At 37.2% G+C, this 72089-nt stretch overlaps 1 protein-coding gene and 1 long non-coding RNA gene across 11 annotated transcripts; one reads left to right on the forward strand and one right to left on the reverse strand.

Moving 5' to 3' along the window:
* The first annotated feature begins 14458 nt into the window (after positions 1–14458).
* Positions 14459–49305, forward strand: IL15 (interleukin 15). Of its 10 annotated transcripts, none has more exons than XM_064510741.1 (8): positions 14459–14577; positions 25312–25441; positions 37839–37927; positions 44064–44173; positions 45801–45882; positions 46415–46456; positions 48021–48164; positions 48728–49305. In XM_064510741.1, exons 2-8 carry the CDS (start codon positions 25420–25422, stop codon positions 48836–48838), a joined length of 600 nt encoding a protein of 199 aa, XP_064366811.1. In that variant the 5' UTR covers positions 14459–14577; positions 25312–25419; the 3' UTR covers positions 48839–49305. The 10 variants fall into 10 exon arrangements, with proteins under 10 accessions (XP_064366811.1, XP_064366815.1, XP_064366817.1 ...); XM_064510742.1 differs by having other exon boundaries at positions 14485–14617; XM_026106104.2 differs by lacking the exon at positions 14459–14577 and adding an exon at positions 15951–16245.
* On the reverse strand, positions 21278–36644 carry LOC135328201 (uncharacterized). The gene is made up of 3 exons (XR_010388966.1): positions 36172–36644; positions 31017–31119; positions 21278–21803 (listed from the first exon to the last, which is right to left on the reverse strand). It is a non-coding gene; the product is annotated as an uncharacterized LOC135328201 (long non-coding RNA).
* Positions 49306–72089: the final 22784 nt, after the last annotated feature.

The following is a 72089-nucleotide window of genomic DNA, read 5'->3' on the forward strand; positions in this document are numbered from 1 at the left end:
AATTTAATTAAGATAGAACAGCAGGCAGTTTAAATGGGAAGTGTTGTACAAAAATGGCAGCCCAGAAAAATGACTTTGATGTTGTCACTAAAGCTAATTGGAAGCAAGGGTTTCTAAATGACAATGTAATTAACAGACTAATGAATACCATATTAGGATTGTTATTAACAATGAAATTTGCAAACATACATGGAAAACTAGTTAGGGATACCACACTATTAAAGATATTACAAGGTAAAACTCTCTAAACAAATTATACAGCACTTTATCTGATGATGATACAGTGCTCTAACCAAACAGCTGTAATTAAAGCCTTTGCCCTCTCACTCTCCTCTTCTAGCAAATTAAGTGATAATTACCACAGATTAGCTATAAAATATGTGCTTTGAGTAATTTGCCCTTCTAAAATTTCTGCATAAACTTCACCAAAGTAGCATGGTTTGAAAAGACCTGAATAGGCCACCATAAAAAGTACATTTGCAGGCTTAGGTTTAGGCATGTAACAACAAGTCCCCATTGTCCTGAGTCTGATGGTTAATAGCTGATGTTACTACTTTTGGTCAGGAACAGAAGCTCTAGAGAGCACCACCTTGATTTTATAGAGGCTTCCATAATGCAATGATTATCAGTTAATAAGACAGTAATTAAGCAGACTTGTACCAGATCTTTGCCACTGGTTGGTTTCTGTGACATTTTTATTTTCATATGCATTTTATGACATGTTCTTAGCCAAAACGGTTTATCATCTGTTAAATTTCTCGGTGTGAAGGACTGAGTAAAAAGAGCTATTTCACAGAAAAGAAATATCCTCCCAAAGGGCTTAGCATATTCAAATAAGTCAATGTTGTTTTGCCTGAGACAGCAAATGCACAAACATAAAGGCCTCAAAGGAACATGAAGTATGCCACATAAACACCAGAACTGCTGGAGGCAACATTTGCCAAAATTGCAGGATTACATGGGAAGCCTGAGAGGGAAAAAATGAAAAGCAGATTAAAACTTAAGACCAGAATTATAAAAGAAAGATTTTACTTAACTAACAAACACTGGGTGACAAAATGTAATAAAAGAATAGAGGTGTGATTGATTACAAAAAAGACAGAAGAAAGCAAAAAAAAGCACTTCTCTACAGTTGTAGTGGACTGTTTTGCTTAGAAAAGCTTGCAAAGAAGTCGAGCTTACAAGGATTTTTACAGGTCAGAGAGGTTAAAATTTCATCAAGAAAAAGAATTTAGAGTGGTCAGATCTAAAAATGCAGAATTCTAAGCTAGAATACAAAATGACATCATAAACAACAGGCAAACTATTAAATATCCACATCAAAACTTACAAAGCTTCCTCTCCCTCCACAAATAAACATTTCTACGTAAATATGTTTCTTCCCTAATAGGTCTGTCCAAACAAACTGAAGCATATTGAACAAATTATCAAAACATATCTTCACATCAAAACAACATAAATTTAGCAGAAAACTTCAAGAAAAAGAAAAACATCAGGAGATGGCAGCAAGAGAAATAAACTAAGATAATGGCAATTTGGATGGGAAGCTGATTTAAAAAAAAACAAGGTTCACCTTATCTCTCTTGAATAAATTGAAATTGCTTCATATTCAAGATTCTTGTCTTCACAGTAACCATTGTGATTCAAAGAAAATTTTATATCAACTATACCTTTGCCAAAATTGAAAACACTGGCATCCTTTAACTAAAAATCTTCCACAGAAATCCTTGCTTCACAGTACTCGATGGAGCCAGGATTTTAACCTATGTCCATATTTCTGTTATGTGGACAGAATGAAACTATTAAAACATCAATAAAATTGATAATATTGAACTCTGAGAGAGCCTGCATCTTGCAGGATAAGTATTATATTATTTCAGCAGTTCCCAAGATAACAGCCTACCAAAAGGTGAAAACCTTTGGCTGGCATATGCATTTCTTAGCTATGATCCCCTGGAAAGGAAAGATATACTTTTAGATGGCTATTGAAGTAACCTGAGCTAAGGTCGCTTTACTCACAAATGAAGAACTCACACAGGTGCTAAAACTTCTGATTTATGTGTATCACCCTAATTGCTTTGCCTCAGTTTTCTGAATCTCTCTGTCTAGAGAAGCTCTTGCATGGGTTAACATCTAAGTTCTTACAACATGTTCAGACTCATGTAAACCACTTTTTGGTTACTGATGGAAACACAAAAAAGTCACATTCATGCTGCAGTGAAGTACAGTCTAAATGAATCTTCCTAAAATTGGCAGCCAAAGTAGAGCTGGGAATTCAACCAAGTGTGTTTTGTCATAGGGTCTGGATGTTTCTCAAAACCAGTGGGAAAAAATGCTGCTTGCTTCAACAAAATAAACAACAAATACTTCTCATCTTTATTTCAGAGCAAAGTATCACCTTAATCTTGCTATTGATAATAACAAGATAAGATTTTATATGAAGCAGTCAATCCTGCTTCCTTTCTGCCACAGGTCACTTCAATTGTCTGTAAGAGCTTGGCTTCTGTACAGTCCAGAAAATATGTGCATGCACTGTTCTTAGCTACAGCAGTTACTATAAGTTGGTTCAGCTAGATTTTTGTCAAACAAGCCACTTTCTCAACAAATTTATAGCTACCCGGGGTTTTAGCATTATAACACATACTCACAGGCACACAGAGTAGTCCTGCCTTTCAATACATCCCACTACTGTTAACAGCCTTGGCAAGGAAGACAGTAATGTGTAAAGAAATTGAACACATGCAAAGGGTCAGTAGGTGACAGCTGTCCTCTGCAACTTCTTTTTCCACCCCTCTTGTGTGCGTAGAGCCCCAAGTTTTTAAGCATAGTAGGAAGGGCTGAGGAGCAACAGACAAGGGCATGTCTATGTTCCCCAGCCGGCAATTTTTCCTTAGTATATGTCAACAGCCAGACACACAAGCTAGTACTGTCTGAGCCACCAGTGCAATAGCAAACATTTACATTTTCATCACACTGCTGACTGGCTTGAAAAATCAGTGATCAAAATGAGTAATTCACACAATACTTTTCCATATTGTTCTTTCCTTATTGCTTGCTTTACTTCTTGTACAATATTCCATCAGTTACATTTCAAGGAAGACTTGAAAAATAAAATAAAAGCTTAAATCCCGTTGAATAAAGCTTTGACTGCAGAAAAAATCCACAGTGCTGCCTGGATTTAAGCTGAGAAAATAAGTGAATTCTTCAAGTATGCACCTTTTTGCTTTAGTATTCATTAATATCTTTCATTCAACAACGGTTTCGTTTACAGACGTGCAAGGGGAAAGAGAATTTTAAGACTTGTTTAGTCAAGAAGAGGGAGCTTATAAAGGTCAGATCATACAAAGAAAGGGCAGATGCATCACCACATAGTTTCACGTACTACTCACTAGGAACAACACACAGTAAATAATAATTCCTGGCTTTTGTACAGTACATTCCTATTCCATGTGAAACTAAGCTAATATTTGAATTTGCAGTACCAATTCCAAATACATAAAAGAAAGTAATCTTAACAAAGTCAAGACTTGTTCACAGATAGCAAAATAATTTATGATGCGGATCTTTCCTAGCAACTATTAACTCATTTTTTGGTCAAGAGGTTGGAGAAACCAAAGCTTCTCCAGATCCTTTATCCCTCAAGGTTGGTGAGAAAAAAATAAGATGAGAAAAATAAACAGTTGACCATCTAAATCAGTAAAAATCCTAACCAATATCCCACCTGAAAATCCTGTTCATCTGTTCACTAGGCCATCTAGCTAAAAGAAGATATTTTTATTGAGCTGGAGCTTGTCTAAAAACTTTTGAGCTTTAATGAATTATCCTGAAACATTAAATCACTGAGCTCCCCTCAATATTAACCACTCTTAGAATTTTGAAATAATCTGTTTCCATTTCCTGACAACATGTCCTTTTGACCTCTCTTCCATTTTATAATAATGCTCATATATTTTGCTGGAATGGCCTAAGATTTCCCACTGTTCCACACTGAAGAGAGTCAAAGGTTCTAAAAAAACAATCTGGAGTGCCAATATTTTTAAAGCTTTAAAGATACAGTCTGCATATCTGCTAACTCCCCCTGCTAATCCACCGCGTGGAATCATCTACCCTTTAAAGTCAGTGCTTTTTCCTGTCCTTGTAATTGCTGGATGTGAAGATCTTCCATAAATTCACCTCAGGAAGTCCAGGTTAATGTTTTCAGCCATAGGGTCTACCTCTCCTATCTTGACATTCACACTGTAGAAGTACCTTCAACTTTCTACATGACAGTACCTCAAAAGTGAACTTTTTCCAAGTGAAAAATACCTTAGAAAACTGACTCTTTGCTATAAATATCTATTCCATATATGCCAATTATCATCCTATTGTTTAGTTATTATAACACTATGAGTCCTTATGACAACACAGAAGAAAGCCATATAATATTTTTCTTCAAGCAGAAATGCAATTTTCCTAGAAGTGAAAATTTCAAAATCCTTAGTGCTGGTAGCAAAGGAGCATATTATAACAATTTATACTACCTGACATTTCCTTATCTGATATGTGGATCAAAATTATCTTAACTCTAAAGAGGAGCGATTCTCTGAAAACATGTCATTAATAAGAGAATGCAGCAAAGTAAATTAACATTTATTTCAATTCTTTTCAAATATTTTCATGAGATATTTTCCACTATAAACACCTCAGTCATGGTTTCAAAAGTAAGTTAAGAATCATTATTAATCTACAAGCCACAGAAGAGAGCTGAACTTCTGTAAGAATACAATTGTGCTTAAATTTCATGAAAGCTTAATTCAGACAAAAATCTACTGAAGTCGCACTAATTATCACTTAACAGCATCCAGCATACACTCAAGTAAATACATAAACAAATTATTATTCCCTATTATTTTTTCTGATCCTCTACTGAGGATAGGTTTATAAATGAAGGATACATTTCATTATTAGGGAATTCTTTTTATTTTGTCTCTATTTAAATTTTTTCTAGATGTATGATCTACAAACTAATTGCAAAAAAAAAGTCAAGATCTGAAGTGTGAACAAGTGATTGATGATATAAGAGTAAACTAAACATAAGCATCTATCTGCAACAACTTATGGAATTACACTAGCCATTCTACACCATATTACCAGGCCCAAAATCTCCAAATATTTACATAAAAAGGGTTATTGCTTCTGGAAGTGGAGCACAGATACCTAGGTCACCATTCATGAGCCAAATATTCATTCCTATGGGGTCCAACTGGGCTTTCATATAATGAAATAGTTTTCCAACTACTTAGTTGAACTACTTTTCAAACTTTCCAAACCTCGGGAAGCATTTTACAAGAGACATACTGCATTTGCCACCGGACACAAAAGGAGGCACTACTACAATTTTTAGATACATGAGTATTTTTAACATAATATATAACACTTGGCTTATCAAGATACTGCAGCTGAAAATCACTTAGGAGCTTCTGTGGTAAAACTGGATGAGCTTAACTTTGTTATGACAGAGGACAGATTATATCACCCAAACATTTTAAGAAGTAAACTCTCATTATCACAAAAAGTGTAGAGAAAAGTATCAAACAAAAAGCACCAACCAGCTGTGAGCCCCCCCCCCCCCATTCAAGATCTAATGTGAGTTGGTGTGACAGCAGCTTGTTCCCACCTCGAAGCAGAGAGCTGTCTGAGAGAACTCTGTGGGATACAAGAGTATTGCTGCGGAAGTATCACTATATGCTTGCTCTGTTCCCATGCTCTCCCCATGTGCTTTCGGCCAGTGGACAGTATACAGATTAAATTCTGGGCTACCAGACCTTTGGTTTGACTGAGTATGGGCTTCTTATGTCTTTCCCTTTGAGAAACTCTGACAGATGTGCCAGGGTGAAGGTTGGTAGAAAAAAAGGCACAGAGTGCCTATCTTCAAAATGGTGGCAGAAATATAGTCCAGACATATAATGTCCTGTCCTTGAAAAAATACCAGAAGAAATGTTCAAAGAAAACAGTAAGGTGATAAGAAACGAGCCAACACATTTTTGTTATGGACAAATTATGTCAAACTAACCTTCCTTTTGTGACAGGATAACAAGTCAAGTCTAAATGATAGAGAAGGATTAGCTGTCATGTCATCTTGACCTCAGTAAGACTTTCAACATGCTATCATGTGAAATTATTATAAGCAAGCAAGGAATCTGACAGCAGGAGGCTGTACAACTGGTTGGAAAGCTGGACTCAGGAGTGCTGCTTATAGAGGAACTAGAATAATGTAAAGAAAAGAATACTGATGGCTCATCCAGTACTATTCAAGCACTTTAATTCACAATGCAGTGACCGAAGGAAGCTGTACTTACTTATCTCAGACAATACTAAACTGGAGAACTGAAACATTCTGGTAGGAGAAATAGATTGCAAAATAACCTTGAAAAACTGGAGAAGTGGTCCAAACTGCAACACAGGATGGCTGAGTGCAAAATCCAGGAGTCAACTGCTCGAATAGTGCATGGGGATAATCAGCTATGGCACACCTTCTGGAGAAGCACTATCAACCACATACTGACAGTGGCATGAAAATGAAAAAAGCTGGGGACCAAAACTAGCCTACACACAGGACAGGAAGAAACACTGCTAAGCAGCCAGAGTTCTGAACGGAATCAACAAATTGTGAACAGCTCTTCAATGCAAAATAGACAAAAGAGTAGTCAAGCTTTTGGATAAGCTCAGAGTCGCTAGGTCAGACAGAACAGAAATTTTAAGCACATGTTCCTCCCTGCCCGCTCATCCTTGCAGGGAGGAACATCACATCTGGGCCTGAGTTAGAACAAACAGTGCTCACTTCCCTGTGGACCTCCAAAATTTTTTTCTGCCCACCTCGAAGACCTAGGTCTCTGCTATACATATCCTCATTCTCTCCGTTTCCCTGCCTTTGCCACCAGATCCTACCTCTGTTGTGCAGCTCTCTTGCATGCTGTATTTTGCCACCTCTTTCTGAAGTTCTACTGCACATGGGAGGTTTTGAAAAGCACTTTAACGAAATACCTGTTAGGTATGGCTTAGGCGTCCATGATCATGCCTTGGAGCAGGAGGACAGACTAAGTGACATCACAAAACCTTTCCATTTCAAATTTTGATCTGTTCTTAGCTAACACAAAGGAAGATACTAAGCCTGAAACTGTATTACACAGATGTGAAGAACACACCATACACAAGAGAAGGATCAGTGATGCATTTTTAAATGGACTATTAAAAGGAGGTGCAATCACAGATGAAAGACTCATCTAAATGTGAAGGAGCAGGCTCCTTATTTGGAAAAGAAGAGGTGGGGAGGAGAGCAAGTAAATAATGGAGTCCTCGATAAAAGCTCAGATTGTAATAAACACTTTTAGTCAGAGACTATATTAATACTCAGCATCAGCCCTTGAACTACCATTTGGCTGGCACAGGAAGTTTTCTGCTCCTGAGCAAAGTTTATGAAGAGTGGAGTTGCTTCCTTGTGGAAGCAGTGCTGATCTTCAAAGAAGGTAGCATGGGTCCACAGGAGCATGGAGGCCAAATTTTGCCTTAGAAGGGAAAAAGGATTGGTGGGGACCAGTGCTGTAAGAGCTGAGCTTCTTATTTAATGTGACCAGGCCTTCAGCAATCACCAAAAAAAGAAAAAAAGAAAATGGAAATCACAATGGGAAAAAGCACAGGAAGCCAGCTCTCAACCTCCCCAGAGGAGGAAGTGGTTATTTTTAAATGACTAGGTGAATTATATCAGTATTTCTGGCCTGATGTTCCAAGAACTTTTCAACCCTCAAGCTACACTTCCATTTTATGTACCAGGTGCATGTAGTGTAAATCTAGAAAATCATGGAGTCTCCACTGGTATAAATACATGGAAGGGTTTGCAAGAAAGTGTAGTATCAGCAGAACCCAATCCTGTCCCTCCCATAAGCTATACGAAATACATTCTACAGGCAGGAAACTAGTTACACTGGGAGCTGCACAAAAGTAGATTCTCTTTGATAAACCCAGTGAGAGTGACTTCACAAGGAATTCTGTGGTAAAACAAGTAAATGAAAAGATGTTGCCTGTAATCTCAATATCTGGAAAGTCACAAGAAATACCACAATTCCGCACGTCTAGGATTTAGGAGAGGTTTTGTTAGCCTTTCTCATGTGATGTCAAGTCCATTGTTCTTCTGGCATATACCTACACTGACTACTTTTACATACCTAACATTTTGACTACTTAGTATCTTCATTGCATAGGACTTATGTTTGGATTAACATTCCTCTGTTCAGTTGCACCCTCACAAACAGAAATCTTTTTGAGGCAATGCATTTTCTTAAGTGTAACCTTGATTTGTTTATTAAATACATACATGAGGCCTAATAGCCACATATCAATACTTGTATGATGGCATGCATTCCTAATCGTGGCCCTTGCTACAGACTCGTTAACTAATCCCTGTCAGCAGTTCTAAAGCCTCAGCTTGGTTCTGGTGAAAAACCTTCTTACCTATATTGATAAAAATGTGCTCATGTGGATTCTAAAAACCAGGTTCTTAAATTACTGCTAATTTACAACACACACACACACACAAAAATAGATTGCAACAAAATCCAGAATAGGTCTGTTTTGGGGATCACCTTCTCCAGAGGCAGAAATTCGCTATATATTAATTTCAGTTACATTTCCAATTTTTCTGGATGTTACTGTTTTGATGTTGTCACATGTGACAATGCAGTGTATGCATAGACTCCGCAGACACACAGAAGTAAGTGAAGTTAGCAACAATGGGTGGTTTCAGTCTCATCTCTTCAATAATGTCTTTTACAAATGGTTTATTTTTTCCACATTTCTACCTCTGCAGAAAATACCATAATCTGTTGAGCCACTATCATCCTTTATTTTAATGCATGGAAACTTTGTTCCAACCATATTGACAAAAGTCTTTGGCTTATTTGTCTGTTTTCCCAGCAAAATATGTTGCATCAGCAACATAAAGGACTGCTGCTGTTTTACACTGTGCTAAGACACGGCCCAGAAATCAGCCTTTTGTCTTTCTGCATTTTGAGCAATCTCTAGCAGACTGTAAGTCTTCTTGAATAATAACAAGAACTGAAAGTCTTAAGTCGGGGTACCTAGATATCCTGATCTTTGGAAATATACTGAAATTTTCACACAGATAAGAGTCACTTCATACACGTCTCATACACTGGAGAACCAGGGACCCTTTCATTTTACTGTGGATGGGCCTGGCCTTGGACATGTGCCTCAGCAGCTGGCAGTGTCGCCCTCCGCAGTCTCTACTGGCTTCCTTTGTTCCACAGGCCAGCGTCTGAATTAGCAAGCCAACCCCATATTGGACCAAAGTCCTACATGGAAACCACCTGAACAGCTCGCAAGACAAACAGGGTTCATTGCTGTGATACTGGAAATCCCTTCCATAGACACTTAATCTTTTGCTATTTTAAGGATGCATGAAGTACATGCAGATAACTGCATCTCCTCAGGGGAATGGAGAGGTTTGGAAATACCCTGTATGTTTCTATTGTTACATGGCATTGTATGATTCCTACAATGAAATTCAGTGACGTTGGTTAGATAGTTATGAGGCAGTGGATAGAAGAACTCAGAGTAAGCTGTGAAGGTTAAAAATGGGGAATCTATTCTTGTGCATATTGAACATTTCTGTGTCTCATGAAGTCCCAGTGAAAACACTGGCATTCTATTCAGAGGGGGCTGCTACTTCTGAGTAACAGACACTCTGGAGAAATATAAGAAATAACAGATGGGAAAAATTGCTGGTCTGAGGATAATAAGCTATCATGAAACCCCATGACTGAAATGACAAATGGCCAACTACTGGTAGTAAATTTCAAAACACTATCTTTTCATCAACTGATCAAACTTCTGAATACTCCTAGTGCATTCATCTTTTCTGTATATAGTACGCCATGCATTAAGATCCCCTACAGAAGGCACATTGATAATTTTTCATGCAAAGGAGATAGCATCATGTTGTGGCGTGATGTGGGAGTTTAATATCGCATGAGTGTGTCACACTATATGAAAAGGCTCTTCATATACCATATTAACCCAAAAGGGATATGATAAAATTTAAGACAATCCTGAATTTGAGATCTCTGATTTTTAAGTTAAACTATTTGGAAAAGCCTTTATCTTGCTTTTGAGTAAACACAATACGCTGTGCAGAGTCTCTTAAATTTCCAGTGTTTAGAATACATTCTATCTATATGGTAGCTAAATATCTTGTTTTCTTCATTTATATAGAAATTACCTTCCACTGAAGGACTTCTAACTTTCTCACAAAAGGTATAAGCATTAAGGAGACACAATGTATTATAGTATAATCAGGGTATAAACTAGTATTATTGAAAGAGAGATACGATTAACTATGTCATAGTTGTAGTGTCATAGTATTAAAGGGACGAGAGGAAAATAATTTTGATGAAGTGGGTATCATTACTTGGTTACATTCTTTCCCCTTTCAACCATCTCTTTCATACGTTGATTATTTCAGTCTAGTAGGACTTCTTATTTATTTGGTTTGTTGTATGGGTTAGGATCAACAAATGGCAAAGCAGGCTGTTAACCCCAGAGAAGGTGTCTGTACGGACTAAGATTGATAGATATGTTTTGCCAAACTATTTGCTCAGAGGAAAAGTATCCCCCCAAATCAAAGCACTTTAGTTTCATTATTATAATGCAACATTTGATTTTTCAATTCACTAGTCTGGAATTTCTGTTCAGAAACACTTAAAAATTGCTTGGCTAATAAAAAAATATTTGACTGACATCTGTCTTGGCTGTCATGTTTAAAATTGAAAAAGGGAGGATTCAGAGCTATGAATCCTGTTTGAGGAATGTCCAGTGCAGTCAGGTACTTAAACTCCAGAAAAGTGCTTTTCCCCACCCTTTCAACTGGCTCATTTAGACAGTGCCTGGTTCAGCATGTTAAGCCTAACAGCTAAATGCGCCTGACTCTCCCAAAACACTGTATGGGGCTCCAGCCACCCAGTTCAGAAAGCAGCAGTCATTTAAGAGTCAGGTGGTCTAACACCTAAATTCAAAAAAGCACTGGAGTAGAGAATTATTCCTACAGGAGCTAGCTGGGAGCTTAAATAAGAATTAGTAGTTTTGTGGAGTTGGTCTGTAGTTCTGTACATCAGTGACCACAGTGACAGTGTGGACCATGAGTATTTTGTGGTGCAGCCGCTCCACTCTAGATCGATTGATTAGCTCAAAGGGAAATAACACAAATATAAACTGAGAGAACTGTCATGGTGAAGACATGCCTTTGAAGTGCTGTTTTACACTGTGCTAAGACACAGCCCAGAAGTCAATCATGTTAGCTAGCTTTTTATTCATGTATTTATTTTATTTTATGTAGGATTTGCTGTTTAATGACAAGTCACTCATGATCTCTCATGCATTTAAGAAGGAGCGACTCTTAATCTTGCAAAGATTTTAGGCTGAAATATTGCAAATACTTTGTATAAATAGGACACTGCTTATTCACAGGGCACTAAACAAAACCCCTATGATCAAAGGTTCCTCACACAAATCCAACTAATGGGCTGAAGCTTCATTGTGCATTTCTCTATGATAGCTTTTTCCACAAATTCAGAAGCACGATCCTACTCTTTTTTTGAGCATTAAATGCCTTTCCCTTTGTTTTTATTTTGCTAACTTAGCAACTGATACAATTTTGCTTGGAAACACTATCTCTTTAAATAGGAATAGCTCATGTTTAATGGCAATAGTTGATAAATTATAACATGCCAGAAATATTGTGCATGCTTCTGAAAGGCAGAATATTAATGTCTCTCCAGATGTGTCTAGAAATTAAATAGCATTTGCAAGATGCCTGAAGTTTTTAATAACCAATCTGAAGAGTCTATAATTTAGGACACATTATAATTTAATACGAAAAAAGAGACAGATTATCTAAAATACTCTACCAACCATAAAGCAGGAACTGGATAGATTTTCAGAAGGCACACATGCCCAGCTAGTAACCTGTTTAGTATATTGCATGTTTAATACAGCAATTATTTCAGAATTGCATATTGGTTTATGCATTGTTATGGAACTAGTGTAGGACAGTTTGCAAATTCAATTTTGTGTAAGATTTGTTGAAGATCGTAATTTACAGAAATGCACTATGCCAGCAAATATCAAAGACGGATTTACCTAAGTCCCTCATCACGCAGGTTCCCCTCTGTCCCTCTCTTGCTTCAAGAGTAAGGCACTCTGCTACTGACCACTACCAGCAGGATACACGCTCTCAAGCTTTGTCCAAGTCTACGTGGACCCAGTAACCCCAGCTCTTGGCATTCAGTAATGAAGCATGCCAGGGGGATTCTTCAGAGGAAGAAGGCTGTTTCCCCCTGAGTTAGCTTCACTGACTGCCACACTGGGAGTGGGGTGAGCAGAAGTTGTACCTGTTTATCAGCTCTTTATATCGACTCTTTCACCTGGAGGAAGAAAACAGCAGTTTTTCCACTTCCGTATGCAGTAATTCATGGCATTGACAACGGAGGGTGTAGTAGTTCACTCTGCAGAAAACTTCTCGAATAAAGCAGGAATACTATAAGAAATAAATAAATGAATACTTCTCAGGAAGAGACAATATTCAAATTGCAAATACTATCCTATGCATCTGCCAGCACATCGGATTTCAGGTACTCAAAAAATTCTGCAATTTTGTTTAAAAAAATCCATATCATTATGCTTTTACTTGTAGAGAACAGCTAGGAGTTCTGAAGGCATCTTATCAGAGAAGGCCTCCATTTCAAGAATGGTTTTTGAAAAGAGCTGATACTCAGTTAGTACACGAGAAAAGAATGGCCTAGAGTTATCTTTAGTAATTTGAAAATTTATCAAAAAAAGCTGTGTCTTGAGTCGCTTGGGAACCTCACTGAGGTGATCTGGTTTTCAAAGAACTGCCGCTGCTTTTTTCAAGACTGCCTTCAGAACATCCAGCATTTCTGTGTAATCACACAGATCACATTGCTCTAGAAGAGCCTTCTATCTCCCTTTTCCTCACTTTTGCTCCTGTAGGAATACCTGGGGCTTTGTTCTGCTCCCCTGGTGCTTAGTGACAGAACTAACAGGAATTTCAGAGGAAATCATTTCATATGACTAGAGGCAAATTTTTTTAAGAGTACAACAAAATCAAACCTGTTGTTGGCCGTAGCGCAGCCACACAATTTGGGTGACGTTATTTCCAATCAGGATGCTCATGTTTGAATTTTCAGTTATCCTTTTTTATTTTCAAAATTGCATTCATACATCTATTTTCACTTTACTGTTTGCATGTTTTAAGTTATTCACGTTCTTTGTCACTGCACTTATAATACTAAATTACAATTTAGTAGCTCATTAGTGAGAGTAATTGCCAATATCTTGCCAAATAGTCTGTGTCCACTATAAATGAGACTTGCATAAATTAGAAAGGGATATTTTGCTCAAAGGAGAGTATGAGAATAATTTATCTTATAAATAAATACCTTGCTATGGCTAGTAGTGTTTAGATGACTATAAAACGTCCCTTGTGTAATTAGGAAGCACTGTGTAATTAGGAAGCACATTCTTGTGTAATTAAGAAAATGAACGAAAATTAAATGTTTAGGGAGTGCAGGTGGTATTGCCAACCTATCGTAACATAACACATACTGACATCTGCATCATTTTTATATACAACTACTGTATCATGAACAGTTTAAGAACAGTTTTTAAATTAAGCTAGAAAAAGAATATATTTTAACTTCAGAAATACTAGCAAAACATAGTCTTTAAAAAAAGCAAAGCCAGACAAAAAAAGAAAAAAATACATATATAATGTTTCCATTTTGCAGTATTCAAAGAAAACTGTTTGGAAAGTGATTTTTAAAAGTATTAAAATGTGGGAGCTTTTTTCCCCTTTTCCCATAAAATATAATTTGCACATACCTAATGCTTTCTTGCTTGTTTTTTGCTGTTTATAACTTTTTTCTAGTTGAGTACATTCGGACATATTATAGTATAGCAAAGATAAAACACCAAAAAGCAAAGAAAAATGGGAAACCATCTATTTTCTTTCAATTTTAAACACTGACAAAATATGATAGACTTTAGGATCTAAAGTCCAAATATATACACACACACGTGCATACACACACATACTTGGAATTACTTACTGTCATTCTTGGAAAATGCCAGAATAAACTGAAAGAAGTGTTTATGAGTACTCTTGTTTTAGAAGAAGCTTCTTTAATTACAAGACAGTTAATAAATAAATATGTTCCTTATGTTTAAATATTTATCTAGGCTGATTTTTTTTTTTTTTCTGCAGTGCTGGTACCCCCTTTTCACTTGCAGTTCTGCACTTTGCTACTGCAAGAATTCCAGCTATCAGTCATCAGGTGTCAATTTTGTACTTTCAGTTTCTCTTTCAAGTCTTGCTCATATTTCTATCAGCTGCCAGCTCAGGCGGACTTACTTAACCTCCCATGTCTGCACAACTGCTTTTAAAGAAATACTAACTCCCTCTACTGAGACAGACCAGAAGTGTGTGGAGCTTCTCCTCTGGAGACACAGGTACAGAGTAGTGTGGGAGAACCACAAAGAGCATGAAACTGTGAGTTCTGCATTTATGTCTTGTATTAAATGGTTGTAAGGTTCTTTGCAGTGGTCGTGACTCAGAACCAGATCCTGTACAAGAGCTAATCAAGGTCCCTGCATTTCACATGAGTACCTTCTCTGTAGAACAGACACTAGACCCCAGTGTCTAACCTCAGAATACAGCAGTGCATGTGGACACCAAAATTAAGTGACCACCTCTCTGAACAGTAAGCTGCCTCAAGTAAGTGAATTCATCGTGCAGCCTTCCAAAATTAGACCCTGGAAACACAATTCTAGTCCCTGTTTCTCTATTTTATATAACTGCTGTTCAAGACAAAGAAATTCTATTTAGATCCTTAAGTATATTTCCTGAATTTGTCTGTACTAGAATATCTCAACTCAGGGAACCAACTGGCATTGTTCCCCAGGTTTCACAGTGTTTTTAAAAATGTTATTTCAGTGAGAAACAGGAAGGAAATGCACAACTCTAGGAGAAGCTCCTCTGTTCTTTAGTTAGGAGGTATGTCCATTGCTCAAATCCTCTTATCTAGCCACAGAGTATCCTTACCACCTCAGAGAGAATGACAAACGCACACGCACAGAATAATAACCAGCACCCAGAATAATGCAGAAGAGGACAAAAAAAAGATTGCACAGATAGGAGGTACCATATTCACAGTTGCCTCTCGAGTGCATCATAAGTGATGATGCCTGGAGCTGCTGAGCCTCATCTTCTGGCCACTAATTTAAGTTTAGCTCAAGGTAGGAAGGTTTTTTATTGTGAGGTGTCAATGCAGGACTTCAAGGTTAGAGCTGCCATGCCCTGTGCATATCATAGGCACTAAACCCACACTTATCTCATGGCTAAAATCCATGATGTTTGAGTTCAGTGCAAGCTGCAGGATATTTTTTCAGCTTCTTTATAAGGATATTCTTCTGATATCACTTGTGCCCATGCCACCTCTCTGCCCTGTCATCTCACAGCAAGCTATATGCCATCCTCTTCAGGGAAGCTCTTTTCTGCCCTGCCAACCCTTTTCGATGGTCCTACTCTTCCTTCTTTATGTTGCCTCAAAAGGCAACTTCTCTTCTCCTCCTCGGGTGGCTGCCCCAGTCAAATACTATTTGGGTTACAGAGAAGCAGAGGAATGACAGCATAAAATAGCATTATTTGCTTTCCAAGTAAACAACTCCTATGACCTTTGGTTGGGAAGATACACTTTAGCTACAAAGGGGGCGGGGACTGTGGAGAGACAAAGGCACAAACTGTACATTTCCTTCCCTTTAGGGAATGGTAAGAGGCAGTATGCGTAAATGTGACTGCTCAAGTCTACAAGCAGCTGCCTTTAGTGTTTTTCAATCACTTGCCTTCCTTCTCAATCAGAGACATACGCCTTTCCCCACTTTTCTTTTTTCTTTTTCGTTGAAAATTGCACAGAAATAGAAGGGGGAAATCCCTCCCCTCTGCTGTTTGTGGTGAGAGTAATTTCCACAGTGTATTAGGTGCAAACGTAGTCTTTAATTATTATATCACAACTGAAAGTAAAAGAGAATGGAGGAGGGGGAGGAGCGTTTGCTGCTGTCACTGGTGCAGACTTTATCCTAACTTCTGTGTCAGCTTCCTACACAGCTTTCCCGAGACTTGTGAGTATTTTAAACACCCTCTTGCTTTTCTTTCTTTCTTTTTTTGAAAAGATGAGGGAACTTATATTGCTTAGCTTCCAATTATTTAATGTCTTTTAAAATTGTCTGGTAAGATTTGTTTAAAACATAAAGGGTAATAGTTTAATAGTTTTGATATATAACCTTTCACCTGGCACCTGTTGCTCTGTTTCCACTGTGTGAGAGACATCAGCCAATATGGGAAATTGGTGTTGGCCACTGAAAATTCGTCACTGTTTTCTAAAAAAATGCACAAAACAAATATAAGGAGAAAACAAATATACTGCTGTGAGCCCACTAGCATAGTAAGGACAGAGAAAAAAGGCTGAGAGTAAAGTTATTAGCCATCTTAATGCGTACACTTGAAAGAACAGTTTAATGCAGAAAGGGAACTCAAAATCTGCAGTCAAGTGCAGTCCTACTGGAAATGGGGGTACGCAGATACAGTAGCTGATAGGGAGGTATTAGCTGGTCAGTAAACCAACTAAGCAATTGCATTTATGTGTCTGCTGTTAAAAAAATACCACTTTTCACCTAATAGGTAGGAGGCAAAGGATGTGTGGGAGAGGAATTTATAAAGGATTGTATTGTTAAGATCTGCAAAGTTACCTCAGTAAAATCTACTAAGAACAGAAAATTCCCCTTACTGTGTGCAAACCCTATCTGTGTGATTCCTTCTGTATACAGCAGGTACACTTCTTATTAAAAAATGGTCTGATATTGTAGAAGTATAAACATGACTTTGAGATTCCTGATTATAATTACTAGAGTACATTTTGCTATACTTTCCAAATAATCAATAGCATGGCAATTGCTTTGCCCATTAGGAATATGTTTATTTCTACTAACAGCTGCCAATTTATTTGACATGTGCTAGACAAATGGAAAGGCATCACTTAGTTATTTTATCTTGGAAGGAGATACTTAATTATAAATCAGTTTATTATAAAAAAATGTTCTTTATATAGCAACGGAGGACTCAGTTTCATTCATTGGGAGCCTGCTAGACTGTTCTAAAGTTTAAGAACATGTACTATGATTTTATAGCCTGTCACAGTCATTTTATCTCTGCAAACTTTAACAATAACATTCAGCCTTGCCAATTCTTCAGAGCATAACATTATAGCCTGTTGCTTTTAGGAATGTTTTTAATTTTCCAGGAAATACACTATACAAAGAGTCAGATCCATGCCGAGGCATCTGAGACCTTCACTGAATATAGAGAGGGATTACAGGGGACAGAGATACATGGTGAGGTGGAGCAGTTGGGTAGTATGAATAAAATAATGCTACATCTGTTCTGAAGAACGAAGAATCACTTCATTGCAGGGAGCCAGTAAAGCACAGCAGCCCACCCTCATCTTGGGATCTCAGCTGTTTGAACAAAGTTATTTACGCTACGCAAATGCCAGGAGGGTGCAGCACAATTGTTTTTATTCTTAATACAACCTTTTAGCCATGAACTGTTGCATGTCTTAGTTTGTTGCAGGATCTCAAAATAGTTTATTTTAGTAGATGATATCAGTTCTTGAGGTTCCTTTCTTAGTAACAACAATGTTTCATCTATCAGTCTTTCAGGACAGATTGGAATTACACTTAGGAGCAGTTAAATTCTGAGTCTTCTAATTTTGATAAGACAAACCTAGTTATTTTTCTTTTGTAGACATATGATATGGTATCTATAAAGATACCTCATTTTAACAAGTTGTTTAATAACAGCTAATATCAGTGCAATAGATGCATCACATTGATGATGGAGAAAACACTGGCCATCATGACAGGGTAAGATACACTTGGTGAAAATGGAAATCGAAGATATTGTTTCAAATCTAGACATATCTCTCAGCTCTCAATAGACAAGCCTTAGTGGATTGTATGCAGTTTAGGGTTACCCAGAGAAATGTGTATGAAGCAACATCTTATTTTTTATAAGTAGTTCCCAAATTCAGAGACATCCTTTCTTCTCACTCAACCCAAATTTTTTATTCCTATTCTTCAGACTTCGATAGCAGAGGAGTTCACTCCAGGAATAAATGCTGTACTCACAAACAAGCTGACAAATCTGTTTCTGCAGAGACCAAACTTTGGTAGAAAGAACTATTAATGGTCCTCATTGTAAGACATCTGTCCTCCCTTTTTGAGCAGGAGTTCAAAGGGATAGGACTATGTTTCACGTTCCCAGTACCTAAACAGACAGATTAATACTCTTTCATAGACAAGAGGACTTCCAATTCCGTATCACTAGTCCCAGAACAACTTACCTTCTCATCCTTTTGGTGCTGAACAATGAACCTGAGTCTCTGGTGCCCATCTCCAAACTTCCTGGGTGCTGAACTCTCCTCTGTTCTTGTTGGGCCAGTTCTGTTCCCAAGACTGATGCTATGAGCCCATGCAGAGTAAATCTGAAGGAAGGAATATAGTAGAAAGACATCATTTCATCCAAGCTGTCTGTACTGTATCAGTGTAAGCAGAGATCCCATTGGCCAGGGCTGAGTGCCACCTTTGACATAATTTTTTACTAGTCTCCATGAGAGGTATTTGTATGGTCTAGGCTAGGATTCCCTCTGTGTCGTTTAGCTGATTAGCACTCTAGGGTCTGTTCTCCACAATCCATCAGGATTCATGAGGAGATAAAGCTGGATTTTCATATGATGATGACAACACAGTGTTGCATCTCAGCACCTAATAAAAGCTGTCTTCCAGGCACAACTCAATGTAATAATGTAAAATCAGGAGATTAATTCTTTTTTTTTTTTTTGCTAAGAAATTGGTGAAGAGCAGCAGAAATATTTGGAAGCCAGTCATTTGCCAGCAGGAGATGGACTATATAATTAAACTGTTGTTGTTACCAATAGGCTATAATCAGCAGGTAATAAGATATATGTATCATTACAAACCATCTTACAGTGTTTCATGCTACAACAGATGTGGTAGGTCTTTAATGGCAGCAGAAGGTTATCACTCAGAGATTGTTGCCATTGCGGCTGCAATTTATAGTTTAATAGTTTAACAATTAACTCTAGTGCCAATGCTCAAAAATTGTTTAACAAAGAATGGCTGTTTTTTTCCCCCCCAGTGAGAAACTGTGTTTAAAAGCCTGCAGACTTGCAGGAAGAGTTGACACCATGGCAGTTTAAAGTCTTACAATATTACTAAAGCTGTTAAACCAACCCTTCCATGACTAGTATCTATCATATGTTTTAGGATGCCTTTTTATAAATAAAAACACAAATGAAGTGAATTTACAGGCTGTAATTTATTTTTGAATAGAGGGATCATATTCTAAACAGCTGGTAAAAAAATGGTTCCCACTTCACCTTTCTCTGGCTGCAGTCTTTGCCAGAAGGCTGAGAATGTCGTGTACTCAGTAATTTTCTTCCCTAGAGTTTAAGCAATAAATCAGGACAGCATGGAGAAGCTTTTTGTCCCTGTGGAAAAAGGATTTGAGCTTATTGAAGGTATCAGGTCACCATCTCCCACAAATCCTATATGTGCAGATACAAAATATGGTAATACAGATATTGAGAAAATGGATGATCTTGCAAAGAACTGGACCAGTAGAAGAGCCGTTTTATGTAAAGGAATAAAAACACTGACAGGCTTTTATTCCACATATCTCAAATATCAAATTAACTGTTAATATGTTGTTCACTATTGTTTACATATTATCAATTCGGTATCCAGCATGATGGGAAATTAGGCAAGAACTCAATGCTCTCCTTTGATGCAGCATTGGCTGATTAAGAGTTGTGGCACCTGTACAAATGGTACCTTCATGTATCTCCATCCACTGACGAAGTGTCACTGTCTGTCTTCCTGAGAGGGAAAGTAGGAACCTTGTCTGCCCTTTCAGGATGAAGGGAGAGGTACTGCAGGAATATGGAAAACAGTGCTGCCTGAAATCTGAAAGCTGCAGCTGGTTGCTGCCATCAACCTGCTTATTAGACAAAATGGTATCAACACAAAACAGACTAATTCAAAAAATGACTAATTATATCTGTTTGTATAATCCATATAGGCTCTCTCCTGAGTCATGTAGCCTCAATCTGAATGTCATATTAGACTGTACCAAAGTATTTTAAAACAATAGACATCTGCATACTTGTCACAACTGAGAGCTTATAATGTGTGTTTAAGAACACAGGAATAGAGTCACAGTAAACTCTTACCAACTAATCTATTGTAGCCTGCGGCAGAAAGTAAAAAATAGGTTTTGTATCCCTGCTAGTGTACTTTGATAAACATATAGTTGTTAGGTGGAGTTTTTCTTTATGCTGCTTCTTGGCACGGTAAATAGATCAGGTGATGTTTTGCATTCCTGAGGCTAGATTAGTTCTGATACTAGAGTGAACACAATTACTTGTACTTGGGACAGCTCTGTGCAGCGTAGATCACTGGTGTGCAGCAGAAAGGATAGGATGGAAAGATTTCCATTTGAAAGTTGAATTGGAATTACATTATTTAATGTGCTCAAAGTAGGGATTCCAAGTGTCCAACTGGCCCTGTGATATCAAAAATGGACACTGGTGATGGCCCAAGTCAAACACATGGGAGTTTAGATGCTGCCTGTCTGATTGTGGTTTTCTTCCACTTCTTTAATTTCAAAACAAAAAAAAATTAATTAAAAATAAAGATTCTGTTGCCTTAATTCAGCTGTATCTTATAAAGTAGTAAGTAGTTTCATGAGCACAAGAAATGTAATTGTACTCTGTCTAGAATGTATATATAAGAAAAGCAGATAGTCTGTATTTCGTGTACTCTTCGTCTGTATGGTTCCATGTCTGATTTGGTGCACATTCCTTGCACCATGCTCTAAATCTAGAATAATTAATTTCATCTTTTTTTGTCCTCCTTCTATGGCACTCAGCAGTATAGTATTCTGTTGCTTCTTGAACATGAATTAGTTCATTTTCTCAACAGTGCTGAAGGATAAGGAGACAGGAACTTGATTTTACAAATGAAAAAAGATTGAAAGAACCTAAAAAATTTAGGATCCAGGACATGATACCTGGAAATGGATTTTTGTTAAAGAGATTGTTTAACATTTCCTATAAGTGTCTACATTCACTGTTAGCCTCCAGTGCTTCCTGTCGCAGCTGAGAGCTCCGTGTTTTTCTGAATCAAGCTCTGCAGATGGCATTCATTTCTCCAGACTTTAGCCATCTGCACTGAAAATACATGCATCTGAACAAGCTGACTATAAGGATAAGAAATATATGCTTGGGGAACATGAGGCATCTTATCCTAAGGTATATGTATAAAGCAGCTTATAGTCAAGATTTCTTGTAGGAGGGTACTCAGAAAATTCTCATCACTTGTGAAAAATCTGGTTTAAGGAACTTGCCCAGATCACATGGAGATGGTGAGATGAAGGCAAGAGCAGGCCTGTGTTCCTCAGTTGCTTTTATCATCAAACCTATGCTTCTCTTTCTGTAATCTTCTGCCTTTTCTCTACACACATTCCTTCTTCAAGCAAGGACATTGGTCCCTTTCAGTAGTTTGGCCCATTCACTAAACAGAATCCATTCTGTTCAGAAATCCTGTGAGGGAAAAAAGAAATAGTTATGCCATACTGTGATTAAAGATTTAATGCTTTTTTAAAATTATGTTTTCATGGGAAGGCACTGAGCATGGGATTCAATTTCAAGTTCTGGAGAAGAGTATGCTTTAGTGTTCATAAATTCTTCCACTTCTGTTACCACGAACCCTTTCTCCTTCCTTTCGTCTCCATCCTGTCTTAATTCTTTACCATGTCTACTGTTCAGTCATGTTACTCAAATTCCACTGCTACGTACTAGCAATACCACTGATTTCTGTTCCACTGCCTTCACCACACTTCCCTGCAGAAGGCATTTTTTAATATGAAAAGCTCTGCTTGCCTATGAAGCTCTGAAATGGAGTATGTTCATTGTGAATAGACTGCTGGAGATCAAATACTCAGTGCCAACAAATCTCTTCTGCAGTTATGTAAACTAAGACACTCATGACTTGGCAAAGTTTGTGCAGATTTTCTACGCTGCCAAATTTGAAGACATTACTAAAAAGCACAGTTTTAATTAAATGATTATAAACGTTTTCTTTAGTATGAGGAAAAAAATGCATATTTCTACTCATTTGTTTTTGGAAATGACTGAACTACTCTTGGCATGACTTAAAACAAAATCACTAGCCTGAAGAAGTCATTCAGCATAGGAAATTTCAACTCTAATAATTTAAGCTTGATCAAATTAAAAACAACTGAAACTGGGTCTTGTTCTTTGACACCCAGCTGCAGAAGACCCTAACAAAACCATAGGCAATAGCTCCATTACATGTACAGAAATAGGATTGGGTCCACAGCCAGTATCTTTGAAATTATCCGTGTTTAATCTAATTTCCTAAGAAAATAATGCTCATGTGATCACACATCTGTGCATGTTTGCGTATCTCTGCCTCCCTCCCCCACCACATAATTTTTTAAGTTAAGTCCTAATTTCATAGAATAATTTACATTGGAGGAGGCATCTAGAAGCTATCTGTCCCAGCCTCCTGCTTAAAGCAGGGCTAACTTGAACATTAGAGCAGGTTGCTCAGGGCCTTGTTTGGTTGATTTTTGAATACCTCTAAGGATGGAGATTCCACAGTTTCTCTGGGCAGCCTCTTCCACTGCATAACTGCCCTCACTGTGAAATTTTTTCCTCATATCCAGTTAGAATTTCCCTTTCCTTGTCCAGGAGGCAACTTGGACTGTTGCCTCTTGTCCTTTCAATGTGCACTTCTGGGAAAAGTCCAGCTCTATCTTCTCTGTAACCTCTCTGTAATGAGTGGGAGAAGGCAACTGGATCCTCTCTTTGCCTCCTCTTCTCCAGGCTGCACAAACCCAGGTCTGTCAGCCTCCCCTCTTTATGTTCAGCAGCTGAACCATTTTAGTATCCCTCTGCCAGACTTTCGAGTTTGTCAGTATCTCTCATGTACTGCAGTCAAAACTGGACACAGCCTTCCAGATGCAGCCTCATAAGTGCTGGTTAGAGGGAAATAATTACCTGCTGGCTACACTTAGTTAGCCTTAATTGTTGCAACATGCACTGCTAACTCTCATGCAGCTTGCTGTGTACTCCTAAGTCCTTTTTTGCAAGGCTTCTACCTAGCCAATTAGTCTCCAGCCTGTACTGCTGCATGGGATTATTCCATCTCAGATGCAGGACTTCACTTATGTCTTTTTTGAACTTCATGCTGTTCCTGTCCAGGACAATCCTCCAACTAGTTGAAGTGCGTCTGAATAGCAGCCCTGCCCTCTAGCATATCAACTGCTTCCTCCAGTTTGGTGTCACCTCTGAACTTAATGAGGGTTCATCCCGTTCCATTGTCAAGGTGATGATTGTCCAGATGAAGATGTTAAACAGTACTGGCTTCAGTATCAGCCCCTCGGGAGCACCACTCCAGAAATCCACTGGATTCTTTGTGCCCTCCATGTTGACCTTTCATCAGATGTCAGGGTAGTTTAAGTCCTCCATGAGGACCAGATCTGTCATCAGGAGACTTCTTCTAGTTGTTTAAAGATGGCTTCGTCCACTTCCTCTTCTTAATCAGGCAGCCGTTAGGAGACTCTCACCTCTGTGTCCCTCTTGTTGGGCTCCCCCTGATCCTGACCCATCAGCTTTCAGCAGGCCTGGCACCAATTGTATACCACAGAATGCACTGTGCCCTCCTTGTCTTCTCTGCCTGTCCTCCCTTAAGAGCCTGTGTCAATCCATCGCAGCTCTCCAGTGATGTGAGATATCCTACCGCATCTCTTTAACCCCAGTGGGGCTTTAGCTCTGTGGCTATGCGTGCTCTTCCAGGTCCTCCTGTTTGTTTCCCAAGGCTGCATGTGTAAGCATACAGGCACTTCAGATGGCCCCTGGCAGTCCTGTTTACACAAGGGGAGTTTAAGAGCCTTCCCCATCACCCTGTCCTGTAAGTACCCATTTGGGAAAAGCATAAATCAGTCTTCAACTTCCTTGTGCACCAAGTTCAGTCATGGGACAAATGTGCAGAAAACCAGACTTTGCTAGTTCATGGGCCATTTGTGCAATACAGAAAAAAGTATATATAAAAGTAGCTTTACAAACTTATTTTCTTGCAGATGGTCTTGGGACAACTTTTATCAAAAATACAAATATTAACATCCAAATAGACTATTCTGTCAAAGTGTCGTCATTCTTTCTGCTTTATAACTTTTAGGTCTTGCTATGAATACCATGTTAATTGTTTAAACAAATTAAAAAATGGCTTGTTTCTCCAACCCAAACACTTAAAAGAGCTGAAAAATGAATCTAGGAAAAAGCAGGTTCTGAAAGAAAAGGGAAAGGTTCTGGTCAGTTTTTATTGTTTTAGCTGCAAAAACATAATTTAAAAATAAAGAAAAGAGGTATTACAGAGCTGGCCAGACAGCTGCTATGATCCCTACTATGAAAACACTGCTTAAATGAAGGTGTTGTAGTAGATTGCTTGCTGGCCTGACCTTGCTTCTATGTGGTTTACCTCTTTTATTCTCTTCTAACTTACTTCATGAAACAGAGAGGAACAAAAGTAAAATTGCATATCTGCATGGTACTGTGTCTACATAGAGGGCAAGTATCAAAAGTAATGTCACGCTGTGTTGTGATAATTAGGAGAGCTCTTCCTTCACAAAAACACAGAATTATACTGATGGTAATGACACTAACACTCCCCTCATCTAACTTGGCTACAACCTCTCTTCTGGTTGTCAGCAGAAGTCACAAAAAATATCCTTTAGTGACAATACACATTTTCCAGGGGACCTGCCCCCCACCCACCCTATTGCAGCATTCAAAGATGACAGTGTAAGGTGAGTTTCTGATATGTAGTATGTATGATATGTAGTAGATAAACAAACCCTTTTAAAAAATCTCTTGTGTTTTTTCATCCATTTAGAAGATCTGAAGTGTTGCAAAAGTAAATTGTAAAATTTCAGCAACTTTCTGTTTTGAAAGCTCTTAATAGTTGGGCTGAGAGGCACCCAGAACTTTATTACAACATAAAATATACTTATTTTTCCACCACTAGGTCCCACAATGCACTTTCCTGATCCAGATTCTATGCTTCTGTTCTGAGTAATGTTCCAGCAGACAGGATGCAGAGGACAGTACTGCCACAACGAAACTCTGCTGGAGCATGGAGCAGGCTGGAAAATCAAGTAAGTGTCATTTAAACTACATGAAGTTTTATGAAGGCTCAGCAAAGCTTTATATGTTATTTTTATGGCCTAACAAGAATACCAGGTAATGCAGCAAATTTAAGGCTTGAAAACATTTCCAGTATTTTAGATGAGATCACTAGTTTCTTATCGTTTCTCCTGTGTTTTTTCTACTTCCTGTTGTTCACTTATACCAGAATTACATAATAAATGGCCTTAAGTCTGGGATTTTTCACATACGTATTTTTCACAGTTTATTTGTGGCACAGTGTGCTCTAGCAGCCCTTCCCTCTTGCCTGGACTGACTGTCTATGTCTATAGCTGACCTTGTGCGCTACTTTTGCGGCCATAACCTCCCCTCAAGGGTGTTTAAGACAGGAGGAAAACCCTGGAAGTGCCCAGGCTCTGTAGTGCTCTGAAGAGTTCCCCAACACACTTTCTGGATGTTTCTGCTGGTCGCGTCCCCAGCATGGAGCATGTCCAGATGATTGTCAAAGGTGCTGGGATGCAGCACTGTGTACCTCCACAGGCTTGTGCGCAGCTTATCTACTGGGAGGCCAGCCCTCCCCTTTCCTGGGCAGGCTCATTTCCTGAGCAGCAGGCGCCTGTCGGCAAGGAACCAGTGGCAGCCTGAGGTGGGATTCTCCCACTTCCAAACGCTGCCTGTCCCACAGCGACAAGCAAAGAGCTGCCACGGTGGTACACTGCCATGTCAGGAGGCCAGTACGCACCATCCCAGGACAGAGCCATGCCCCACCAGTGGCTCCACTGGGGGGACTGGTGCCAGCTCTGCCAACCAAGTCTGAGGAGCAGGGTTGTGAGGTGACCCAGATCTGCCTATCAACTAACCACCTCAGCACACCAGTGGATACCAACCAAAAACAGACCACCATGCTTGTGGGCCACTGCACATGTAACGGCTGCTGTAGGTCTTTGAGGCAGATGCCAGGCAGGCACCATGGTGCCCCCACAGCACCGCCCCTCTGGGCCTGCCCCACCAACATGCTGCGCCTCTGCCTAAATACGCAGACAGGAAAAGAAAAGCCAGATAGGAATGGGCTGAATGGCCTTCATGCTTGTTACGGTAGTTGCTTTAGATGAGGTGAACTTTTTTAATAATGAATTTTGATCGTTTTGCTGTTTACCTCAAAGCCTCTTCAATTCAAAATGTGTAATTGCTCATTCTTGAAACTATAGCTCATCTTTTCACTGGCTTACCTTTTTTTTTTTCCCCCAGAAGCCAAAGAAACAATTAATCAGCTCAAAACTGAGAGTTAATTGTTGATTACCCAAAAGCTTCATATGACTTTATGAAAGTTTCCAGAGTGATTACATCAGAGCAGGAAGTGATTACATTAAAAGCAGGAAGAAATATAGCCCTCATGATTATGGAGAAAAATTTGAAACTCAAATCCCACCACTGTAGCCCTTGGGGACTTGGGAGGATCAGAGTAGCAAGCAGAAGCTTTATGGGACATGTGAAGAATGTAGCATAGCTAGATCACACACCCAGATCGCTATCAGATGTTGAGATTAATAGTCTCTCTCCACCCTTGTAAGATACGGAAATAATCATTCGGCTAAATGGTAAAATTATTCCCACGTTGATTGACTGGTGCTTACTGTATCAGCAACTATCATTTCTTGTTCATTGTAATTGTATTAAGTTGTACTCCTGGAGCAATAAAATTCATTATTAGATTCATCAAAACCCAACAACCTCATGAAAATGCTAAAACTTTAGCGCACCTCAGGTTAGAAATGTTACAGGGAACAGTTCCCCAGTTATGGGGAACAATTGGGTAATATTGTCTCTAAAGCACCTTAGTCATCCCCAAAGAGTTTTCCTTTTACTGTGAGGGAGCAGCAAGGGCTGGCTGCTCCCTAAGGGAAGGGAGTTGGGGGCACAGCACAACAACCTGTCCAGCAGGGCTGGGGCCTCACCAGCCAGGGCCCATCCCACCGCTGCCAGTGTGGTGAGCAGGGCACGCTTGGGGGTGGCAGCTGGGGGCAGCCTAGAGCCCCAGTTGCCCAGCAAATCTGTGGTGATGAGGTCCAGGATCAGGCCAGAAAAGCAAGCCAGGAAGTTAGGGTTAGGTCCAGTGATGGTGACCAGGGTCAGACAGCCCGCAGATAGCCAGACAAGTCCATAGTGACAGGCTAGGTCTCCGGTCAAGCTGGGAAGTCAAATCCACCGTCCAGGGTCAGGGTCCAGATCAACAGGATACACAGCCAGGCATGGCTGCAGGGCAGCTGCGGTGTAGCTCAGATGGAGGCCAAGGGTGAAAGCCTCAGCTTAAAAACAGCTCTGGAGGGAAGAAAGGGCAGGCCCTTGCTGAGGCTTTTTCCAGGTCTTTCTTCACAACAGCTCATATCAGCCAGCCTTGAACACAGCCAGTTAAACTCCTAGAAGGAGTCAGTGCTCACGGCCCTGACGCTTACAGCCTTTGCTAGACCTGTAGCAATTTGCCTGCTAAGGGAGCATTTTTCATCAGCCTAAAAGGTCACTTGTTTATAAGGTTTGTTTCTTCTGTTTATTTAATTCCATAGTATTGTATTGTTTGTATTCTCTTGGGACATAGTGTTAAAAGATCAAATGTCATTCTTAGGAAATCAGTGTTTTCCCTGTTGGACAGATTTAGGTATCAGCTAGTACTGTGGGCTAGACTACTGCATGTCCCTACTTGTCACAAGGCCCTCTCAAAACTACACCTTGTTATAGTGCTCCCATTTCTGCATTTCCTTCCTGCTAGTCTACACTTCTACCATCTCCTGCATTATGTTCCATCTCTCCAGACTACGTTCCAGACTCCAGACTATACTCCCTGAACCTTTGTCCCTACCTCTTCAGTCTCGTGCCCATGTTCTTGTACTAAAATGCAGGTCCTGGTGCTTCACAGATGGTGCTGAACATACGACAGATCAGGTCATGAGCCACTGCCTTGCACATGAGAAGTTGCTGCATGTTAGCTGTTGCACAATGATTGCCTGTGGCACATGCGAGTCAAGTTAAGGTTATTTACTCTTCTAGGACTGTAAAAAATCAAATGTACCACAGGCAATTTTTTTTTAAATTATGCTAAGTATTTCAAGTACAAATACAGCCAGTGTTATTCCGACGATAGTATCTGCGCTATTGCTCTTAACATAAAACGACATTACTAATCTAGAAAGATGCAGAAATAGGATCACGTGACTATCTCAATAACCAAGCTTATTTTGCCCTTTGGTCGTAATAATGTTGCCTCTGTCCTAACTTAGCTATTTCACCTCATTCATCCTTCATATTAACTTAAAACAGGCCTCATGACTTCTGAAAGTGAGTCTGTTTTCTTCCAAATCTAGAGAATATTTTTAAATACAGCTGCACCACTACTGTTTTTTAAAGTCTGTGTGATTTTGTTCCTCTGGCATTTGTGCTGTTTGGTACTTTATCATTTCTTAAATTAATCATTTTATGCCATTTTTCTTATCTACAAATAGGGAATGATGCAGTTATGCAGGTACAAACAAAAAGACAACACGCTTCTCAATAGAGTTTGCGATCCAAAAATATGTGCAACATTGCCATTAACACGTAGGCTATGGCTGTTAAAACAAACAAAAAAAAACATGCAGATGAGCTGAAAATGTTAAATCACAGTAGAATAATCTATTATTCGAAAAAAACCTGAGAATCCATCCTCTGGGACTATATTATTGAGAGCTCTGTAATAGTTTTGTAGGAATATTATTTTACGCTAGATCTATACTGATCAATAAAGATTTGAACTGGATGATGCTTTCGTAGTTGAGCTAATTCAAGTTCTGTCATCTTGCTTATATTTAAAAGAGATTATTTATATAAAATACTATCCTAGAAACTACTACACAGAGGCTAACTAAGAGTATTCAGATAATCAATGGTTTTTAAGAACAAATCATATTGTCCAATCCCTAATCATGTCATAGCATAAATTCCTTCCAGAATTTATTTCTGGCAGTAATAGGTATTCAGGATTTTTGGTCATTTTAAAGAGAATATAAATATGACAAACCTAATTCTCAAGAGTAAATTGTCTATTCCTTAATTTCAATCAATTGCCTTGTTTTTTTTTTAAACTCTCCTTGATCTGTGGAAAACCCTACATCTCTATACACACTGTTTTCAATGACCATTTGTAGATGGCTTTGTAAGTTAAATGTTACAAAAATAATAACTTTCTAGAGATTTTTTTCTGAAATGCTCTAAGGGTTTATTTATGGTTTAAGAACAACCAGGAAACACTCTGGAAATGGTAGCAAGTAGAACAGTGGCTACAAAATAGCTCAGGGAGATACTAGTCACTGCAGAACAGACAGGTAGTTATGACGCTACTGGAAATTTGGAAACTAAAGTTCCCAGTCTGTTGTCCAGAAATCAGACCAGCCCTCAATAACCAAAATGCCTTTGAGCCATTGTCTATTGGCTAGTTTGGCATGAGTACCCTTGTATGCTAGCAAAGAGGCTGTAAACAAAGAGTATTGAGTACTTGGCCCTTGCGAATTTGATGGGGAAGCAGACAAGGAAGTTACTGACCTTCAGGCCCCCCAAATAACTACTTGTCCTGAATGTACTCAACAGTGCCTCTGCATGCACTGAACCAGCCCCTGACCAGTCGTGTGTGATGTTCTGAAGCAGCGGTGAACAAGGTGGTGGTTAAGGAGTCTTCTGAATAAGAATTTATTCCTAAAATTAATCTTTAACATAAACTGGTAAATTAACATAAAAATGAGAAAAAAAGTAAATAAAGGGGGGCATACATACATTTCACCCTGAGTCTTGCTCCACTGATTCTAACAGCTACAAGTACAAGCAGAATTTTCCATTATCTTAAGAAGTCTCTATAATACTTTACCATGTAATTTGAAACCACAAGTTTAAATTAGATCACACATTAGCTGATTGTTTATTCCTACTGTGATGTTCTCTGGCTGAACTTGAAAGTTCAGAGGTTGTGATTAGAGGATTTCTCCCTCACTTATATGAGGTGACCTGAGAAAATATGTATTTTTAATTTTCTGTGTCTTTTAGAGAAAAGAAAATTGTTTAATCATTTCACTAAAATGTATTGTCAGGTATGTTTGCAGAGTTACACACTATTTAATTTAATTAATTAAGACAAAAAAGTAGTATAGCATTAGTATAAAGCATGAATTCTCCAAAAAACTGAGTCCTGCAAAAAGGAAGGTGATTTTTTAAAAGAAAAATTCCATGCAGCCAAAGTAAACTCTTTTTCTAAAAATGAGTTCCAAACAAAAGCAAATACAGTTTGTTTCAGCTAAGCTAAGTATATAAAATCATTGAAATTAATTCCTATTATTCAATCCATCTAAAAGAAAAAGACAAAAATCAGATACACAGAATTGGCTGTGTATTTGTAAAAATTTTTAGTGAAACTTCAACCACAATTTGAAAATGACTAACAGAGCATATCCTTTGAGTGAATCTTAATCAGTATCCTCTGCTATTGAAAACTAAAAGGAACATGAATATGCTATGAATTGAGAAATTTGCACCATTAGGAGATTATTACAAGAAAGAAAACAATCTCACCTTTGGGAAAATTGCAGAATTTTCCTGGTATGTTTTTTTCCATTCACACTGAACTCTTGTGCCTGGCATTTCTGACTTCTGCTTAGCTCCTGTAGACCCATGGCTGACAATTAAATGCATACAGAAAATTTAGAAAAATATACTTTTGCCACATCACATCGTAGATGGCTAGGAGGAATGGGCAACATTTTTTTTTCCCCAAATCTGCACAACCATTAATATAGTACTGAGATTTTCATATACAGTATGCTGGTGCCAAGTCAGAATGTGGCTACACAGGGATATTTATCCCAGACCCCAAACATTGCTTGAAAACATCGAAATAGATCTCGTAGTTCTGTAAAAACTGTAAGACTTTAGATCATTAAATAGATACATTATGCTGTTCTGTTTTGATTGGTACATAAACCAAACTGCTTGATTTTGTCTGTCCTAAATTACATACTTAAAATGTTCTTTTTTACTTGCTTGCCTCTTTCTAAAAAAGAGAATTTAAAGATACAAGAGTTAACAATACTGTATAATATGGAGAGAGTTCATTTCAGAGTAAAAATCACATGCACCTTTATGAAGACTGTGTGTGCAAATAACTTTGAGATTTTAAAAAAAAGACTTTAGTGAGTTAGTTCTGCAATCAGCATTCATTTTCTGCAGCAGAGAACAGGTGGAAACAAAAGCATGTCACAATATATGCCCTTGTGAAACTTTTATGTTCAAAAGTTTCAACTTTACTTCAAAAATTGAAGAAAACTCAGTGAAGATATAAAATTTGGTCCAATTTTGGGGAGACATCTTCCTTGACAACTTTGTCTTGGGAACACTCCCACCCTTTCATAAATGCCAGAACTTCTCAATGTGAAGTTTTCCAGACATTATAAACTGTTATTTCACAAAATTAGCAAGGTATGATGAAGCATTTGGGGTCTAGTACTCCTGAAGGACAAGAGAGACATGGCAGTGACCTTCAGAAACCTGATTTATGAAGGCGACTGGCTTATTCCTCTGGCCAGACATGCAATGTATGCACATACGCTGGGGGAAGAGGGATGTGCTGGCTAGTGCTAACAAAGATGGGAGGGGGAGAATAGGGGATTGTTCTCAACAGAGAGCACCATTCAAGAAGATGCCTTAGAGCTCAGTGGTGGGACAATGGACCTTGCGTTAAGAGAGGAATTTGTTATTTTTGAAGGACAGTATACGTCAAGTTGTTGAATTTACATGATTTGTCTCAAAACTGGGGGACTCTTGAACCTTCAGTCTTGTCTTTCTAAGTTATTATGGTGTAATTCAGTATCAAATGCTTCTGATCACCAGCTTGGGGATGAACAGGACCTTCTAGAGATTTTACTCAATGCCATGAATTCAGTGGTGCAGGGAAATGTTGTGAAAATAGCACCAGGAACCAGAAGGTGATCTTCATTGGCTGAACCTACCCCACATACTGGTGTGACTGTGATTTCTCTCTCATCTATTCTGTAAGTGAATGGATGCCTACCCTGATTAGTGGAAAACATTTGGAGAATATGAAATAGTTGAGTCATCACTACAGGCATTCATTTTATAAACATTCCTCGGCTGATACCATAATTTCTCCCTATAGGAGCCAGCAGTTTAAAATCAATCTGTTTGCTTTAATTTCTTTACCAGGTAGAGGTAAGAAACTGAGAGCTGGAGAGAATCTAGGGGAACCCTAGAGAGTTATAATGCACTGCTCTGAATTCCACATGGGCATAAAACTGGTTAAAAACTCTATTATGGGTACCTGCTGTTACCATTTGCAGTGTCTGTAGCTAATCAGAACAAAGCATAGCTCTCCTTTCCAATATTCAAATTTATCTTGAGCTTTGAGAAAACACAATTGTCAGCAGTTGGATACCTTGAGGATATACACCTCCAGGCAGTTATACTAGCTTCCCCATTCTCTCTTTTTTATTATTTCATGCTCAATAACACTCAACTTGTGTATTGTGCTAAAGAAACCTATGCTACTAACATTTGTTATCCTAGTTAGGTGTTATCTAACAGTACCTGAATATATTATAGATGTATAGTGATATAATAGAAATGTCTAGAGCACGTACACTATTGACACATTCATTCTTCAAGTGTTCATGTGACTTTTTTGCTAGGAAATCTTTGTGAAACTTTTCTCATGTTCTACTTTTTAAACAGCTTCTTTTTGATGTCTTCCTTTTTTTTTTTTTTTTTTTTTTTTTTTGAAGGACAAAAAACCCACTCATCTCCTGCCCGCATGTAACTGAAAATGTCTCTCAGATTCATGAGCTTTTATGGATGCCTGTAGATTATTTTGCATAATTTAAATGACGCATGAATATTTCAGCTCTCATATTAAACTGTAGGAGGTTTCAAGATATACGGGTCATAGTGAGGACAAAGTAGTCGCCTTAGTCATCCAGTTAAAGATGAATGACTTGTCAATAATGCAAATTTATGTTCCATGCATATGTGACAATTTTTTACAAGAAACTAGTACACTATTTGATTCCTACTCTGAGCAAGACAGCGTCAAATGTAGACTAATGTATAAATGTAGAGAAGGCTAATACAAGCTTTGTATTACACTCAGTAAAGGTGACTTTTCAACAATGATGTGATTCAACAAGATGAAGGTCTAGTAGCTATCCTCTGTGCTTCCTAGAATCTAAAGGGTGTTACTAGTAACTATATTAATAGCTCAGTATTCATACTGTATCAAAAGTATGTTAGCATCCAAGAACTGGGACAGACTGATTTATCTCAAAGCAATTTAAGTCGCCTGTTTTGTCTTGACTTAAATATCAGCAACAAAAAACTTGATTTGAGTCATGGACCTTAATTTTGATTTCTGTTTATACTTGTTGTTTTCTAAAAAAGTGTCATTCTTTCTAGTTAGCATAACCATTAAAAACATTTGCAAATGAAAGAAATCTTGGTATTAAACACACTACTTCATATTTCTAACCAGAAAAACACACCATGTACATATATTTCTTAAACAATTCTGTAAGTTATATATTCAGATTCTTAACTGTTACAATTTTGTTATCATAGAAATTGTGAATGATGACTGTCTTGCTTGCTAGTCTTTGTTCTATATTTTGCTTACAACTTGTTTCAGTCTTCATTCTGAAAAAATGGAAATTGAAGTAGCACGCACAGAGTATTTGAATCTTATCTTAAATGAGTTAAACACAAGTAGCTAAAATATTTCTGATATAGAAGAAAAAGTAGCCTTTTCAAAGTAATAGATTTTGCACCTAAATGAAGAAAGTATTGATTGGATTTAGTGAATGGATACATTCTTTTTTCTCAACATCCATCAGATTTTCTGAAGAACTTAAGTGTATGAAAGCACCTTTGGGAAAAAAAATTACACTAGGCATTTGAGTAGGATAAATGCCACAATCTCACTGAAACCAACAGGATATATTGATATTTATCATCCCTTCAGCTGACCTCAAGCTGAGGTCTATGGGATTTGACTTTGCTATGTGGTCTGAAGAATGCTACAGATGTGTGACTTGGTGCTAAAATAATCTTGAGAGTATGGTATATCATCCCAGGTATTTAGAATTAGTAAATGATAACCTTTCCAGTCATTTTTTATTCATAGTTTTCATTCAAGAGAGCAAGAAAGTTTGTTTTTTCTTTTCCAGCTAGGTTGCTCAGCTTTGAAATAGCTGCTTCGAAAGATGAAAATGTTCTCACAGAGCTTGGTGAACTGAAACAAAAATAAATTAAACCAAAAACACAATAAAATGAAATACTGAAATACTTGTTTTCAGGAAAAGGGTAAACATCAGCATTTGTTCCATTGTAATGTTTGAAAATAATATGGATATTTACTCAAGGTAGTGACATTTTAGAAAGCTCAAGCTAACATAAAAAATGAAAGATATGTCCCTTAGGTTATATATGCTTTTAGAAAGCAATACGATTCAGAAAATTGCATCATGAAGAGGTCTCATTGATGTAACATTTTACATTTTTTAATTACTTACAAGCATATATTAAGTTTAGAACTTACCACTGCCTGTCCGGATTTGAAATGCAAGCTGAAAAAAGTATTTAAGTACAAGAAACTGCTAATTAAAATTCTAAAAACCCATTATAGAACAAATATTTATCTATACTGATATACAACAAGGAAGCTAGAGAAGAAATAAATATGAAAATACTAGCCCCAGATCTGACTAGCTTTAGCTGCATTCTTTGCAGGAGACTTGAGAGCATATCAAGGAGGCATACACTTTCCTTGGCATCCATGACTGGCTGCTGTTGTTGGAAGCAGCATACTGGTCTGGAGGACTTTTGCTTAGAGCCAGCGCAGCTCTTCCTAAGTTCTGTGCACTTCTCTAATTCATGTCAGGGGCGTGGCTCTAATTTTTAGCTGTAAAGACTATAACCCTCTTTTCATCTGCGTGTTACAACCTACCCATAAGTTACATACTACCTGAGACCAGCAGGGGCTAATGAAGAGTTGTTATGCTGGTTGTGATACACCTCTTGCAACAGAATTTTCTGCAGCCCTTTGGACGTACAGAAGCAGTGTAAAGAATCCATAATATAAAATAGGTCCATGTTTTCAAAAAGACTCCTGCATGACTACTCTGATGCAAAACTGCTACTGACAGCCTATACAGGTCTAAGACAAAGATCAGTAAGGTCAGTCAATCAGGCTCTGAAATCAAAAGGTGGGAAAATCCAGTGGGGAAAAAAGTAAAGAGACAGCAACTTGCTGGCACAATTTCCAAGTGTAAAACAAATAACAGTATTAAATCTGGCCTAAAAAGTTTACAAGAAAGACTGAGATCACATAAAAGGGGCACTGTAGATTGGCAGGAATGGATATCGTTTGTTTTGGAAAAATCAGGCAGGCGTAAAATTTTGAAAATGCTAAGAAGAAAGTTCCAGTCTCATCACTCTTTCTTGGAAGGAATGAAAAACAAGATTATTTGCCATTTCTAAATTGCCACCATTAGCAACATTTCTGCAAAAGAAGCACCATTATTTAACTCCACATCCTAGCCCTTTATGAAAATAATTTACCTTCACAGAGATTCTGCTATGAGGAATGTTTGTAAGATGTTTACTATTTCAGTTTCTGTAGTTAGTGTGTATATATAGCAAGGGGTAATGAACATATTTGTCTTACCTTTTTTGCTATTGCTTTGATTGTTTCGTCCATGTGTAATCTTCAGCTTCATTGATACAGCTCTGTTGGTGATAACCACAGTGGAAACTGAGCTTTCCAGCTCATCTCTGCTTTGTTTTCTGGGACTGAAATGATGCCTGATCTGTTCTTGCAAAATTGCTGAAAACTTCTATGCATATCTTCTCAAAAGAAGGATTCTGTCTGTTTCAGTAAAACGACTGAAATAGCAGACTGTCATTTACTCTGTGGTGGCTTTAAAAAATTTTATGCAAGAATCAAATTAAATTACTGTGTTCCCCAGTGAAATGATAGCTTACCTGCACCTTAATGAGTAGCAAGATAAAATTTAAATAATTTGTCTGAGAATGCACCAGATCACTGGAGTTCAACTTCTACAGAAGAGGGCTGAAGCAAAAGTCAAAGTGAGCTCAGCAAGAAATGAAGGAGCTCTTAATGTTAGGAAAGGAAAGTGTAAAATTATTCAGTATGCACATTTCAGCCGTTCTCTCTGCTATGCTGATTGTCCAGTTTGCACGTGTTCAGGAGAGGGCAGTAGGAAGCATAGTGAAAGACAGTCTATTATGCTATTTTGATCCTTAGAAACAAGTGTCTGCATTGATGACAACTCTGGGTTTGGTTTGGGAGTTGCTGTAATCTTTCAAAGTGGCAAGAGCATGCAGGTGTGTTCATTCTGACCTGGGATAGGTGTAACACAACCACATGTTGTGCTGCCTTTGCCCTGAGTCCCTCCACTGGGGAAAAAAGCATTCTATCCGACCCCATCAGCAAGTTTTCAAATACGCAGGGATGCTTAGGTGGACAGAGCTGGCTGGCTCCTTGGCCTTTTGGGCTCCCACACTGAAATGCCCAAGGATTTGCTAGTCATACTATAAATCATATACAATGCATTCATAAGACTTCAGCACAAAGCTAAGCCTTAAGGCCTTCAGTATTTACTCAGGGAAATTTCAGAAGACAGCTGGTAGCTTGGGACACATCTGTGAGAATTCAACTGAATTTTCCTTACTACTTTCATTTCAGAAGTATTCTGCCTTTAAGTGCAGTATGCTAGCTGCCTTTTTGGCTTTAAGACCAGAAGGTGCCAGACTATATATGAATGGCCATATTATTGGTGACTTCTAAATTTGATTCTAGCAGTACCAACCAGGTGGACCTTACATGACATTTGGGTGAATTTCTGCCAAAACCAAACTGAGTTGTTTTTACAAAGACGGCAAAGTAAATTAGCTTGCAGTGTTGTGCTTCCACTCAGGACAACTAGATAGCTTCCTTTTGGGACAAGGAAACAGTGAGCAGTTCTGATGGAAGAAGCAAAGAAAAGCAAAGCAATGTAAGACAGCAGGGCTATAATGTCTTCAGCAAACAAAGTATCCAGGCAAACAGTAGGGGACACAGTTGCTAATATTTGTTATATTATTTTTTTAAAGAAAGAAAGACTCTATGATTGTGAGGGAGAGTAAGTACTCTATCAGCCCTTGCTTAGAATGACAAAGAAGTCATTTCTAGCCTTACCATTCAAAAGCAGTGAAAAAAGACTTGCTTGAAAAAAAGACTTCAGAAAAATATTGTCTTTATCTTATCTGTGGATATATTCTGGCACATTTACTAGACCAAGTACCTACAACTGAGTTTGTCATTTATTTCAGTGGGAGCTGCTGAAGACCTGTCCATTTTGAAAATGAGACTAGCTTTTTTTTTGGTTGACATTGATCTGAAGATGTGCACTTTCCAATTGGTAAGAAGTATTCATTTGTCTGGCAGACTACATTATCTCCCAAAATGTTTCTTTTACTTAGCAAGAGTAGTCATTCTATAAATAATACATTTATTTTAAAGTTTAACAGAACTGACTGACTTTTTGCAATGTGGCCATTACAATGTGTGTTTCGTCTTACACTTTATGTCTCGTGTGATGCAGATCAGAAACATTTACTGTCAATTAGAATCAACAGATTGCTGCTTTTGACTCAACAGTCTTGCATGCTGAATCAGTGAAGTAAGCAATCCAAGAGTGCAGACTTGTAATTTTATCAAAGAGTTTACTCCTTTTCAGTAATATTTTCCACAGAGCTTTATAATATAAAAAAAGGTATCAGGGAATTATTTATGCTTTGCAGTATTGCCCTTGACTTTCTATACAACTGCTTTGAACATCTTTGTGAACTTTTCATTTTTTTTTCAATCTTTCTTAAAACTGTTTTGTCTAAATGAATGTACTGGCTAGTAGTCTCATCTTACCCTGTCTGAAAAAACAGTTGGAGTTTTCTGTATGAGTGCTGTGCTGCACTGTTAAGAAATGTAGCTACAGTTATTATTATTACTTTTTTTTTGTAAGATCTATGATGCAGAAACTAGCTTAATATAGTTGAATATTCCTTCAGCTCTCATTAGTTTGCACACACACACCCTCTTTCATTCCTCTACACATTCTGGGCTTGGCTGCCAAGCAATGAAGCAAAACCATCACCCATACAGATGGAAAAAACCTCAGATAATAGTAATTACTGTATAGCTTTCACCACTTGCATACCTATGGAAAAAGTGGTTCAGTGTACAATCTCATAATTTGTTAAATTCCGCAAAATATATCTAAAATTTTCATGAAGTGAGAGGTTTATGTAGCATCTGTTAGAGCTTTTACAATAATCAGTTTTCCTATATCTTAAGGTGAGAAACTAAGGATGATTGCTCAGTTGCTGTAAGTCTTACTGGTATGGTAGTTATAAGTGATTTCAATTAATTTAAAGCAGAAATTGTTTCACTTCCAAATTTCTTTGCCTCTTCTACACAGAAATATGAAACAAATCTGTAAAAGAGTTATTATGTTCTTTCTTTGAATCCTGATAGCAATTTGTTCTGCCTGTTGATCTGTTTACAGTATTTCTTTTGGAAGTTTACATGCTCTCCTTATTTGTCACATAAATCTATTTTTCCCAGGTTAATTTTTGGGCAAATTTGCAATGACTCTGGAAATGGAAATAAATTCACTGGTTTGAACAGAGCTATGGCAATTGATACACATTAGGATTTCATTCTGCTCTTTAAAGAAGAATAAAATCATAGGAAACTAGCAAAATATTTCAAGCTACAGTCTGCCTGCTTGCCTCAGGATCCAGTAAATTCCAGTATAAGTTACAGTAAGGTCTGTAAGAGAGGGTCGCAGATTGTATATATTAAAAAAATAAGATCTCATGAAGTACTGCCTTACTTTACAATTTTGGGAACTTTAATTGCTGTTTTTAGTCTTCTATCTATCCAAGTATGTTAAAGAACTCTATTAGGATGTGATATTATTCACAGTCACTAAGCCAAGTGTTCAGTTAAGATGGAGTTAATATTTGTCCAGTAGCTGCTCCTGTGATAACTATTTTATGGCTTGGGGATTGCCAACTTTTGGGCATAAATATGACACCCTTTACTTTTTTTTTTCCCCCTGTATTTGGCACTGGTGTAGATGTTAACATTCTACCTCTGAATGCACAGAAACATCATTCCTAATTGTATTTTAGTTCCCTGTTGGATATTTGTTGGCATGGCATAAAAATATCACAAATAACATTACTTACACAGACTGCATAACACTGTATATGGATCAGGATATTTCTTGGCAACCAACTTCAGTGCTGGCTGGTTCTTCTGGGGTTTTTTTTTGTTGGTTTTATTCATGTCCTTTACATTTCTAGTCTCCTATGAGTCAGCTGCTCACTAATCTAGTAAAGTATATTCTGAAAGCCTTTTCACAAACTATTGCATATGGCAATCTGTCAGGTTTGTTTGGGGACAAATGACCAGAAGGGAATGTAGGGCCCTACAGTGCCCTACAAATCAGTTTTTTGCTGTGTAGCTCCTCTTTACTTTATTGGCTATGCCTTTAACACTTTCGTTTTGCCACTATCAAAACTTGGAGCTTCTGTACTCATGCTGTTTGCTAGGGAAACCTAACATTAACGTCATATATGTCTGCACCAGGACAACTTCAGGTTGCCTTTTCATAACTTCATAAGTGATTAGGACCTTAGAAAGACTAACATTACAAGGAAGGATTTAAAAAGAGAGAACTATGTATTAGCTTTCTGTTCTGGCTGGACTTTGCCAGCTGGCAAAACATGCTCAAGAGAGATACTGAACTGACAGGCAAGGGGTAAGTCTAAGGTATGGAGTAAGTGTACGCTATGATACATGTGGTGTTCTGGTCCCTCAATCATGTAAACGGGGACCTAGCACCTCTATTACAGGCAGACATATTATTGGAAAAAGCCTATGGTCATGGAATATGCATTTTTCCGGGACTCTAATTGACAGATTAGTGGAAGGATGAAGACTAAAAGGAAAGGAAATTTATAATATTCTTACTTTTAACTAGTAATATTTATACCAAAATATTGCAGTACTACTGTTAGGTTTTACCACTGCTAGGTTTCACCACTACCATGATTGTAAGGTTTTTTTTAAAGGTATGAAATGTATTCCTTGTGCCAAGGACAAACTTCCTCCCAGGCCAAGAGCTAAATATAGGACACATCTTCATAAGGCAATGGTATAAAACTCAGGCCTCAAAAAAGTTTTGCAGAAAAAGGTCAAAGGAAATATTTAACTTCTTACATTTCAAATTCTCTTGTTTAAGGTATTGAGTGGAACAGCAATGACTCTGTGACCTTTTGGCAAAGTTTTCAAATAGACTTTGCAAATTTTACTTCCTGATCATTTCACCTGGCATAAGTGCCAGTTACCAAAAGCCCATGGGAGTAGGAAGCCCTTCTAGATGACTGACAAAAGCAAATAAACAAGTATTCCAACAAACCAAGAACACATAAATGCTTAAGTGATTAAACTAAGAGTTTCCTGCCATGCTGAGCGCTATAGAATACATGTTTCTTCGAGAGATGGGAATAACTTGTATAAACTGGGAAAGGATTCAAGGCACTGGTACTAGATCCCATCACAGCAAAATATTAATCTCTGTTGATATTGATAATGCACAAATGAAATTACTCGAGGTGTGTTTATAGGGCTGAACCCACAGGTAGGATCTGTTACAGTTTCTTATTGTCTCAGAGTGCATTAATATGGTTCTCTTTTTTTTTCCCTCAATTCTATTTCATAGTAATCACTACAATAGTTTACTGTAGTTCCTGAATATTCAGGAGTATTTTTTTTAGTTCCTTTCCCTTTGATTGTTCCCTTTGAACTGTCTAGAGGAACTCAGGAATGAGAGAACCTTCAGTGATTCTGCTCCTTTACTTGCTGTGTTCCCCAGCATTTATTCAACTAAAAACAAGTCTATCCCTTAAAACTTACCCGTGACCATGAAAATTTGATTTAGAAATTAATTATTTAAGGGCTCAATACTGAAATATCTATCTACTTCAGGAGAAGTATTGCTTTCATTATGGGCTCCATTCCTTTTTTAGTCATTTCCATTAGTTTATGAAGTGCTTTACTGACCACGGCTTCTCTCCTGAAAAAAAAAAATCTTTAAAAAAAAAAGATTTTAAAAATACATCTTTTTTATAAGACTAGGATTCGAATGGGAAAAATATCTGATCCTAATGATAGAAGCTGCTCCCTCTTCTTTTCAAAGTCCAAAGTTCAAGCTTCCATAAAACAAGGGCAAGTATCAGAGAAGTAATAAAGACAGAGGAATTAGTTAATGATTAAACAGAGTGAGAAATGAAATCTGACATTAGCAAAAGGAAAATTTTAAATTACAACAATATGTTCAAGACAAGAGAATAATTTGTCAAAGCTAGTAAGTGAGCCATTACTTATGTTGTTGAATACTAGTTTGATGAAATATTTAGAGATATTCAAGTAGAAAATGACCCTGAATTGTAAAAAGGAAGGTACTAGGGGATACAGAGTACCTTTAAGAACCTTTCTTTATAAACAAATTAAAACAAGAGGAAACCATTAACTAGCCTTTAGAATGTGCATGAAATGTATTTTTTTGTATTTTAAAATTAGCACTAGTTCTCTGTTACGTCTAAAAACTGAAGGTTTATTTCAAAGTAGCGAAGTTTGTCACATTACAATAATAACATAGCCTGTGATATTTAGAAAATCCAGAGAGATGATGACAACTCCATTTATCAGTAGGAACCAGTATTCCATTGTCTTCACAGTGAGCAAATACATTCTTGTCATTTGATTTTCCCCTGTCAAGCTAGTTTTGAACTTCAATTAAATAAAAAATTGGCCCAAATCAAAATAGAATAATTCTTTAGGATTGCCGAATCAAATATTAGTATGCAGATTTAGGAAAAAATTGTGTTTTCTTTTGTTTTTACAGGAAACATGACAAACTTCAGGTCAAAACAATATTTGCTGTGGAAAGGTTACACCCTTTCTGTCATACAAAACAAAATCACATAGTTCTTCTGTCCATAGCTAAGCAGTTCACATTTCTTTCTCATTACAGTCTTGTCTATTTGGAAAATATTTATCAAATTGTTACTTAATATTTTGATTTTAATACTCAGATATTTTAGATATCCATTTGCTGTGAATATAATAGTAGGTCGAAGCTTTTTTTTAGACATGCTTTGAGTAACAATAGCAAGGCATGTTCCATATTGAAGAAGTTCAGAAGATGGATGAGATACTTTTTAGTCTAACCTTACTTTAATTTATATTATCTATTTATAATTCATTTACATACATCTTATTTAACAGGTTTTGAGCACACACAAGTGAAAAAAGTATCTGGTACTGCTTTCTGTTACTATGCTATTTCAGCCATGTCTTTGGGTTTTGGAGGCAAAATAATTGCAGTGTACTTAAAACATTTTTTTTTAAACAGTAACAAATATTCATTACAAATACTCTTCATAACTAATCTGTGACACAGGTAAGTATTAGTCTGTGTCAGACTAATACAGCTTTGCCAGTAGAAGCTTTAATAGCAGTTAGGTGACTTGCACTATGTTAGCTGTAAACTTGAGGATAAAAGCATGGTTTGTACTCCCATTCTGGTATTTTTGCCATCACACAGTGCTAGCTCTTGTTTATTATGTTCTCTGATCAGTTTTTAAATATTCACTTGCAAGCTAGTATGTAAATAAACCATTGCTAAAGAAACATAGTTTGAACCAGTTAATATAAAAGTGTTGCACGCATGCTGAGAAAAAAAACCTTGGACCAAATGCCTAACTGGGGATAATTAACCTGGCTCTGTGAAGGAACTGTACCACCTTAAATCATAGAGGTTGTGATTGTGGAACAAAGATTCCCAGGCTGTGCCCAGTGAAACATTTGCTGATAATCAATGCACAGCTCACACCTCCTCCTAATTTCCAGTTGTCAGACTTTACTGTAAGAATTCTTACATGCATTATTTCCCAGTATTATATGTACATATATAATGTATAGCAGTATACTTATATACTATATCTAAGTAGTATGTATAATATCCATACACATAAATAGAGTATTCTGTGTATACATATGTAGTCTTTTATATATATGTAACCATAATATTATAATCACATGTAGATAATTTATAAATTTGGGGAGGCAAAATGTGGCCGGGGAAAGATCTGCAGGACTGAAAACAAGAGAGCAAGAGAACCTTAATACTGTCCCTCTATTCAAATGCAGTCTGCAGTATGAACACATAAATAAATAGGAAACCCCGGAGTCCAGAATGAATTTGGTTTTTTGTACTGTGTCCTCAGCATCTGATTTTCTACCAGCTGTTTTGTTAGGTGATTATACATTTCTGCAAGCTACAGATCAGTTGGTCTTTCAATCTACACACAACAGGCAGTTTTGTCTTGATTGGACATCTTGTCAAATTGGTTAATTAAGTCAGCAGTAAAGCAAAATCCTGTGAAATCAAATTGTGACAAGCTGTCTTCTTGGTTGTCTTTCAGAAAACACACCTGAAAAATCTTTGTCTGCAGTACCAGCTGTATCTTCTTCTGAACAGCCATTTTCTTGGCCTTCTGAAGAATGAGACAGGACTAACCATCTTCTTCCTGTGGTAACCACAAAAATAATGATTAATTAGATAGTAAATAAAAATTATTTCTTTGTATTATTACAGTTGTTACTTAATTGCCTCCAGGTGCTTTAGAATGTGGATCCTCTCCCATTATGTTTTGTAGTCCCTTAGTGATTCATAGCCCATGGTCTCTTACTTTATTCTTTCCTTCTCTGATTAGACTCAGCCTGGTCAAGAATGCATCTCAGCCCTTAGCTCCATAACTGTCAATTGTTGGAATTATTACATTTAAAGTCATCAATCGATTGCCATATATATTTGCAATGAAAAAGACCCCACATGCTCATCTCACCTTTTCACATTAGAACATGTGAACATATTTAAATGTATATTCTGTATTATATAGAGGCCTTCTTCCATTCTCATTCTGGTTCCCTGTCTTAGAAAACTGGCTCCATCTCTAGTGCCCACATGCCCTACTTGTTCTTGCCCTGTGCCCTTTCAAGTCAAATCTCCTTGCTAGAGTCTGACATGCCTTCTTTCTCTTCCTGGGAAAAAAGATGGTAACTGCCCTCTGATTCTTCTTATAAACCACCTTTTTTCCTTCCCCAAAAGCCTTCTAATTGCTGAGCCTTTGGTTAAGGCCTAAATGTTTAACCACTGCTTGCTTTAAACTAACTTCCCAAAGCAACGTATCTTCTTTCTTTCCCTTCATTGTTGTACATTATTTATAGTACAGCAATCCTGAAAGGAAAATACATATTTCAATACTGAAATTAAGGATCAAAGTGGGGACACATTAAAACCACAATTCACATTCCAGAAATCTTACAAAGGAAAAGGAAATTTTCCTTCACCCTTTAGTGGTTCATTTTAAGCAAAACGTTATCCATAGCAGGAGGAAACTTTTCTGTATACAAAGAATTACATCTAAAATGACAAGTAATATTTCTGCAGGGCTTAAGACAGAAATTCCATAGTAACAGGAGTGAAATTTTTCAGTGTTTGACAGTGATTACGTATTATCTTGGAAAAGCCTGGTATAAGAGACTTCGAAATTTGTGATATTTTTGTGTACAGAAAAATAATTGTAGGTATTTTACATTAAGTAGCTGAACTTTTTTCTCGTATCACATCCTGTACAATGGGCCTTTAAAAAAAAAAAGTAATAAAGAAAAGAGAAAGGTAAGATTTGCACCAACACATGAGACATCTAAGAGATGAAGTGGAATAGAAAGGTTTTTGTTACTATGAGTTTGAGATACTGCACATAATTATTCATGACTTTTTATCTTCTGAATAAGAGGATCAAATAACTTGTTTGTAGATCTTTACATCGCACATACCTTTGGTTGTCTACAGTACTTCCTAGATAGCATTCTTTATCTATTATATGGTTTGGTATCGTGTTACATAGTCCCATAATTTATCACTACATTATTCTCATATAGACAATGTATAGAATGTGCGGCTCACTGTATGATTATACAGTTTGTCACGTGTACTTGCCCCACACATTTACTATATATATTTAAAAGATAAATAAAATTATATATATGAAAATACATATCTATAGCATCTGAATAGTCTCTGACTTCTTTTTCTGCATAAATAATGTATATACCTACTATCTAGCCTAACAGTTACTGTTTTTCTTCTTTTCTAGTGCTTATTTACCAAAAACAGCAGCTGGTCATTGCAAGTGGACAGAAGTTCTAAAAGATTTGGAGAAGATCAAAACATCTGAAGTAAGTTCATAAAAAAGTTGATGTTTCATATAACCTGTAATTAAACATCTAGCGCAGTACTCAGCTGCGAAGAGAGTCAGTGACAGGGAGTAGGATAGAGGATTGGGTTTGTGTGATGCTTTTGCATGGGTGAAAGCAAAGGAATAGGAGGTTAGAGGGAGCTGGAGTTGACCAAATACTGCATACTCTAGAATTAAATGTTATTTTCTTTCTTGTTTTCTTTTTTAGAATGCTCCATTTGAATTGTTTCAGAATTTCTTCTTACTTGCGTAAAACAGGAAGAAACTTTTCCTAGGAAAAGAGGCAGAGGGCTTGGGTGTTAGCTTCTTCTGAGAAAGTACTTGTGAGACTCAATTCCAAAAAGTCCTTCTCACAGTGAAGTTCATCCTGCAGGTTGCTAGGCAACTTTAACATCTACTAACTTACTGGTTCCCAGTACCTGCATAGATTGGCCCTTTGAACTTGGAGATAACTTTACTATCTCTAAATCCATTAGTTCTTGTTCATACTTCTAACTCTTGTTTTCTTTTAGGACATTGATGTCAGTTTATATACTGCAAACACAGATGAGGATGTAAGTAGATTTAAATTTGGCCAAAATTGGTCTAATGTGGCAGCTTCCTTTCTTTACTAGTAGCTTCCTGCTAAGGCCAGTTTGGTCTAATTTGAGAAAAGTTCCAAAAATCAAATCATTTACCTTGGAATGGTTCTGTTAGTTAAATTATGTAAGCAAGTATTACTTATTTTTACTGGATCACCTGCTATTGAAATTAGCCAATTAAAATGGAGTGCCAAAATGAAAATAGCAAACACTACTAAAATAATTTTGGTGTTCATTTTGTAATTTGAGGGAAGGAAAGAGGGACAAAGAAAATACCTTCAAAGATGATTATTTAACACCATGCACTATTTAATGGCATATGGAGAATAACTGTGTCAGCATCCACCTCTGCATTTCTCTGCTTTTGCCTTGGAAGCAAAAAACCTAGGATCTTACGGATTTAGATTTCTAATAGTTGGAGATTACAATTTATCTTGCAAAGCATAAATTATGTGAGTTTGGTGATATAATTCTGAATACAATCATAGAAACCTATCTAAAATATGAATGTCCTTAATGGAGCTTCCATGCATTCATTCCCAAAGAGATTTTTTCATAATGCATTCCTGTGGAGGTCAGTCTGCACTCCATGGGACACATTTAGCGTGCCAGGAAAACTAATCCAACCAATACCCCACACCCAGCATATACCTTTGGTATAACTCTGGAGGACTGTGGGCTGGATTCATTGCTCTGGTGATGCTGACAGTAGCCAGCTTCCAAGACATCTCCTTTCCTGACTGCTGCCAAACACACAACGACTGTGCAAACCATACAGAATACATAAATCCAGTACCTAACAAAGTTAATCTAAGATTTTGTAGAAATGTTGGACTTACTATGTTGGAGCAGAATAGTCTCAGTGTACATGTAGAGTACAGTAATTTTGATGTGTACAGTAGATCTGGAAGCCTGGGAAAGCACGGATTCTGATGCATCTGTGCAGTTAGACCTGGACATGACAGGAAAAAGCGTTGCAAAACATGCAGATCCACCTGTGCCCACCCCATCCCCTTAACTGAACCAAGCCTGAGAAGTTAATACATTGCAATGACTGATCTAATACCTGGTAAATTCAGGAAGAGTTTCTTCCTGACTCTTCAAGAAGAGTCAGGAAGCCTGGATTTAAAAGTCAGACAACCCAGGACTCATTCTTGGCTCTACTGTTGACTTGATGGAGAAATTTGTACCTCTGCTTCTTTTTCTTAATTTGTGAAATGCATATTTTACGTGCCTTCTGTTCTCCTCCTCCGCCTCTATAATACTAATTTAATTCCATTACTTTTAATTATATCCCAAATTGTGATCCTATTTAATTACTATATTCTTCATCAAGACCATTATATCTCACCTCATTATAGCAAATTAGGTGGCCTACACATTGTTAGCTCTCACAGTCTGTCTGTGCAGATATTTGTAAGTCTTTGAATAGTAAGAAGACATATATAGTAAAATAAAATCAGCCACTTCTAGGTAAATTATACCCCACATTTGTTTATTCATTTTTAATTGTGAAATTATTATGACTTATTTTCAGAAAGAATGCCAAGAACCTGTAATGAGATGCTTCTTCTTAGAGATGAAAGTGATTCTTCATGAATGTTATATAAAAAATTGTAGTAAAACACAGGATGTATTCAACATTTTGAAAAATGGAAATGCAAGCTTTGAAAATAACCAGGTTAGTGGCACTGACAGCCTGTCGGAAACAGAAACAAAGGTGTTTCTTCAAGAGCAGAAATACTTTTTTTGTTTCTCATAGTTATGTATAAGGTAGGATGGTGCAGATGAAAGCAAACAGGATCCCATACACATATATCAATGAAAAAGCAGAATTTCATGGTTTTTAGAAAAACATTTTCAGGATTCCCATTAAGCCAAATACAGTGCATGCATCCATGCATATGTCTGGGTGTATGAATGTGTGTATGTATGAAAAAACCAATTTGTAACTTCAGCATCTAAAGTCAATTATGTTTAGCCACATACAGACATGTGTCCTAATTTTCAAAAGGACAGGCCCCTTGCATGTCTCACAGAAGCTCTGTATCTTTGAAAACTCATCTAATTCAGAAAGCAAGCCAGGAACAGCCCAGTATATGAGCACCTTGGAAGCCTCCAGCAGTGCTCCTGTACCAATTGTCTGCAGTGGAATTATTCAAAACAGAGTGAACAAGAGTTAGTTCTCTATCAGAACAAATAGATCAGGTATCATCTGTTTTACTCTTGTGTTTTCTTTTTCAGATGAATTCCACGACATCAAAAAAATGCAAAGAATGTGAGGAGTATGAAGAAAAAAATTTTACAGAATTTATACAGAATTTTGTAAAGGTTATACAGAGAGAATGCAAATAATACACTGACCAAAAGACACAAGCTGGGAACCAAGAAAATTCAAGGAACGTGCCTCAGAGAAGTCAGATTGTCACCAACAATAAACTGAAAAGAACTCTACTTACAATCCTACATACATGGCATAATGGACAAAGAATAATAAAATTATTAACATAATGGATTCATAATTGGATATATACAAACAATTCTACCTTTGAAACATAAATGAAAGGAATTTAACAAGGTTTAAAACTCTTTTTAAAGCATATTTATTACTTGGTAAGTCCACTGGGGAGGAAATCTTTCCTAACTTACCTACCTTTCAGAGAAATTCTGTAAGAAGATCTCAGAATATCTTCAGTGGGAATCTCCCTGTGAACATCAGTTCAGAGCTGACGGACGCTTCTCACTGTTTCAGAGGAAACCTCTTCTTTTATTATTATTAATATAAAATTATGTTATCCTATTAAAGCATTTGTTTATAGCTATTTTTGTTATCTGAAATCTATATACTGTCTGTGCTTCTAGAGGATCCTAGCTCATCTCTCATTTCTGATGTTTGTCACATCTGGCAGTTTTCCTCGCTATTCTTTTTTCCATTAACATTACTTCAATGAAGTAATGTCAAAATGCAAGCTGAGGCCTCTTTGGCTTACAGGTCTATTGGCTATCTCTTAATATATTTACTTCTACCGTGATTTTCAGGTAAGGCTGGTTACCTGTTTTACTTAAGACTCAAAGTCAAAAACTACAAGATTTATTCAGAGATACCTCCATGCCTTTTTCCCCTTTTGCACAAAGATAGCACAAGGGTGTTCAAAAAGAGCTCCTATTCTTAACAGAAGGTGATGCTAGTCTTGGTTCCATTGTCCAATGACAGAATACGCTTTGTTAGTTCATTTGTTATCTCAGGCACACAGACACTGCCTTAGTCATTAAGGTCATTATCGCAGTTCCTTCAGCAATTACCAAAGAGAGAAATCCCACTTTTAACTGAAGATGGGTAGTATATATTTCATCGTCTGCATTCAGGAGATGACTAAGCCTCTTATACACTTATTTTTAAATTTCTTTGTGGTGGAAACCTTTCCAATCTAGCAGAGTTTCTAACTGTGGTCTGGGATAAGAACTTTGAAGGTAGGAAACACTTTTTGACCAGTTCATGGAAATCATGTTAACTATAACATGTTAACTATATTCCTACAGGAATACAGGTTCTGTATGTGAGAAGACTGGCTGGAGAGTCCCCTACCCACTGGTAGTTCTGAAATAAGGTTTGGAACAAAAATGTTGCATAGCATTCTTTCAGCTCTTCCCACAGTAAATGATTTCTTTATGATTCCTAACCATGTGATACAAACTGTTATCCATAATAAGTAATTAATCCCTCCAAGCATCTCCATTGCTCCAGCTTCACTTAATAAATGGTTGGGTCACTCAGCTGTCCACTTATCAGGAAGGAAGTCTCAGTCTCATTATGGCAACAAACATAGCAGCTGGTACTCCCTTATAGAACAACAGTCAATCTTTGGCAGTCTCTAGAGCTCACTCTCCAATAACCTACAAGAGAAAGAATATAAATAAAGACTGATTGATTGGTACATTTGTGAGCCCAACAGTATCAGGATTAAACACTGGTGGAGGCGCCACAGAAAAAGTCAATCATTTGCCACTGTAAAGCATTGATAAAAGAAATGTTCATTATATAGTTAGGATGAGGTAAACTGGTCCTACATTTTGAATTGTTCCTTAGAACAATGCTTCGCATTGAATGTGATTTCATTTTACCTGATGTCACATGTATAGACAAGGTAACATCAGATTATAACCGTTACCTTTAATCAAGGAGTTAAAGGGGCTTTACTTACTTCTCATTTTGAGGGAGCTTGAGACAAGTCCAGCAGTATTCATCATGGAAGAAACAAAATGTTCCTTTCCTCAGGTAGCTTTCTTTATCATGGCTATTGTGAGAATCAGTTATTTGATTAATTTTATCCTGTATTTCATTAAACAGTTTACCAGTGACATGTATGTCATACACTGTCAGTTTGCCATCCTGAAACAATCTTTCTAAGTCTGTGATCATGCAGTTTGCCACTCTATTAGCTACTTCCTATTGGACCAAATGTCTTTTAATTTGTTCCACCTCCACCTATTCTAAACCAAAAAAGACCACCTACTAATCTAGTTCTCCAGTATTTCTCCTGGGGTTCTCCTTTTCCTGGGAGTTAAGCTACCATCTTGAATTCTTTGGTTGATAACAGATGATCTGATCAGTGAAAAGGATGGAATAAAATAAGGCCACTTTGGTATTTTTTTGATGAGGGAATTCGTACCTATCGCAGAGGAAGAGAATAAATATGACTGAGATATGCATGAATCTGACCTGACTCATTAGTCCTCCAGGGTAATTTTGGGGGCTTTCTCTCAAAGTAGGGTACTGAGGGTCTTTTTCTGTCAGATGTCACTTCAGAGAAAAAAAGACAGTTCACTGAAAATTCAAAATTCAGACTTGAACTCGTATTTCAGGTCTTTGCAATGATTCTACTTGACCAATATGCATTAATAGATGCATTACTGCATGTACTTTTGTTACCTGAACCTCCCTAAAACATCCCTGGGTGGAGGGAGGTATTTCCTCTGCACAAGCTCTAGGCATTTGTGTGGTATCTGTAGGATCTAATCTTTTCCAGCTGCTCTTGGTAAATGACCAGACTCTGTTAAGAAGATTAATATTATATTTTCTACAATTAATACGACTTAGTTTGTGACTAAGCTGATTCATAGCAGAGTATTCCTACATTCACAAAGAAAAATAACTCTACCTTTTGACACCAGAAGAGAAGAAAAATGCTCTTCTGCAGAAGTTCTGGGCAACATAATTCTGGTTTTCTGACTTAGCTATAATTTAAATCTTTTATCTTTCCCCTTCCAGTCCTGGTACCCAATGTCCGTATTTCTGTGTATGTTTTGACAGGATAATGGAAACAGCACTAGTCCAGATGAGAAATGATATGCCTGCCATTCCCTTCCTTCTCGTTGTTTTATTGGACCCTGTAGATAAATATTGGTTGTTCATCAACAGAACATTGCCTCCAGTAGCTCAGAATATTTGAGCACCTGTTGGTCAGGTACTGTTTAGATAATACCATGGGAGACATTTGAAAGACCACACAATTCATAGTCAACTCTGGATCAGCATTTGTAGTAGGACTATTAGCTGCCATACCTCCCTCTTACAACTCATAAGCTAATTTGTGTAGCCCGGGTTTTCTACTTAGCAGTCCATCTACACAGCATGATTTCAGTTTTTGCAGTGTCTGACCATCTTTCTGTTACACTTTATGACACAGTACGTCTTACGAGTTTCTTTTCATGAGTAGACATCTAGACCTTAGAAGTAGCATCTGAGCATTTTCACACAACTTTTAAAAAATCATTCAGTTTCTGCCTCAGTTTATACTACGATTTAATATAAGCTAGTAATACGGCACAACCACTCTTGTGCAAAGTATTCTCCTTCTGATACTTGTCAAAGCAAGCTTTTACCCTCCTGAGTGGCTCTTCTCAGACATTTAGCTACCCAGTGCATAAGTCTGCAATAATCAATCACTGCCCAGAGATACATGTCCATTTGTTCCTTCTTTAACCAAGGAAGCACTGTTTTCACATGCAAGGTGCCTTCAGTGAGCAGCTTGTAAACAGTTTATCTGACAGCAGCCATAGGAACCCCCCCTTAACACTCAGCAAAAGGCGAGGTAATAGAAAACTGCAGTTCCATAGTAAACGGTCTGGTCTGCCCAGGCAGAAACAGGTGACTCCCTATTTGACTTGAATGATGGTATAAGTGGATTCATTTTTTCCTCCTTTCAAATCTCTTTTTAAGGAGTCAATCTAAGGGTTCACTACTGCTAGTACATTTGGAAATGCAATCTCTGTGAAAGCCAGAATCATGGATAGTAGTGGAAAAAGGTAGATTCTGAATTTCAGCTACCACATCTCTTGTTGGGAGATTTACTCTTTTGGGGAAAATAAAACTCTGAAAAGGGGATTCTTTGCCAGCAGTGAAGTGTTTGAGGGCTCAGCAGCAATTTCAGGTGTTCCATCTCTAGTTCATATGGCAAATGGTTTGTTATCTGCCTAGAAAAAGGAACAGTTAGAAATAGTCTTTAGGATCCATCTTCGTGACAAAGACTCAGACACAGTGAATGTTTGAGTGAGGCAGCACCACATACACTGGTAAAACTTACAAAGGAATACAAACAGTGTATTTGCTATGGCTAAAGCAGTGTTTCAGCTTTAGGTCCAGGTCCAAAGCTTAAGGTAGCTACTGTAGGAGCCAGTACAGTGTATGTTGATTTAATCTTCTGAAATCAACAGTCAAGCTCTGATTTTTCTTTCTTTTCTTTTTTTTTTCCTGCTGCAATTTTCTGAACAGGCCAGCGATTTCAACAGGTTCATCTGTCTTTTATAAGTCTAGTACAGCACCTGAAAAATAATGATACTGCTATATACTTGAACAAAGAACACCATTGCCTGCATGTTTTGCCACACTGACATTTTTGAGTACCAAAGAACTGTTCCATTTTTCAGTACTATTGCTGCCAGTAGCAATGCTAGACATGGAGGTGTGCCAGATGGTAGGGATTCTGTGGCTACACTGGAGCAATAATATTAACCTCCTATCACACCACAAGAACAGTGAGCATTTCCAGAAGTATGCTCTCTTTTGTTAGCAAGATAAAGGACATTTATATTTGCATGGACAATTATTGCCCAGTAGATTATGGCCTCCAAGTAAACTGGTTAGGACAGAGGCATGTTGCAAATTAGCTCTAACACTAGACAATTACACTACTACCTATTCCAAATACACAAATTATATGTACAAATGTTGGTCAACTCATTTGTAAAGGAGCTGTGTCACAGAAATTGTGGTCCTAGTGTCCATGAAACCCCTAATTAAGTGTCTTCTCATCCTTGTGGATCTAATTCTCTGCCCCCCTTCCTTTCCCAGTTTAATGTAGGCCACAACACAACAGGATGAGGCTGTTATTTGCTGCATTTCTTATAGGAAGAGTATAGAATAAATATATAGGAACAATATGGTAATAAAGTTATCTAAGATTAGCCTAGCTGTAATTGTCAATAGCTCTGGTATGACAAGATTTGCTGTTCTTACAGTTAAACATCAAAGGTGATTGAGCTGCCACACCTTTGAGCCATACTGAAAAGGGGACTATTCTGTAGTGTGCAAAGTGCTACATTTGCTATCTGTCCAGATAAAACTGAGAATCTGTTCTATTTAGAAGCTGCTTTTTCCTAGCTCCTCCTTTTCTTTCATAGCTTTATTGAATATATAGTTTCTTAGCTCTCTACATAGATAACTTCTTCAAAGAATATATAAATATATATATTCAAGGAAGAATATGAAACTGAAATTTGGTGAGTCTCAGAGTAGTAGAGGATATATTAGTAAACCCAGTCTGAGATATTTTGAGACATCGGATTCCCAAAGGGCCAAAGTTTTCTCTCTCACCCCCAAATTCCCTAATATTTCTTACAGTTGATAGATTCTACAGCTTTTGGATGGAGTGCTGGGAAGCCAAAGCATGCTTTTTTTGGTCAATCTCCAAGCATTTGAGTCACTTAACAGACACCCAGTGAGTGCATGGGACTCCTCAGTCCTCTAAAGGAAGTAATACTGAATAGCAGGTGTTCATCATTATCCATTATGACAGCCAGCAATTTCTTCTCATTAACTTTAATTATGACTTTTTACTTCACTTTAAAATCCTGTTTTTGCAAGAACCTTCCCCCCTCCCCCCCCCCCCCACCATGGTTGTTTCCTTTGGCTAGCTTTCTACCACTAATTTCGAAGATAATTAGACCATCATGAACAGTTTTGGCAAATTCTTCCTGTAACAAGCTTCCTGCTTTCGAACATCATTCAGCATTTTACGTTTTTTACTGATGTCTTCAGGTAGTGTTTCTCTCTCTTACACTGCAGGACAGTGACTAGACAATCTTCTTAGCAAGTAGGTATCAGGAATATGGATAAGGTAACCAAAATCCTTCAGCTGCACTGTATTTTTATCACTGGCATAATTCCTTTTTAGGACTTCAGCCTCTAGCATTTTATGTCACTTATAAATTATGAAGATCTACCAGGGCAACTTAGATAGAATTCATGAATTTCTTCAGTTTGTTGTAAATTTTCAGTTGTCCAGCTATTACATATAAAGTACGGATGTTAACTATTGCCTTAAAGCCCCAAGGTTTTAATGTCCCCTTTTTGCCCTCTTGACATTACCTGGCATCTTCTGAAAGCATAGCTAATTTTGGAGATTCCCTGTTCCATTTCAGTATTGGTGAAGGAATCCCCAGCAGATAAACCTGCCCAGCCTGGCATCGGATTGTGTCAGTAGGTGGACATGAGCTTTTCCACCTGAATGCTTGTACAGGATCTCCATTGTCTGGACACTAAGACCAAGCCATTAAAAAGTCCGTGATGACTTGTCCTCCTCAGTGCAGATAAAAAGGACACAGTCACCAACATTTTCTGGCTCCCGAAACAGTTCTTTGGAAGTCTTAATTTCTGACTGTAGGCAGTCGAGAGTCCAGAGGTGCTAATATACAGTCTTAATCCCATTAGACACTGAGTAGGTAATGCCAATAGCTATCAGACTGAGAATATGAATGAATCTGCAACTAGTGCCAAATAGCAAGGAATATTTTTTGAGTTCCAAAGACATAAAAGGACAGGACGAAAATGACAGCACTTGTGACAAATATGCTGTACGGAGTCACACAGGAACAGTGAAGATGTAGAAAGACCTTTTTTTTTCTCCTGTGTTTCAAATTATTGTAACCACTAAATACTAAAACTGACAAGATTTGGAACATTGCATACTATGGAACATGGCATACTATATGTTGAAACCAGTCTCCTTGCTCTCTGCCTAGCTATAGTAGCATTTCAAGTGTGAACTATCATGGTTAACTGTGATCACTAGCACCTACAGGTGCTCTATCTCCACCACAGCTAACAAATCCTAGAGAATTCAAAGATAAAAACAATAGAGTCAAATGCTTGGCTGAATACCCTATCTTGGAATGATGAACTCAGCAAATCCCATGGTCCTGACAAATAGGGAGTAAGAATGAAGGAGCACACCTACCCAGACACTGTTTTCAACAGCATCCTTTGTTGTGAATACCTCTCCCTTTGTTTCTAAACAGCATAAAACAAGACCTGCCTTTACCTGTCCTACAGCCAGACCTTCTTATTTTACAGAAAAAACCCTCTGTGCTTCATTTTACAGTCCTTTTCTCCATAAGTGTGTTACACTTTCATTAAACACACACACTGCACTCATCTCCCACCTCACTGCTGTCAATAGTAAAAAGCCCATGCATCCTACAGCTGAAGCATCACTGAACAAAGACATGCTAAATCTCAAGATGCATGTCCACTCATTTCTTTTCATTATGTACAGCCCCTGCAAGAAAAAAGGTTCACTCTATTCTAGCACAGTGTGGTCCTTCCAGATTGCCTCATACTCTCTCTGCCAAACTTCCTTAATTAATCCCTCCAATATTCACAGAAGCTACACTTAGAGACAGTGAACATGGCTTGAGTGCTTGCAGGTAAATCTCCTTTAGCTTTTGACAGCTCTAGTGCTTAAGGTTGTCTGTGCATTTACTACTTCTTGGTTTTCAGAAATACGAGTTTTGCTGAACCAGACATTACAGAAGGGCATGATATACCTCCAGGGAATCTTAACTCTGCATCAAAGATTTTTGATAATCAACTACAGTATATCAAATAAATTTCAGAATTACTTAGTAGAAGAAAACAAAAAGCCTTATAAATATCTTTTATCCTCAAAAAGACACCCAAAACAAAACATACCCCAAAAGCTGTTTTAACTTCTCAGGCACTGCCAGAAAGTTCTCCAGACCAGTTTTTGGACAATATCTCTTCAAATATTTAGAACATTTGGACATAGTTGTAATACCAACAGTGCAGCTGACAACATTTCCACAAGGAAAAGATATTATTTCAAGTAATATTCACTCACAGCTGTTGCTGTGACAAAAGCATATCCAAGAGAGCTCAGAAATGTACTCTAAGGATTCTTATTAGCTGTATTCTGGTGGTAGGCAGAGTTGCAAGACTTTTTTCTTTTTCTTTTTTTTTTTTTTTTGTACTTGAAAACCGTTTATAACAGAGAAACCTATTACATCTTTAGATATAATCTTTTAAACAACTTCCTAAGTTACAGCTTGATTATAAGACTACTGACTTCCTTGTGAAAAAAAGGGTAAGAATTTAAAGTAAAAAAACCTGTTTACTGAAGTTGTTTGCATTTTTCTTATGCCCTCAGATAATACTGTGTGATGATTCTACTGCACATAAACACTACATGGATTGCATTCTCAAACTTTCTCAGTACTTCAAGGAAATTTACAGTGTTTTTATTCTGTATGCCAAAAAGAATAATCAGAATCTTCATCTTTCACCATCTAAAAAAACTGTCAGTTTAAAACTAGTCTGAAATGGCTCACTGGTAGTTAATCCAGCAAAATCAACTCAACAGTAGATGTCTCAGCTATGTCAAAAGTGATTAAGAATTTTCCCAAAGACATTCTTTGTGTACAGGTAAAAACACAGACTATTTTAAATATAAGGTAGTGTTTCTGTGTAGTATTTTGCCTCAAGATTGCTGATATATGATCTGATATATACCTTTGGCAATACTTGTACAAATAGCTGTACAAACTCATTCTTGTTTTGTAAATACAATGGTAAAACCCAATTTATGTTTGAGAAAGCCTTTTTCTCCCTTGATGAGAAGATCTGAAAGCTGCTTTTGCTTGAAGTCAGAGACTTGAGTTCTCCAAAACATGTACAGGTGACTTTAGAACAGAGAGAGCTTTTTCTCTCATCTAACAAAAAAACTGCCAAAAACTTTCTTAGAATATATTCTAGCAGGTGACGTTATTGTAAATCTTAGCTCAGAATTTCTGTAACTTAAAATAAGCATCCCAACTATTAGCAATTAAATACATCTCTAGGAAGAAACCAAACAACATCCTGGCATAAAGAATAACAAGCAAAGAAAAAAGCAAATGCTTGACAGGCAAAGTGTATTAACGATATCTCAATTTTAACATTTGTCAGATGACTATAATTTAATGCTATTATTATGCATTTCATATATTACTTTTTTGCCTAATGCCTGCTTTATATTCTCCCTTCCTGCCTTTCTTTCAGTTACTATCTTACACTTTTAAAGATATCTTTTAAAAATGGAAAATGTATTGTTACACCTTCAGGGCTAGACTGTGTCTTCAGGGCACTGAGGTTAATGGAAGTTGTAGAGCGTGATAATACCCTGCTTAGCATAGCAAGGGAGATGCAAAGCAGTGAGGTGACAACTCCTTTGGGTTGAAAAGCAGAATTTACAGAAGGCTGTGCATCTCTGTTCTTTTACTGTGATCACCATACTCCAACTGCTAGGGACAGCTTAAATTAAGACAGTTTGCTACAGCTGATGTATTGCTTCCATCCCTCTTTTCAGTATTTTAAAGAACTTTATGAAAGCAAGAAGAAAGAGAATGAGAGTAACTGAAATGAGGCACTGTTAGCAACTCTTATGCTTTAAGTTGCATCTTAGCCCAAGATACAACTCTCAGTTAAAAGAATTTTCACAACCACGGAGAAAAAATGGGAAACACTCTCATGCCCAGCCTCCCGATTGCAGAATGAAAGCAAGGGACCACAGTATTTTCTTTAACCAATTATTTTTTCTTTGATACTTAATCTCGAAGATATTTATAAAGGTATTTATAAAAGATATTTATAAAGGTCTTTATATACCTTTATAATTTGACTTCACTAGACAAAATGAGTCAACTTTTTTTTTTTAATCTTTTCTCAAAAAGATAAATACTCCATTTCCTTACTTATTATAATAGCCCTTTTTTGCAATATAGAATTGACAGGAAGAGGAATAAAGGATGTATAACATCCTTTGTTAAGGATCCATGTAAACGTATCTGAGAGTCAATGTTAAACTATAAACAACAGATAGATCAAGTTAATACTAGAAATTCTAGTAATACTAGCAGACAATGCAGAAAAAAAAAGGTTTAAACCTCCAATTCCCATGCTTTAGGCCAAGAGTTTTGAGTTCAGCATAGAATTGCATGAAGCAAAACATACGATAGTCGAGTGTGCTATGGGGGTTTCACTAGTACTGATCTGAGGATAATTGCTGCAATTTTTGCCTTCAGTACCTCCACCGAAAGCAGCCTTACTGCCATCACAGTTATACCAGGCTCTTATTTTCATATACAGCATTATTTATTACAGTTCTACTTTTCAAGCATGTCAGAGATTTTTCTTCTTCATTTTGCCTGGCTCTAGAGCAATCAGGAAGAAAGAAAATAACCAGTAATTTAAAAATGCCTCTGCAAAAATGTCCACACACACTTTTTCTTGACACGCACATGCCGAAGGACTCTGACACTCAGTGGCCTGAATCCTGTCAGATGGCTTACCTGACTTCCATAAGGATCAGGTGCTTCCAGATCCACTGCCTCGGTGCAGGATCCACTTCTTCCCAAAATGGGAGGGACTTTGTAACCTGCAAGTTATGGAATTTCTGACCTTTCACAGGGAGGCTCAGGCACATTGCCATGATGAGCACAGCAAGAGTAACTAGGTAGATTTGCCACGAGAATGCAGTTTGGCCCATACTGTGCACTGCCAGTATAGAACTGCTGCCAGCACATATCTGAGCTCAGAGGCGTGCAAATTGCAGAGATCCCTAATCATATTTCATTGCACCCAAATGACCTTTTAATTTATTATTCCAGCCTCAACATGTACTACTCAATATATTCAGTGCACTAAATACATTTGAGAGTTGCTGAGGATTAAAGATTGTCTGTGACAAACTGAACTTTTCAACCCACATAACCAAGGGGAAAATACCAATTAAGCAATACTGCAGTTCCAAGCATTTACTTAAATAGCAACCCAAATAAATATTGATCTACCTTAAGATACGTGTTGAAAAAAAAACATGTCCAGTAACACAGCAAGATCATTCACCAAACTGCATTTAATAAGCAAGCTTTTAATTGTTCATCTTTAAATTGGCAATGTTCTCGAACTCCTTTTAAGAGAGGTATCTCAGCTAATACACTAAGATTCTACACTCAGTAACATCCCAATTCAGCTGAATAAAACTACTTTGCCAGAAATAATTGATGCACTCCCTACTAGGTTAACAATATGGATTCTCCTGTGCTCCCAATTCCTATGTACATGCAGCCCCAAAGAGGGTTTTTTAGCATAGCAAGAGAACCACTGTTAAAGAACAAATGTGTGCAGGCGTTTCCTCTTTACAGAGCAGCTACACTACCACAGAAGAAAACACAAATGAGTTATGACTGTGAATATCCTCTGAAAATGCTGTAGGGACTAAAGGTTTTAAATAATTTAATAACCAAAATGGACAGAGGAAGCTTTGTTCAAAGCTGGAACAAGGTAATCTTTCAGAGTAGGTTTTCTTTTTATTATCTAAAACCTGAATCATAGCATAAGGTTGAATCTAGACTTGGAGTTATTTATAAATTCAAGATGATTTATTTAAATACAACAAAACTGTTGAAAGATGAATTTTCTCAAGATACAGGTCAAAACTAGAAATGGAAAGACTTTTTCTCCAGGTTTGAAACTGAAAGACTTTGTATTTGAGGTTTAAGCAGTTGCACATTAAAGTTAAATATTTTACTAGAACAGTTATAAGAAGACAGAAAAATTAGCATCAGTGAAATACTGTGCCACATTCTTGCCATACATATGCTGGAGGAATTCTCAAATGACTTCTAGAATATCAAGAGAGATAGGCCAAATTGACAGCAGCAGTAAATAGGATCACAGCCTAGCACAATGAATTCAGTGAAAATAACACTTTTTGTAAGCATTCAAGTGATATCAAGTTTATGATAAATTATAATTATTAGCTGATATTTAAAGAGTCTCTTTCTTTAAACCTGAAGCATCCATAATGCAATTATTAGAGTTTATACGTTATTTTAAAAAAATTTAATAACCAGCAGCAATAAAAATAAATAACGTGTGCCTGGGTTCCTGATCTAGGAATAGGATGGACTGAACAAACAAGGAATAAAAATCTGTCTTTCAAAAGTATTGTTTCCAGTGAGCTTGCAAAATATGAATTCCATAAATGCCAGGTCTGTTTGGAAGTGTATGGTTGGTCAAAAGGGGGGAAATGGATGAGCACTGACAAAAAGCTTTATGGAATTGTTATATACAAGTAGAGGTCAAAGGGGATAGCCTTGCAACTTTTTGTTTTCTAGTCTTGAAAAGCTGCTATCTAAACTTGGCTAGACCTCCTTAGTAGAAATTCTCTACCAATGCCAGATTGCTTCAGTAGTGCAAGGAGCATCTTCACAATGTGGCACTGACCAGAAAAGTGCAAGGCTAAGCCTGGTAGAATGTGCTGATCATTTTCTCCTGTCATCAGTCACTGTCAGAAAGAATTACAATCTCTCTTCCCTGGAATTTCTAGTTTTCTACAAGTATTCCTACCTACCTTTCTCTAGCTCTATTATATAGAGAGAAGCAATTTACATCTACTCATATCAGGTTCATTGAAACTTCTTTTAAGAGTCTGACTTTACACATTTACACATGTAAATCATCTCTCACTGTCAGTGTGTGAGATACATAAAGGGATACTGACAGCAATGAGCACAAGCTTCTTAAAAATAATTCCAACAGCAATCCTCAGTCCTTAAAATATTCCCCTTACATAGTGGGGTATATGCCATATGTATGCATTGAAACAGATTCATGCAAGTGGGAATACTAATGGGAAATTTAAAAAAAAACACACATTGAAAGCCTGAAGCATCCCACAAACAAATATCTAAATGATGACCACAGAAGCCAAATACAAAATTTGTATTAAAATTATCTCTATATATCTCTGTATTTGTATTGGAAAAATAAATGGAAAAATTTTAGAAAAATCAAATTCATTAGGAATCAATTTTAACCACATATGTAACAGGGCAATGTCAGCTAAATAATAATTGCTGGATTGCAAACAGTGATTAATGATTTCCTGGAATGCTGTATTTTACAACAAGAACTCTTCATATGCAAATCAATCAATCCCTCTGTGTTGTATAAAGGGGTTAAATTCTTCATTACTGTTTCACTGATAAGAATTTACACCAATATAGCTAACACCAAAATTCAGCTCATGACTCATCAATCAAGTACAAAGGCCTATTGAATAGAATATTACATGCAAATTTATTTACAACTTAAAACAGATGCTAGAGCCTATCAAAGAAAGAAATGTCTGATTTCAGATCTGTTGTAACACATGAAGGAAAGACAGCTGGAATGTGCACCATTTTTATCCAATATACTTAGTATCTTTTCAGATAAGACCCAGTTCAAATAGGTGTTTATATCTAGGGTTGTTCAAGATTACAAGACTTCCCCACTTGCTTTTCTCTCATGCCCTTTCTCTCATGTGATTCTGCAGTTTATAATAAATTAGAAAAAGTAACATTACCAGCAAACAGTGCACCCATGTTATGTCAAGAGTTTCATCGAAAGGCAGAGTTTAAGACTATTTTTCAGAGAAGACAGATATTTTTACCACATCACAGAAAGGAAATGAATATGATCACTATTTGTGTACTTAGGGTAAATTCATATCCTAAGACCAAGGCTAAACACAGGAATTTAAGACTTGTCTTTCTGGAAACATGAAACAGAGAAAATACCGGTCACTCTTCTACCTCAGCCTGCTAAGAACAGTATGCTAAAATTACTGTGATTGCGGACAAGGCAGTCCATATATAGTACGCATTGTCAATCTCAAGGAACAACTTTGAAGCAAACTAATGGCTTTTTAATATTGTATCAAACACATTTTAAGTAGGTTGCACATCTGCTTAATGGCCAATAAAAGCTGGTATAAAGAATTTCAGATTTTAACAGTCACACCTGGATTAATATTTTGCTAGAAGATTGCAACATTTTAAATGTAAGGATAGATTAGAATTTTTTTATTTAATAGTCTAGTGTACTTTTGGATTCAGTCAAAACCCCTTGACTCCCAATGATACTTAACAACAATATGGGCAATTAAACAAAACTGAATAGTACAGAGAAAATAGCTGGCTGTGCATTAAAACACAGGGTAGGAATCAACAACAGACTGATCTATAATTTCAAGATGGTTCATTATTAAATGCTACCAACCAGCAATCAATACTTCATATCTGATAGTGGAATATTTCACCTTGGCTTATGTTTCTCTAGCTAGCACTAGAAAGAGCTTTTTTGGGATCACACATTAAGACCTCTCCCTTTTTTTCAAGTACTTTCCTTTGACCAAACTATACTTGAAAATTCCAAAGTACATTTCATCTTAACCTAACTTTTCAATTACACCCCAGTAAACAAATATTTATTGTTTAACAAATATTTGCTGTATATTTTTATTGTATATTGTATATAATTATTGTAGCGAACACCCATGGCACAAACAAGAAAAGCCCTTACCCTTCACTAACATTCTGTTTCCCTAATTTAAGCATGCTGATGGAATGGACAGCTTTGCTCAGCATTAAGTATCTTTTCAAGATCCCTATTTAGAATTCCGGCATTAAAGGGAGGATTGTTAGTTACTTTCACTATGATTATAATTATTTTTTAGCTTGAAATCTGTTTGTAGCCCTTCTTGTCTCCTATCAGAATGTATCTTTTAGCAGTGAAAAAGCTGGGAGATTGTGTTACAAGTACCATACATATTAAAAACATGATGCTTTGAGAAAATTCTCCAACACTTAAGCTATTGGATTACCTTATTGCAGGGGAGACTCAAAGCTACGTAGCCATGTAAGCAAAATGGAATGTTACTGAAGGAGGGCTTCCTTCCCTGACATCCCTTTCTTACCTTAGCTCCTCCTAGCCCTTGTTTAACTTTCAATAGCCCTACTTGTCTGACCTTTCTAAATACTTTTCTCTGGGTCAATCCCTTCATTTCCCTTCACCAAGTTCCCAAACTCTCGACAGTATCAAACCCGCTTCTTCTCATTTTGAGAATACTTTATGAGTGGCTGCTGAAGCACCTCCTGGGACATTGAGAAAGTGTCAGATTCCTGTTAGGGTAACTTCAGATTTCTTTAATCATACGATTTTATTAAGATCAGTATTACTGCAACATAGCAAGACCCCTAACAAAAAGGTCAATTCCAGGAAAATGTGTGGGTTTAACACTTTTGTTTCTAATCCTCTCAGACCTTGTTTCCCACCTGCTCAGATGTGAGTCTTGCTCTCCTGTCACCTGCACTTGCAGCTCTGCCTCACAACTTCACATTCTCCAGTCTGTCCAAGCACACTTTCAGGATAGGCAGAGAAAGATCTCATCAAATGGGAAGCATGAATTAATCATGCATCTACCTGGGAGGTCCTGCAAATTCTCAGTATTCAGCACTGAATACAATACTTCACTGAAGGGGGAAAAAGACACTGGGGAGTAAGAAATCATTCTTTTTGTGTAAGAATAAAAGAGACATAATTAACAATAATGCCTATACAGTGTTTTGAATATTTAAAGTGCTATATGCTTTATGTATTTATGAGACTGATTAAAAAAAACCGATTAGATGCACAAGAGCAAATATTGGGAATGTGGTTTGAAGTCCAATCTTAAAACATGGAAGTCTGAATCTCTACAAAATCATGGTGTGAGTCTTGATCAATTTACCAGACACATTTCATCTCAGTTTCCTATGAGCTTCCTCACTATGCCAACAAGACCACTTAAACAGGGAAATGTTCTCATATTTAATAATAATTAGGTATTATTAATTATTGTTATTATTGCTGCTCTTTCCACTATAATTATGCAAACATGTTTGAGAATTTAGAATTCACAATTTATAGTGATGATGTACCTATTTTTGTTAGAAGGCTTATTTCAATTATATTTGCATTCAGCCTTCCACAATAACTTCCTAAATTTTAGTATTGGTAGAATTCATGGTTCATTGCCTGGTCTGCTTAATGCCCACAACTCATTTTACTCACCTAAGTGATACAAATGTTAGACATTACTCTCCTCTATTTTAAGATTGCACTACCTGTCACAGAGCCACATCAATTTTTGATGTGGCTCTGTGACAGGTAGTGCAATCTTATTATAAATAGTTTATGTCCTTTTATAAATAGTAATTATTATAAATATTATTATAAATAGTAAATGGCCTTTCAAAGGTCTTAAATTTGATTTTTATCAAGGGACTTCCCTTCAGAAGAACGGATGGTGGTCTCATAGCTGCCAGCTCTCATATTATGGCGAAGACAGTGATAATTCTGACTGTTGGTGATGTTATTTTGCAGTTGTGACAAAAATGATTACAAGAAGAAGGAAATATAATGAAATCAGAATGATGTCACTTCTTTTATATTGGGATAGCACTGGGAAGACAACTGAAAGCAGAGGTACATTATGCTATGCATTGTACAAACAAAGCATAGTTAACAATGTCTGCCCTGACAAGATTACACTCTCAGTAATTTACAGAGATCTGTGAGTAATTAATGTTGAGTACTATGATCCTCTTTTTGGCTGCATATCTCACCTAAATTATTTTACTTGATGAAGAAATATCTCAAAACACTAACATGAAGGAAGGAATTTTTGGTAATCTAGCAAAGCCCAAATGACAAGTCCCCATGAACGCCTACTAGGAAAAATGCTGTTCCTCTTACAAACCAGCTACTGCACCTTCCAGCTTGTGCTCACTGATGAATACCTGGGAGCTGTTCTTAAAATAACCTAACACCATCAGTTACATTTCATGGTTTCCACGGTTAGCTGACTAGCAGATACTCATTATGAACAAGCTAATTCGCCCATTTCACACTTTTTGTCCTAAAGAGAGAGAGAGTCAAGCCAAAGAAATATTGCTAGGCCTATCAACCCACTTAAGTCTGTAAAAAGAAATTTTCTCTCTCTCTCCTGTTATCTTTAGTATTATAAGCAGAACTGCTAGTACAACAAAGGCCATTTATTCTTTGAAGTGTAAATGCAGAAAGATCAGATGTTTTGTATGGCAATTTTTGCCCCTTGTGTAAGAGAAAACAAGCAACACTCTAGCTGCAGTCTAACTGCAATCTAATTAGACTTCTTCAAGATCACAATTACTCCCAATGAAACTTTTTTTGCCTATTTCAATTTTAAGTGTTTTCCTCATGAACGGAAAGGAAACAGTGATGTGAGCAGTTGGGCCCGAGCTCGTGCCTCCATGGCTAGTGGGAACCTTGCCATGGGCATTATGGGGCACAGCAACCGTGTTACAAATTTGAAACATTGATTTCCCTCAGTTCCTCATTCAGCAACTGTAGTGACTTCATTACAAACTTACTCTCTGAGGAGTTTTCTGTTGATGATGATACCCTCCCACTCTGTTAATTCCTCTTCACACTTGAACTGAATAGGGATCACACAAATTCAATAGCTACTTTAGAAACCCAAAGAAAGTAATAACCCTTAGACAGAGTTTTAAAAATAGAATTTCATGACCCTCTATTAATCTAATATAATTTTTCTACAGATGTTCTTTTATCTCAGACAGTCTGAGTAAAATGCCAGTCAACCTGAGTCTTCCTTGAGGATTAAGGTTTTCTTTCTGACTGGGAACTAATTTACCTGTTTCTTAGATCTGCACATAGCTTGGTCACCATTTAAGGGTAACAGTTACAAATACCAATCTCAACCTATGGGAATATGCATTTAGTGAAGGGTTACATAAACAACAAAATTTTACAATTTGCGCCATTTTAATTGTCTCTCAACCTCAACTGCCTTTTTCATTTTATAATATCTTTAACTATTCTGCTGACATAGAAGATATGAAATTCAAAACAGTGATGATACTGTGAATAAGCTGCATTGCTTTGCTCTTCATGTACCCTTAGCTGCATTCTTGATAAGGCCCCAATTTCACAGCCAGGCTTAGCCTCTGCACTCATGTATGTCAAATAAAGCTGTGTCAAATCCAAAACAAAAACATTATCTTATCTTTTTTGAAAGAGTGATGTGTGGGAAAAGAAGGAGATGGTTTAACTTACAGTTCAACCTAAGATTTCTTAGCAAGAATGGCAGGGAGAAAGTTGAATAGTCAAATGCAAAAATCAAATTACCAAAATGTTGTACCTGCCAACTGATAAAGCTGATATGGAATCTTCTCATCTGAAACGAAAAAACACAACTATTTACTACTGCAGTCACATTTTAGAGGAAAAGAAAACAAAATGTTCTAAATTGGCATGTAAGGGAAAACCCGTAACTTGTCTTTCCCTAAATGTCAAATGTGTTAAAGCATGTAGAACATATTCTAACTGAACAGTCTTGCAAATAATATTTATAATAATCTGGAAGTCCTATGAAATGGTGTTGAACTGTGCATTCCCACTTAGGCTGGGAGCAATTTTTTGGTGTTAGCTGTTTGTTTTAGTGAAAATGTTACTTTTTCTTTCACTAACAACTTTAAACAATCCATAAAAGTGTTCTTTCCTGTATGCTTGAAAGACTATACTCACTTAATCAGCACTCTTCCATAATCCAGCAAAAACAGATATGTTTAAAAAGAAATTAATTCCCATTTCATGTCATGGTTTGGGTTTTTGTTAGCAGTTGATAAAGGATGTAATTTTAAAAAATAATCTATAACCTATGTTAATAGTGTGTGTACGTCTGAGTGTGTGTATATATATACACACTATAATGTGCATAAAAGCACATACACACTATAACATATAATAGTGTTTCTGTATACATAATGCACATACACGAACACAGATAGATAGATAGCAAAACATATTAATCAGTGCAATATTTTAGAGTATTGGGCATTAAGCCCGAAAATCTCTTCTAAAAATAAGAAAATATAGAGGAAAGTTTAAAATACTGCACAGGGGTACCATAGCAAGAAAACATTAAAAAAATAGAAAACTTACTCCACTGTAAGTCCTATTTCTTTAAATATTCACCCAAACTCAGTCCTGAGGACATACCTGAAAAAACTAAAAGGCAGAATTACAAAAGTTAATACAGTACTCGGATAAGGAATAGCAAGCAATCCACTATTATTTTTAGAAAGCTTAATTCACTGAATCAATGTGAAAGATCTATACTTAATTACCCTTAACCTACTCAATCTAACCAAAAATATTTCTGGTAATTACTGTAAATTTAGCTCACCAACCTTTGCAGGGCCTAACTTTAAACATAACCTTGCCCAGAGGGTCTTCTCAGACCAAGACTTCGACAGGTACATCACAGCAACACCAAGTTTAGGCAGAACCTATTGATTCTTCTGGGCTTTCTCTGCCTCCAGTCACTGCTTACCAGTAGCTTCCAGCATCAATACTAACCTCAACCCTAACAGCATCCTTAACCCTAGTCCAGGAACCTCTTTGGGACCCACAGCCAAACATAACTAGATGACCTACATTTGTGTCAGCTCTGAATTTAGCCTGGCAGCTTCTTCTGAACCACAAACTTAGCTTTGCTCTTCTTGGAGCCCTACCCCTCAAGGGAAAGCGCAGAACAGAAGCAAAGAGGATTCACAGAGGAAGGACCTAACTATGAAAGTGAGAAAGTTTATGTTAGAGGTCCACAGATATTTTTACTTAGCAGAATAGTTCAAGGCCCTTTTATCCTGTGCCCTATCCACAAAGTACTTTAAGAGAAGAACAGTCCTTCGAATAAAGTTGAAGAGCCAGCAGAGTGCCTTTTTGGACGTTTTGCTATCAAACTTTATCAAGGCAAAAAAAGAATATGATTAAAAATGGGATCACTGGTAAATCAAGATAAACAACTGCAAAAGTAGAAATGAAATGTAAAGTAGCCCTTCAAATCACTTCCAACTTCCCTGGAGAGAGAACCTAAAGAATCCAGCTGCAGCAGAAGGCATATATCCAAAGGACGGGCTTTGGCCAGTCCTCCAAATGCTCAGGATTTCAAGCTGCTGGGATTATGCAGACAAAGCCTCTGCTTCCAGCACAGCTGTTGTTTCCTTCTCTCTTCAGTGCTGAGAATGTGATTCAGAGCAGAAGCTACTGCAAGTATTCATAAGAGAAATAGCAAATAGGTCATGGAAGCCAATTATGGTTTAGAACATTAAAAACATGAAACGTAGTCAACACAGACAAAGAAGTGTCTGTAAAGGCATATTTGCATCCCTTGTTTTCTCTTCGCATTTTTGGTATAAACTGAATGAGGAAAAATGAAGGCTCAACAGACAAGTCTCAATTTAAGAATTTTTTTAATCTGATATTTTAAGCTTTAGAACTGGTTCAAATAGTCAAAAAAACTATTATTTTATTTAAAAAATACACATACCTGATATTTTTCACAAAAATTGTTTTGGAAAAATGCCTTTGTGGAATTTTTCAAAAAAAATTTTTTAAGATATTTTCAACTTATGAAATCACATTATGCAAGTGAACATCATAAAATGTAAAAGCATTTCAAATGCTTTAATTGAAAACTTGAAAACACACATATGTCAGGACCATATATCACTGGAATTTACTAAATGAAATCAAGATTTGTACTTAGTATTTTTCATTGAATTTAGTATTTTTCATTGAACTCCATTTAAAACCAATTTTGTTTTTTCAAATCTTCAATGTGACAGGGTCTGCTCCAAGGCTCACTAAAATTAGTGGATCTATTCCAAACTATTTCAGTAAGGCTTATACCAAATCTCATATACTGTAGAATTACTGAGACAGTTCAGTTGTTCAAACATAAGTACTGGAAATTTCTCCTTTTGAAATGGAAGGAAGGATTTATTTTCCACCATGGGCAACTGAAAGCATAGCTTAATTTCAGTTTTCCTTGGCTGAACAGAAGTCCTCACTTTGTTCCTTATACATTGCACACCTTGTAAGTAGAGTCCTTGAAGGCATTATTACAAATTCCGTGACTCATTCTTATTGCTGAAAAAAAGCTGAACTTTTAGCATTGCATTTATATGCTATGGAGACAACTTCAGATTTTTCCATCAACAATTTGCACTTATTTAGCAGATTCATGTTCTTCAAATCTCCCCCTACTTCTAGAATAAATCTGACTCGCACTGATGCCCTGTAAAAAAAGACATCAATACATGAGCAAAAAGAAGCTGAATTAGCTCCCACTATCCCTGAACTGATAGTTTCTCTTGTGGTAATGGTATTCACCTGTCTGCAGCTGCATATCAAAGTATCTGTAGTCTGAAAAACTGTAAAAACTAGGTTAATTCTGCATTTCGTCTTATTTTTATTGAAATGAAACAAGTAGTAAGAAGAAATCTCCTGTTCCCAAGAAACTGAAAAAAAATATTTTATGCATAAGTAAGTAGAGTTATTATAGAAAATTCGGTATTTCTTGCATTCTTTCACTATGCAGCAGTTGCTTCTCTGAGCTATTGTCAAATGCTGCTGGAAACAGACTAGCCTGAGCTATTGTCAAATGCTGCTGGAAACAGACTAGCTATCTGATCTCTCTGAAGTCTCAACAGACTATGGGTCTATATACCTATTTGACAGAGATGTTGATCTTAAGTTCACTCACAAGATGCCTACTAAAAGGAAAGGTTCACATCCACATTGGCCAGGTTACTGAATGGTAAGTCCAGCCATATTTTTAGTCAGGTATCAAGTCTGAGTAGAGAAACAGGAACTCACAGCTGAAGGTTAAACTACCCTCCCACTATTATGAACAATGATGTGGCCCCTAGCTCCCTTTAAGGCAAAATTAAACAAGTCAGCTGAAGGTGAATGATACTATCCTTCTGTACTTTCCTCTGATATGAAGACCTTTAGACAATAGATCTCTCTCAGGAAGCAATGTCTAGCTGTTGATAAACAGTAGGACAGTTTCCTAAACACCTGCCAGCTACCAATATCCAGACAGGACCGTCACATGCACAGTGAAGCTGGGGGAGGGGGGAGTGGGAGTCGGGGGGGGGGAGAGCAGGGAATAGCAAGTTCCTGCAAGTAACCACACTTAAGCTCCACATTATCTTGCACTTGAGCACTGGCAAGTTGACATTAGACAGGTCAGTCCACACTCAGTGTTGTACTGATACAACTGTGCCTACATGCTCAGATATATCGGTAAATTACCTTGTGAACTGCTGTATGTTCCTACTCTGCATAGATGTATGTTGCCTTAGCTATTTTTTCAAGGGTGATGTGTTTTTATGAGTATACTCTAAGTAAGCATATGCTGTTCAGTCAAGTTTGTATTCAGAGAAAGTGGTTTATATGGACTACATTAAATCACCTCAAGACTGGCAGTCCTTTGAATCCTGGTGCCAGGTATGTAAATTAGTTTCTCAACTCTGTAACAGAGAGGAGCAAGAAAGCTTCCAGCAAATCAGTTCCTTATTTTCTTATCCCCACAGCAGGAGATCTGTCTTCAGGCAGATGGATAATATTCATTCAGACATCCTACTCCTATAATATCCATAGGAATGCCTGATCTCTCTGGGTGAGGAGAAAGCAGAATACCTGGTCTAATGGACTTCATCTTTTTTTGTTCTCTCCAACTTGCTCACAGAAGCTGTTGTTCTTTATACTCCCTCTTGACAATCCCAGTGCATTCTAAGTTAAAGTTCTCAGACCAATAGTGAATCCTTTGACATTTCTTTGTCCAGAGTTAGGACAGCATCACATTACAGAGGAGTCTGATATTGTACAGACTGGTATAAGTCATAAAATAACCCTATATATATATTCCCTGCTTTTAATGATGGCTGTGCTGATTCTGTGTTACCTTTCAAGTAGAAGAACATTGTCATTGCAGAAATAGACTTATTTTGGTGGTCCTTGAAGGAAATGACACAGAAACCCTCATAGAAATCAGACGCCTTAAAATAATCAAGATGATCTGAGTTACATGAAGGCCAGACATATCCTCTATAACCTCCAAGACAGAGTGGGAGTGAGACCTACACAGCCTCACACACTCTATCCCACTTGCACTGATCTTTCGTGCATCTGAGAATCTGAATCTCTGTCTCTTTTAACTGCCTTTAAAAATAAAACAAAATTATTGGCATTATCTCATAAAGAAGAAAATAGTTATACTTATTTACATCCTCTAAGGATCTAGTCCAATATCTTGCCTAAAAAGTTCATTTC

Source organism: Dromaius novaehollandiae, chromosome 4, assembly GCF_036370855.1.
Source record: "Dromaius novaehollandiae isolate bDroNov1 chromosome 4, bDroNov1.hap1, whole genome shotgun sequence".
Classification (NCBI taxonomy): domain Eukaryota; kingdom Metazoa; phylum Chordata; class Aves; order Casuariiformes; family Dromaiidae; genus Dromaius; species Dromaius novaehollandiae.

Excerpts from the sequence above, each read along its gene's own strand:
- IL15 (XM_064510741.1), top strand. The coding sequence starts at position 25,420 with ATGGAGCAGGCTGGAAAATCAA. Across the intron at positions 25,442-37,838 it reads GGAGCAGGCTGGAAAATCAA|TGGGAGCTGCTGAAGACCTG; the intron begins GTAAGTGTCATT and ends CATTTATTTCAG. Across the intron at positions 37,928-44,063 it reads AGATGTGCACTTTCCAATTG|AAAACACACCTGAAAAATCT; the intron begins GTAAGAAGTATT and ends GTTGTCTTTCAG.